Raw genomic sequence first — 72,089 nt, forward strand, 5'->3', positions numbered from 1 at the left:
GATGTCCTTCTCGAGTAACCTATGACCGGGATTATTTAGGATCTGTGTTTAAAGGTGAATCAGTCTCATTATTGTAATCTCATCACGATCTAATTCTCATTACACAAATCCACGGACATACAATATATTCAAGCAATAGGTAATATAAAGTGATAAAATATCGGATAATAATAATAAGTAAAAAGAATGTGTGTCAAGTTACACGTGACATCACTCACGTGATTGGCTTGCAAGGCACCTATGACTAGCAGTGATGCCCCCCAAGATTTCCCTACACGTTTGCAATCGATGAGTCAAGTGAATTATTATAGAGATAATAATTCAGTGAGTTAGAAGGAGTTCTAACAGATATAACTCACGGCTAACTCAGTGAATTATGATCTCCATAATAATTCACTTGACTCATCGACTATGGATGTACTAGGCCACTATGCCGTAGTCCCCAAACAATACAGAGTAATTTAATTCTTTGGATATATATGTCCTCAGTTACCATATACTTATAGTCCCTCAATCATCTAATATCCCAAAGATCATATAACGGGCATGATGCTGTCAAGCCCATACGGTTTCTCCTCGAGTCTCGCTATAATCGGATTCTCCCGAAGAACTCTTTTTCTCTCAATCCGAATGACCTTAGCCAAGGATTTATCTAAGAAAGAACACAAAGGATATTCCTCTCATGATATCGAGTGCAAATGATCCTCTATCGACACTCAATAGCCCTTGTAAGGTTGGCTGCCACTCCCAATGACCGGTTGTACTAGATTTGGAACTTCCAAACCTATAAGTCTAGTATCAAAGAGTGGAGTACTCATACAGGATATCCTTGGTGTCTCAAGTCTAAGGACCAGATATGCTACTGGGACTACAGAATCACTGTCTGATAATAAGGCATCATCAACTATCCAGTATTCCGTGAGCGGATCAATCGGTGAACTCATTCTCCAATAAGCACTTATACTGTATCCTTTGCATCCTCATATGAGCGGCTATGAGACCAGCTACCTTCATCATATGGATGGGTATAGAACACACCAGTTTGTCCGATTATCTCGATGTTCCTTTCGAATAACCTATGACTAGGATTATTTAGGGTTTGTGTTTAAAGGTGAATCAGTCTCATTATCGTGTATACATATATATATATATATATATATATATACATATATATATATATATATATATATATATATATACATATATATGTATATATATATATATATGTATATATATATATATGTATATATATATGTATATATATATATGTATATATATATGTATATATATATATGTATACATATACTTGGTATCAAAGCAGTGTTCTTGGCATCTCGCTGCCCTTCCATTGCCATCCATCAACCCTCCACAACCATCCAAAGCAATTCCCACAATTGCTTAAAAGATCATCGCCGAATTCCACCATCATCTCCACCACCGCAGATCAACCTTTGATCTCCCCATGAATTGCAACAGGTTTTGGTTTCTTACCTTACTGCTGCTATAATTTATTTATCCCTTTCCGAAAATCCAAAAAAAAAAAAATTCGTTCCTATATTGCTGCAAATTTTCATCGTAAGTTGCTGAAATTTTTCGACGAGAATTCTGCTATCGCAACTTACACTAATTTTCTTGCTGTTACTGTCGAAATTTTCTTAATGGACATCCTTGCTATCATATAAACTGAGATATTGCTATCAACTCTCTCCTCAAATCTCTCAAATTTTTTGTGGATATTTCGTCGAGAAACCGTTGTTTCTTCGACGATAATTCTGCTCTTACAAGGCAACACAATTATGCAGCAAACTTTCACTGATTTCTATCAAACCTATATATGCCTTTAACTCGTCAACAAAAGAGATATCTTAACATCACAGATTTGGAGTCATATACTATGGCATCTGAGGAGGCAATCAATGCTAAATTTGAAGCCTTTGAGGCACGAATGGAGGATAAGATTCGGACTCTCCTTACCGAATTCAGTTTGGGCCGACCACCAAGCCCGAAGAAATCACATCAAGGAGAGAGCTCTAACCAATCACATCATGCCCAAAGAGATGACTTCCAAGAGAGGGGAGGCTCTATGACCGACCCCAACTATTCGCGCATGAGAGTGAACTTCCCTAGATGGGAAGAAGGAGACCCAATTGGTTGGATCTCGCACGCTGAGCGATATTTTCGGTACCATAAAACTGCGGATGCATCCATGGTGGAAATTACAGCTATACATCTTGAAGGGGATGCCATACAATGGTTTGACTGGTTTGAACACACTTATGGATCCCTTTCATGGCGACAATTCAAAGAAGGACTACTGATCCGCTTCGGACCAACTTATTATGTGAACATTGACGGACAACTAGCAAAGATCCGACAAACCTCCACCATTCAGGAGTACCAAACCAGGCTTGAAAGGTTATCTAATCAAACTCGTGATTGGTCTGAAAAATAGTTATTGAGGACTTTTATTGAGGGCTTAAAGCCGGAGATCCGGGGAGAAGTTAAGGCGCGACAACCATACACGCTTATGGTAGCCATCTCTTTCACACGACTTCAAGAGGAGCGATTGAACCATGAAGCCCGGAGGACAAGGATCACTCCACAACCTACAATACTAAAGCCCTCAGCCCCCCCTACTATCAACCGAGTCCCTGCACCGAAAAGGTTAACAAGAGAAGAACTTCGGGAGCGATCTGCGAAGGGGTTACGTTGGCATTGCGACGAGTCGTGGAGCCGCGAACATCGCTGTAAAAAAGGTAGACTTCTTATGATTGAACCAGTAGAAGAAGAGGTCATTGAACATCTAGAAGAGAGCCTAGAACATGAAGAAGAAGATATGGAAGAAGAGCCACAGCCGACCGACATTACGGTACACGCACTAGCCGGCTATTCAAATCCGCAAACGATGAAAGTTGGAGGCCTTCTCAAACAACAGCCGATCACTGTTCTCATCGACACGGGTAGCACTAATAACTTCCTGAATAGTAAGGTTGCTGCTCGGATGGCACTGCATATTGAAGGTTGCAGCAAGTTCGATGTAAAGGTTGCCGACGGTAGAATCCTAAAGTGCGACCAAAGATGCCCGCAGGTGAAACTATTACTGCAAGACCAAGAAATTATCACCGATTTCTTCCTCCTACCAATCGATGACTATGAGGCAGTGCTTGGTATAGAATGGCTGACTACACTAGGTGATGTCTCTTGGAACTTTTCTAAATTAATTATGAAATTCTATTGTAAGGGCAAATAGATCATCCTACGCAGGAAGCGCGGAAGCAACGTTACCACTGTTTCGACCCAACGAATGGAGAAAGTTTACCACAAGGTAAATTGTGCCTTTTTGATGCACCTCCAGCAGCAACCAGAGGGGAAGAAAATAGAATTTGAAGATCAAAATCTTGCCCAATTGCTTATTGAATTTGCCGACATATTTGCTGAACCGCGCGGTCTTCCTCCTTCTCGGCAACATGACCATCGAATTCTAATCCTTCCGAGCAAGCCACCAGCGAACACTCGACCATACCGATATACTCACCTCCAAAAAGATGAAATCGAAAAGATCGTAAAGGAGATGCTTGAAACAGGGGTGATTCGACCAAGTTGCAGCCCCTATTCCTCACCGGTGCTACTTGTACGCAAGAAGGACGGAACTTGGCGGATGTGCATCGACTATTGAGCTTTAAATGGCATCACCGTCAAGGACAAATACCCAATACCAGTGGTGGATTTGAAAGGAGCTCGAGTCTTCACGAAGTTGGACCTCCGATTCGGTTACCACCAAATTCGAGTATGTAACGATGACATTCCAAAAACTGCATTTCGCACACATGATGGCCATTATGAATTCTTGGTAATGCCTTTTGGACTCACTAATGCTCCTTCAACCTTTCAAAGTCTCATGAATGATATATTTCAGAGCTTTCTTCGTAAATTTGTGCTGGTATTTTTCTATGATATTCTCGTTTACAGCCCTTCTCTTGAGACTCACTTTCAGCATTTACGGATTGTTTTGACGATCCTTCGGGAGAATACTCTTTTTGTTAAGCAATCAAAGTGCAGCTTTCTCCAGCAAAAAGTAGAGTACCTTGGACATATAATATCAGAAGAAGGAGTGGCGGTAGACCCAACAAAAATTGAGGCAATGCAAGGCTGGCCGAAACCTACAAACGTGAAATTACTGCGGGGGTTCCTTGGACTAACGGGCTACTACCGAAAATTTGTTAAGGACTATGGGAAGATCAGTGCACCACTCACTTCTTTACTGAAAAAAGATGCTTTCCAATGGTCGGACAAAGCCTCTGCTGCCTTCGACAAACTTAAAGCAGCCATGACAATGACGCCGGTGCTTGCGCTACCAGATTTCAATAAACCCTTCATCATTGAGGCCGACGCATCTGGAGTCGGAATTGGAGCTGTTCTCATGCAAAATGGTCAACCACTCGCATACACTAGCAAGGCATTATCTCCCTCCCATCAAAATATGTCAGTATATGATAAGGAGATGCTTGCCATTGTACACGCAGTAACGAGGTGGAGACCCTACCTAATCGGCCGGCGATTTCAAATTAAAACTGACCATAAAAGCCTCAAGTACTTTTTGGAGCAAAAGATATCATCCCCTGAGCAGCAAAAATGGGTAACCAAACTTCTTGGATTTGATTATGAAATTATTTACAAAAAGGGGAAAGAAAACGTTGTTGCAGATGCACTCTCACGGCTACCTGAACAAGCTAAGGTTTCAGCCATCTCCCTTCCTACTACCGGTCTCCTCGAGGACATTAGGGAAGAATGGAAGAAGGATCCAGAGATCAGCAAGATCATAAAAAAATTGGAGGAGGATCCAAGTGCAATAGCCCACTACACTTGGGATTTGAGGGATTTACGCTACAAAGGTCGCATTGTGCTTATACCTAACTCCCCTTGTATCGCAATCATCTTGCATGAAATGCACTCTATACCTTCAGCAGGGCACTCTGGATTCCTAAGAACCTACAAAAGAGTGAAGCAAAATTTTTATTGGAGAGGGATGAAAAAAATTATTGTTGAATATGTGGCACAATATGATGTATGTCAACAGCACAAGGGTGAAACTGTGGCAAATCCAGGGAAGCTACAACCACTACCCATACCAGACTCAGTATGGACTGACATCTCCATGGACTTCATTGAAGGGCTGCCATCTTCCAAAGGTAAAAGCACGATTCTCATGGTGGTTGATCGACTTACGAAATATGCTCATTTTTGTGCTATGAGAAATCCCTACACTACTGCTAGTATTGCTCAAATTTTCATAGAAAATATTGTTAAACTGCATGGAATGCTAAGGTCCATCGTAAGTGATCGTGACAGGATCTTCACTAGTAAATTTTGGACCAAGTTATTTCAGTTACAAGGCACGAAACTTAAGATGAGCACACCATATCATCCACAAATTGACGGCCAAACAGAGGTGGTAAATAGGTGCTTAGAGACGTACCTCCGGTGTTTCGCTAGCGACCGACCAAAAGAGTAGGCAAAATGGCTTCCTTGGGCTGAATGGTGGTATAATACTACATATCATTCATCTATAAAATGTGCCCCTTATGAAGCATTGTATGGTCGACCAGCACTTGTGATTCCAAAGTATGTAATTGGCTCGGCCAAGGTAGATCAGGTTGACCAAGAATTGATTGATAGGGACAAACTCTTACAACTGTTAAAAGATAATCTCTCTACCGCTCAAGCCAGAATGAAGCAGCAAGCCGACACACGATGAAGTGAAAGAGAATTTTCAGTGGGAGATTGGGTTTATCTTTGCCTACAACCATACAAGCAACTCTCTATCAACACTCGAGCCTCCATGAAGCTATCCCCACGTTTTTATGGGCCCTATCAGATCACAGAGCATATTGGAGCCGTGGCATATAGACTTAAATTACTTGAAGATGCCAAAATTCACCCTGTCTTCCACATATCATGCCTAAAGTCCAAGTTGGGAGAACACGAGTCACCCCAGATCCAACTGCCCAACACAACTGAGGATGGAGTTATTCAAGCCCAACCACAGGCCATCCTCGATCGCAGGATCGTGATGCATCGCCGACATCCCTCTACTTAAGTACTAGTGCATTGGAATAATCTACCACTTGAAGATGCCACATGGGAACCATATGAGGAGCTGAAGACCTGGTTCCCTAAGTTCATAGAATCTCAGCCTTGAGGACAAGGCTGATTTGAAGAGGGCGGCGGGTCTGTTAGGACTCTAGCTATGAGAGTCCTAATTAAGAGGGACATTTTGTTAGGACTCTAGCTAGGAGAGTCCTAATTGAGAGGGACACTCTGTTAGGACTAACTAGGAGAGTCCTAATTGAAAGGGACATTCTGTTAGGAGGTTTTTTCTTAGAGAAGAATTAGGAGTTGTAAGGGAATAGGAGTCTTGAGTATGAGTCATATTAGGAGTTGGTTAGAAGTAAGAGTCTTAAGTAGGAGTCCTATTATGAGTTAGGGTTTAGAAGCCCTATAAATAGCCATGTATTCCATCTCTTTTCTTAAGCAATAGATGAAACTTTTCTGCAGCCTTTGAGCAGCACTTGGAGGGAGGAACCCCTATAGAGTTCCAAAGAGGCCGATCCCCTAAAGAGATCAACCCCAAGTTTAGAATCTACAAGGGTTCTAACACATCGTTACAAGATGAGTTTGATTCGGTGACATACCATCGAGAGACTCGACCAAGTATATCATGTCCTTAAGTCACTAGTGACATCTCTATGTCATAGGCAAGATAGCGAATCGCAATATCCATGAGCCTTGAGGGACTTGACCAACTCAATCTACATCGAGAATCGGTCCCTACCTATAACGATGGAAGGCCACGTGGATCAATATTGTCGAGAGAGAGGATTTTAATTTAGTCTCTTAATATGACATATCATGTACATACATATTTAATATATATCTACATCGCATGCATATATATATATATATATAGTAGGTGATCAAACCCGAGCTAGTGGGCTTAATCACTCACATCAAGATCTATGTGTGCAGCGATGCATTTCCATGCCCTATGATCGTCCATCTCATCCTCGTTAGTTCTATCGGTATCTCGTCGCATCTCCATGCATCGCAATCGTCCGTCTTGGCATCGTGGGTCCCATTATCACTTTCATGCTCCCGTTATACCTCCTCGTGTGATTACAACTGAATCATAGGCATGCAGGCTTGACAATAAACGAGAAATAAAATAGAGGGTCATATGCTCCAATAATAATAATCACAAGTACACATCACACGGTCCATGATCATCCATCCACATATCATACATCACATATACACATCATCATATAGAACTACTAGATAATAATAATAATAATAATAATAATAATAATAATAATAATAATCAATTAAACTTTTTAATTAATTAATATTTTCTGAAAATCAGGGACATGTAAGGAATTTTCTAAATTATAAAGGGTATTTTGGTAATTTTGATAGATAGAATAGAATTGGAATTTCTTAAATTCACAGGAGCAAAACTATCTTTTGCCCAAAACCCTACTGCTCCCCTCCTCCCCTCCTGTGTTGTGACGCTGAGGACGCCGCCACCCTACAATGGCAGCCTTTGTGGGTAGGGGCGGCGCCACTACATGTGAGCACTCCTGTGGGAAGGTCGCTTGCGAGCGAGCACCGCCCTTGCCCCGCCCACCCCACGCAACCCCCCCGCACCACCCCCACCCCCCCCCCCCCCCCCCCCTCCCTACAAGCGGCTTGCCCACGAGCAGCGCCCCTCTTTTGGGTGACCGTCGCTGTGGGTGCGCTCGCAAGCGCCACCCGCCCTTGCGAACAGACCGACCGCAAGCGTCACTGACCCTTGTGGGCACTGTGGTCACCTGCCCTTGCAGGTGCCAGCTCCGTCGGTCGCAAGCCTGCTCCAAGCAAGTCATCGGCCGGTCGCTGCAAGAACAACGCTTGCACGTGTGTCGGCACTGTGTTGCCTACCTGCGGCTACGTGCATGCAGATGACAGCAAGCTACCATCTGTGAGGGCAATAAGGGCAGCAGCAATTGTGTCGCTTTCTCACTTTTATGTCAATGATTTTGACGTCAAAAGCTTCTCCAAAGCATAACACACGTAGTTCAAAACTAATCTTTTGTATAAACAAGTTGGCTCTGATACCACTATTGGGAAATCTGAGGGGGCGACATCACATACGCAGAGGAAGAACATAAAAACAAAATCCCCAATTCTCAAAGATGTATTCATCATTGTGGGTTGATTGGTGTGCAAAATTCGTGAAATAAAAAACTGTGTATATTAAATATTATGTTACATAGGGAGATCGTATATCCCTAAATCCCTACAGATATCTAGGAGAGAGTAAAGGAGGTCAAGCATCCTCCTCTCTATTAGAACTCCTTCTGATTCAGTAAATTATTATCTCCATAATAATTCACTCGACTCATCGATTGTAGACGTACTAGGCCACTACGCTGTAGTCCCTAGATAATATAGGGGAATCTAATCTATTAGACCTGTCTGTCCTCAATTACCATGTACATATAATCCCTCATCCATCTAATATCCCAAAGACTATATACCGAGCATGGTGTTGTCAGACCCAAATGATTTTCTACTCGAGTCTCACTCTAATCGGATTCTCCTAGAGAACTCTTTCTCTCTCAATCCGAATAACCCTAGTTAGGGATTTATCTGAGTAAAACAAACGAGATATTCCTCTCATGACACCGAGAGTGGATAATCCTCTATCGACACTCAATAGTCCTCGTAAGATTAGCTACCACTCCCGATTATCGGCTGTGCTAGATTTGGAACCTCTAGACCTATAAGTCTAGTATCAAAGAATGGAGTACTCATACAGGATATCCTTGGTGTCTCAAGTCTAAGGACTAGATACACCACTTCGACTACGGAATCACTATCTACTAATAAGGCATCATCAACCATCCAGCATTTCATAAGCGAATCAATCAATGAACTCATTCTTCAATGAGCACCTGTACTATATCCCTATAAGACTAACTGCATCCATTATATAGATAGGTATATAACATACTAGTCCGTCCGATTATATTGATGTCCCTCTCAAGTAACCTATGATCAGGATTATTTAGGATCTGTGTTTAAAGGTGAATCAATCTGCTAGTCATAGGTGCCCAGCAAGCCAATCACGTGAGTGATGGCACGTGTGACTTGATACAGAATCTTTTTGCTTATTATATTTTGGCGTATATCACTTTATAACTATTGCATAAATGCATATATATATTGTGATGTCCTTGGATTTGTGCAATGGGAATCGGATCGTGATGAGATCACGATAATGAGATCGATTCACCTTTAAACACATATCCTAAATAATCTCGGTCATAGGTTACTCGAGAGGGACATCGTGATAACCGGATACACTGGTGTGCTGTATACCCGTCCATATTATAGATGCAGCTGGTCTCATAGCTGCTCGTGTAGGGACACTAGGGATACAGTACAAGTGCTCATTGGAGAATGAGTTCACTGATTGATCCGCTTACGGAATGCTGGATGGTTGATGATGCCTTATTGTCAGACAGCGATTCCGGAGTCCTAGTGATGTATTTGGTCCTTAGACTTGAGACACCAAGGATGTCCTGTATGAGTGCTCCACTCTTTGATACCAAACTTATAGGTTTGGCTGTCCCAGATCTAGTACAGCTGGTCATTGGGAGTGGTAGTCGACCTTACGAGGGCTATTGAGTGTCGACAGAGGATCATCCACTCTTGACGTCATGAGAGGAATATCCTATGTGTTCTTGCTCAGACAAATCCCTGGCCAGGGTCATTCGGGTTGAGAGAGAAAGAGTTCTCCGGGAGAATCCGATTAGAGCGAGACTTGAGTAGAAACCGTATGGGTCTGATAGCACAATGCTCGATATACGGTCTCTGGGATATTAGATGGATGAGGGACTATAGGTACATGGTAACTGAGGACAGACAGGTCCAATGGATTGGATTCCCCTGTATCGTCTGGGGACTACGGCGTAGTGGCCTAGTACGTCCGTAGTCGATGAGTCGAGTGAATTATTACAGAGATAATAATTCATTGAGTTAGAAGGAGTTCTGACAGGTATGACTCACGCCCAGCTCGATATTGGGCCTAGAGGGTCACACACATATGGTAGGCATTGCGATGAGTAGAGGTTCGGATATGAGATATCCGATGGAGCCCTTGTCTTATTGGATGCAAATCCAATACCCACTAGGGAAGGACCCATTAGGGTTTGACACGGGATCTCTATAAATAGGAGGGATTCACAGCCTCATAGGCAAGAGTCTTTGCTTGCCTTTCTTATTCTCCTTTCCTTCTCCACCTCAGAGTAGGCCTGGAGTTTTGAGGAGCGTCGTCGCAACCCTTCCACACCGCTAGAGAGGAGGACGCTTGACCTCCTTCACCCTCTCCTAAGGATCTACAAGGAAACAAGGATATACGATCTCCCTAGGTAACACAATCTCTATACGCAGTTTTGTGTTTTGCGGATTTTTGCACACCAATCTTCGCACGACGACGAACATCTTTTTGGGAATCGGGGATTTTTGTTTTCTTGTTCTTCCGCTGCGCATATGATGTCGCCCCCTATGATTTCCCAACAGTGGTATCAGAGCCAGGTTGTTCGTGCGAATGATTGGTTTTGAACTGCGTGTGTTGTGTTTAGGAAGAATTTTGACGTCAAAATCGTTGACGCAAAAGCGAGAAAGGGCAGCAACAGTTACTGCCCTCGATCTGTGTGCGTGAAGCGCAGCCGAAGGCGGGCAGCACAGGGGCTGCGTCTGCAGTAGCCGGCCGGCGGCCTGCTTGCAGCAGCCTTGCTGTTGGCGGGGCTGGCAGCCCACGGGCAGAGGCGCCGCAGGGCAGCGGCGTCTGCCGCCGCTGCTCCCGCGGGCGAAACCCCCCCCCCCAAGGGCGGTCGCCCTGCGGGACAGCACCGCCTGCAGAGGCAGCGGCGCCCGCGGGGGAGCCCACCTGCAGTGGCAGCGCCGCCAGCGTGCGTGCCGCCTGCAGGCGAGGGCAGTGCCCTCGCCCCGCCGCACAGGCCGCCGTCGGCAGGGTGGCGGCGGCGGCAACAGCGAAAAAGGGAAAGGGTATTAGGGTTTTCTGGGAAAAAGACAGTTTTGCCCCTCGGAATTTGAGAAATTCCTGTTTCTGTCTTTTGTCCAAATTACGAAAATACCCTTAGGAATTGAGAAATTCCCTACCTGTCCCTGATTTTAGAAAAATATTAATTAATTAAAAGGTTTAGTTGATTATTATTTTTATTATTATCTAGTAGTCCTACATGATGATGATTATTTATACATGTGATGTATGATGTGTGGACGGATGATCATGGACCGTGTGATGTGTGTACTTGTGATTATTATTATTGAGGTCTGCGAACCTCCATTATATTTCTCGTTTATTGTCGGGCCTGCGTGCCTATGATTAAGTTGTAATCACATGAGGAGGCGCAGCGGGAGCGTGGATGCGATAACGAGACCCACGAGACGGACGATCGTGATGCATGGAGATGCATCAAGATGTCGACGGAACCGACGAGGACGAGATGGACGATCACAGGGCATGGAGATGCACCGTTGCACACATAGATCTTGATGTGAGTGATTAGGCCTACTGGCTCGGACCTAATCATATTAGGTTGTGGTCCATGATCATCTGATGTGATTGCTTATACGCATACTAGATATGTATATATATTTGCATGCGATGTAGATATGTATTAAATATGTATATGTGTGACATGTCATATTAGGAGACCAAATTATAGAAACATCTCTCGATAATATTAAGTCGGTAAACGTGAGGCAATTAGATTGACCCATGTGGCCTTCCATCGTTATGAGTAGGAACCGATTCCCGGTGTAGGTTGAGTTGGTCGAATCCCTCGAGACTCACCTATATTGCGATTCGCTATCTTGCTTACGACATAGAGATGTCACCGGTGACCTGAGGGCATGGTATGCTTGGTCGAGTCCCTCGAGGGTATATCATCAAATCAGACTCATCTTGTAACGAAGGTGTTGACTTAACCGAGCATCATGGTTGGTCGGGTCCCTCGAGGCCATGGTGATTCGGAGGCCGAACAGGACGGGAATCACAAGGAGTTGTGATCGGCAAGAGTTGCCTACCTTTTAGGCTTAGTGTGATTGGTCGAGTCCCTCGAGGTTACACTAAGACGCTGATTGGATCCTGATCCCCACTAGAAGTCTGCCGGAGACTTCCGTTTTACGTGCTGAGGGTGTCGCGTGACTCGACAGTAAAATAGTGGGAGCATATTAAGATAGAAGTCCATATCTTGATAGTTTATTTCTTGCAAAATCTGCATGTTATTCATTTCTGCTACATCTTTATTTTCAGAAAATGTTGCTTTCAAATCCCTTACGTGGCATACTTGATGTCAACCGCCTCACTGGTCCAAATTATACGGATTGGCTCCGTAACTTGAGAATTGTTCTCACAGCGGAGAAAATCGTGTACGTCCTTGATACAGTGATGCCTACGCCCGAAGAAGGGGCAAGCGAGGATGAGATCGCTCGCTACGTGAAGTACATTGATGACTCCACTCTTGCTCAGTGCTATATGTTGGGCTCTATGACTCCAGAATTACAGAGACAACATGAAAAGATGGATGCCAGATCCATTCTCCTACATGTCCGCAAATTGTTTAAGGAATAGGGAAGGACTCAACTATATGAGATATCCAAGAGCCTTTTCTGCGCTAGGATGACTAAGGGGACACCGGTTCAGAACCATGTCCTAAAGATGATTGAGTGGATAGAGAAACTCACAGGTCTAGGAATGGTCCTAGAGGATAACTTGTGTGTGGATATTGTGCTTCAGTCCCTACCATATTCCTTTTCACAGTTCATAATGAATTTTAATATGAACAAGCTTGAGGTGACTCTCCCAGAGCTCCTCAATATGTTGAGGGAGGTAGAGAGTACTATTAAGAAAGAGAAGCCAGTTCTCTATACTGGTGAGACTAGAAAGAAAAGGAAAGCAGAAAGGTCCCTTAAGAAGGGAAAGGGCAAGGGCAGACCAAGTAAAGCAAAGGTTGCTAAGAAAGACCCAACAAAGGACAAAGGCCAGTGCTTCCACTGTGGTAAAGATGGGCACTAGAAGAGGAACTGCAAAGAGTACCTTGCAGAAAGGGCGAAACAAGAAGCTTGGTGAAGCTTCAAGTACATTCATGATCAATATCCAATTGTTAGATTTTTGTGATAGTGCATTTGTTGGGAAATCATAGGGGGCGACATCATATGCGCAGCGGAAGAACAAGAAAACAAAAATCCCCGATTCCCAAAAAGATGTTCATCGTCGTGCGAAGATTGGTGCGCAAAATCCGCAAAAACATAAAACTGCGTATAGAGATTGTGTTACCTAGGGAGATCGTATATCCCTGTTTCCTTGCAGATCCTTAGGAGAGGGTGAAGGAGGTCAAGCGTCCTCCTCTCTAGCGGTGATCCACACAGCAGGGTTGCGACGACGCTCCTCAAAACTCCAGGCCTACTCTGAGGTGGAGAGGGAGAGGAGAATAGGAAGGGCAAGCAAAGACTCTAGCCTATGAGGCTGTGAATCCCTCCTATTTATAGAGATCCCGTGTCAAAACCCTAATGGGTCCTTTCCCTAGTGGGTATTGGATCTGCATCCAATAAGACAAGGGCTCCGTCGGATATCTCATATCCGAACCTCTACTCATCGCAATGCCTACCATATGTGTGTGACCCTCTAGGCCCAATATCGAGCTGGCCGTGAGTCATACCTGTCAGAACTCCTTCTAACTCAGTGAATTATTATCTCTGTAATAATTCACTCGACTCATCGACTACGGAAGTACTAGGCCACTACGCCGTAGTCCCCAGACGATACAGGGGAATCCAATCCATTGGACCTGTCTGTCCTCAGTTACCATGTACCTATAGTCCCTCATCCATCTAATATCCCAGAGACCGTATATCGAGCATGGTGCTGTCAGACCCATACGGTTTCTACTCGAGTCTCGCTCTAATCGGATTCTCCCGGAGAACTCTTTCTCTCTCAACCCGAATGACCCTGGCCAGGGATTTGTCTGAGCAAGAACACATGGGATATTCCTCTCATGATACCGAGAGTGGATGATCCTCTATCGACACTCAATAGCCCTCGTAAGGTCGACTACCACTCCCAATGACCAGCTGTACTAGATCTGGGAACAGCCAAACCTATAAGTCTGGTATCAAAGAGTGGAGCACTCATACAGGACATCCTTGGTGTCTCAAGTCTAAGAACCAGATACACCACTAGGACTACGGAATTGTTGTCTGACAATAAGGCATCATCAACCATCCAGCATTCCGTAAGCGGATCAATCAGTGAACTCATTCTCCAATGAGCACCTGTACTGTATCCCTAGTGTCCCTACACGAGCAGCTATGAGACCAGCTGCATCCATCATATGGACAGGTATACAGCACACCAGTCTATCCGGTTATCACGATGTCCCTCTCGAGTAACCTATGACCGGGATTATTTAGGATATGTGTTTAAAGGTGAATCGATCTCATTATCGTGATCTCATCACGATCCGATTCCCATTGCACAAATCCAAGGACATCACAATATATATGCATTTATGCAATAGTTATAAAGTGATATACGCCAAAATATAATAAGCAAAAAGATTCTGTATCAAGTCACACGTGCCATCACTCACGTGATTGGCTTGCTGGGCACCTATGACTAACAATCTCCCACTTGACCTAAAGCCAATCACCTATGTGTCTGATCCCCATCAGACCCTTGTGACGCTCAAAGACAAAATGAGACAACGGCTTTGTCAGTGGATCTGCAATGTTATCTTCGGATGGAACTCTTTCCACTGCTACATCTCCTCGGGTTACGATCTCTCTTATAAGCTGAAACCTCCTCAGAACACTTCTGATAAGACCCGGGTTCCCTTATTTGAGTAATCGCCCCATAGTTGTCGCAATATAAGGAAGTCGACTTGTCGCTATCTGTATCGACTCCCAAATCTGTGATGAACTTCTTCACCCAGACTCCCTCCTTTGCTGCATCTAATGCAGCAATGTACTCCGCCTCTGTGGTCGAGTCAGCAGTGGTATCTTGCTGGAACTCTTCCAGCACACTGCTCCTCCATTCAAGGTGTACACATACCCTGAATTCGACTTGCTATCATCGACATCAGACTGAAAACTTGAGTCAGTGAAGCCTTCAACCTTAAGGCTATTACCTCCATATACTAGTAAAAGATCCTTAGTCCTTCTCAAGTACTTAAGGATACACTTTACTGCTTTCCAGTGCTCCAAGCCTGGATCCGCCTGATACCTGCTCATGACACTCAGAGCATGCGCTATATCAGGCCTAGTACATAGCATGGCATACATGATAGACCCTATTGCTAAGGCATAAGGTATCATATCCATGTTCGCCCTTTCTTCTGGAGTCTTTGGGGACATACTCGTAGAAAGCGATATCCCATGTCTCATCGGTATGAGACCTCTCTTGGAATTTTCCATGCCAAACCTTTTGACAATAGTTTCTATGTACCTGGACTGGGACAAGCCAAGCATCCTCTTGGATCTATCTCTATAGATTCTAATCCCCAAGATATAAGATGCTTCTCCTAAGTCCTTCATGGAGAAGTGTCTAGATAACCAAGCCTTTACTGTGGATAGCATTCCTATGTCATTCCCAATGATGAGGATGTCATCCACATATAACACCAAAAAGCTAATAGCGCTCCCACTTACCTTTCTGTATACACAAGGCTCATCTTCGTTCTTAACGAAGTCATAAGATCTGATTGCCTCATCAAATCTTATGTTCCAACTTCGGGAAGCTTGCTTTTAGTCCATAAATGGATCTAAGCAACCTACACACCTTATCTGGGCAGTTCTTGGACACGAATCCCTCAGGTTGCATCATATACACCTCCTCCTCCAGGTTCCCGTTGAGGAATGCGGTTTTCACATCCATCTGCCAGATCTCATAATCATAGTGTGCTGCAATAGCCAATAGAATTCTGATGGATTTTAGCATTGCTACGGGTGAGAAGGTTTCGTCGTAGTCAACACCTTGCCTTTGACGATACCCTTTAGCCACTAGCCTTGCTTTATAGGTCTCTACCTTTCCATCTACTCCGATCTTTTTCTTAAAGATCCACTTGCAACCGATGGGTACAATACCTTCGGGTGCATCAACTAGGTTCCAAACCTTATTGGAGTACATAGAATCCATCTCAGAATTCATGGCTTCTTTCCACTTCCCGGAGTCTATACTCATAATAGCCTCCTCGTAGGTCTGAGGATCAATATCCTCTACATCCTCTGCTCTAATATGTCCCACATATTTCTCAGGAGGATGGGATACTCTATCAGACCTGCGTAAAGTTGATACTTGTGTATTAGGTACCTGAACAGACTCGAGCTGTAGAGTGGTGCTTGAGCTTGGTTCTCCAACCTCGCTCAATTCTATCGTTCTCCCACTGTCTCCGTCAAGAATGTGTTCCTTCTCAAGGAACACTGCTCTCTTAGCTACAAAGACCTTTTGGTCCTCGAGATGATAGTAGTAATACCCACAAGTTTCCTTGGGGTATCCCATAAATTTACATCGCCCTGTCCTTGATTCTAACTTATCGGGGTTGTGTCTTTTAACATGGGCAGAGCAGCCCCAAATCTTAACAACCTTAAGATCAGGCTTCTTCCCTTTCCATATTTCATATGGTGTAGACACTACCGACTTAGTTGGAACTCTGTTCAGAAGGTAAGCTACGGTTTCTAGGGCATATCCCCAGAATGAGATGGGTAGGTCAGCGAAACTCATCATGGACCGTACCATATCTAATAATGTACGATTTCTCCTTTCAGAGACACCATTGAGCTGAGGTGTATAAGGAGGTGTCCATTGGGATAATATCCCATGGTCCTTTAGGAAGTGAGTAAACTCTGTACTTAAGTACTCACCTCCTCGATCTGATCGAAGAGTTTTGATACTCTTTCCAGTCTGGTTCTCCACCTCATTCTTATACTCTCTGAATTTCTCAAAGGCCTCGGACTTGTACTTCATTAAGTACACATATCCATACCTTGAGAAATCATCAGTAAATGTAATGAAGTAGGAGTAACCTCCAATGGCATGAGTTGACATGGGTCCACATACATCACTATGTATGAGTTCCAACAACTCAGTGGCTCTCTCTCCAGTTCCACTAAATGGAGAGTTGGTCAGTTTTCCACGAATGCAAGGCTCACAAGTTGCATATGACACATAGTCGAATGGATCTAGATATCCATCATTTAGCAACTTTTGAATCCTTCTTTCATGGATGTGACCTAGCCTACAATGCCACAGGTATGCACTGTTCAACTCATCTCGTTTCCTTTTGGACACATTTACATTCATGATATGTGGAGTGGTGTCTAACATAAATGAACCATTATGCAATGTTCCTTTCGTGATGATCTTATCATCTAATAATATCGAACAACCATTGTTCTCAAAAACAAATTTATATCCACTAACTGTTAAACATGAAATGGAGATAATGTTTTTGATAATAGAAGGAACAAAATAACATGCATCTAATGCAATAAAAGCTCCACTAGGCAGATGTAGGGCGACCTCGCCAACAGCTAATACAGCAACTTTTGCCCCATTACCCATCTTGAGGTCCATCTCGCCTCTCTCTAGTCTCCTAGGTCTTGCCAGAACCTGCAACGAATTACATATATGATAAGCACTACCGGTATCTAATACCCATGTGTTATCATAAGAGTCTGACAAATGGAGACTGATCATGAATGTACCTGAAGCTTCATCAAGCTTTTGTTTCGCCCTTTCTGCAAGGTACTCTTTGCAGTTTCTCTTCCAGTGCCCATCTTTACCATAGTGGAAGCACTGACCTTTGTCCTTTGTTGGGTCTTTCTTAGCAACCTTTGCTTTACCTTGTTTGCCCTTGCCCTTTCCCTTCTTAAGGGACCTTTCTGCTTTCCTTTTCTTTCTGGTCTCACCAGTGTAGAGAACTGGCTTCTCTTTCTTAATAGTACTCTCTGCCTCCCTCAACATATTGAGGAGCTCTGGGAGAGTCACCTCAAGCTTGTTCATATTAAAGTTCATTATGAACTGTGAAAAGGAATCTGGTAGGGACTGAAGCACAATGTCCACACACAAGTTATCCTCTAGGACCATTCCTAGACCTGTGAGTTTCTCTATCCACTCAATCATCTTTAGGACATGGTTCTGAACCGGTGTCCCCTCAGTCATCCTAGCGCGGAAAAGGCTCTTGGATATCTCATATCGTTGAGTCCTTCCCTGTTCCTCAAACAATTTACGGACATGTAGGAGAATGGATCTGGCATCCATCTTTTCATGTTGTCTCTGTAACTCTGGAGTCATAGAGCCCAACATATAGCACTGAGCAAGAGTGGAGTCATCAATGTACTTCACGTAGCGAGCGATCTCATCCTCGCTTGCCCCTTCTTCGGGCGTAGGCATCACTGTATCAAGGACGTACACGATTTTCTCCGCTGTGAGAACAATTCTCAAGTTACGGAGCCAATCCGTATAATTTGGACCAGTGAGGTGGTTGACATCAAGTATGCCACGTAAGGGATTTGAAAACGACATTTTCTGAAAATAAAGATGTAGCAAAAATGAATAACATGCAGATTTTGCAAGAAATAAACTATCAAGATATGGACTTCTATCTTAATATGCTCCCACTATTTTACTAACGAGTCACGCGACACCCTCAGCACGTAAAACGGAAGTCTCCGGCAGACTTCTAGTGGGGATCAGGATCCAATCAGCGTCTTAGTGTAACCTCGAGGGACTCGACCAATCACACTAAGCCTAAAAGGTAGACAACTCTTGCCGATCACAACTCCTTGTGATTCCCGTCCTATTCGGCCTCTGAATCACCATGGCCTCGAGGGACTCGACCAACCATGATGCTCGGTTAAGTCAACACCTTCGTTACAAGATGAGTCTGATTTGATGATATACCCTCGAGGGACTCGACCAAGCATATCATGCCCTCAGGTCACCGGTGACATCTCTATGTCATAAGCAAGATAGCGAATCGCGATATAGGTGAGTCTCGAGGGACTCGACCAACTCAACCTACACCGGGATTCGGTTCCTACTCATAACGATGGAAGGCCACGTGGGTCAATCTAATTGCCTCACGTTTACCGACTTAATATTATCGAGAGATGTTTCTATGATTTGGTCTCCTAATATGACATGCCACACATATGCATATTTAATATATATCTACATCGCATGCAAATATATATACATATCTAGTATGTGTATAATCAATCACACCAGATGATCATGGACCACAACCTAATATGATTAGGCCCGAGCCAGTAGGCCTAATCACTCACATCAAGATCTATGTGTGCAACGGTGCATCTCCATGCCTTGTGATCGTCCATCTCGTCCTCGTCGGTTCCGTCGACATCTTGATGCATCTCCATGCATCACGATCGTCCGTCTCGTGGGTCCCGCTATGGCATCCACGCTCCCGCTGCGCCTCCTCATGTGATTACAACTTAATCATAGGCACGCAGGCCCGACAATAAACGAGAAATATAATGGAGGTTCGCAGACCTCAATAATAATAATCACAAGTACACACATCACACGGTCCATGATCATCCGTCCACACATCATACATCACATGTATAAATAATCATCATCATGTAGGACTACTAGATAATAATAAAAATAATAATCAACTAAACCTTTTAATTAATTAATATTTTCTGAAATCAGGGATATATAGGGAATTTCTCAATTCCTAAGGGTATTTTCGTAATTTGGACAAAAGACAGAAACTGGAATTTCTCAAATTCCGAGGGGGCAAAACTGTCTTTTTGCCCAGAAAACCCTAATGCCCTTCTCCCCCTTGCTGCTGCTGCGCCGCCGCCGCCACCCTGCTGGCGGCGGCCTGTGCGGCGAGGGCGAGGGCGCTGCCCTCGCTTGCAGGTGGCACGCCCGCTGGGGTCGCTGCCGCTGCAGGTGGGCGCCCCCGCGGGCGCCGCCGCCTCCGCGGGCGGTTCTGCCCGCGAGTCAGCGCCCGCAGGTGGTGCTGTCTCGCTGGCGGCCGCCCCTGCGGGGTTTTTGCCCGTGGGAGCAGCGGCCACAGGCGCCGCTGCCCTGCGGTGCCTCAGCCCGCGCTGCTGCCCCGCGGCGCCTCTGCCCGCGGGCTCAGTGGCCGCAGGCGCTTCTACCGAGCGGGCTGCCAGCCCCGCCGGCCGCAAGCCTGCTGCAAGCAGACCGCCGGCCGGCTGCTGCAGGCACAGCGCTTGCGCATGCGCCGGCGCTGTGCTGCCTGGCTGCGGCTGCAGCTGGCTGCAGGCATGCAGATCGAGGGTAGCAACTGTTGCTGCCCTTCCTCGCTTTTGCGTCAACGATTTTGACGTCAATATTCTTCCTAAACACAACACACGCAGTTCAAAACCAATCATTCGCACGAACAACCTGGCTCTGATACCACTGTTGGGAAATCATAGGGGGCGACATCATATGCGCAGCGGAAGAACAAGAAAACAAAAATCCCCGATTCCCAAAAAGATGTTCATCGTCGTGCGAAGATTGGTGCGCAAAATCCGCAAAAACACAAAACTGCGTATAGAGATTGTGTTACCTAGGGAGATCGTATATCCCTGTTTCCTTGCAGATCCTTAGGAGAGGGTGAAGGAGGTCAAGCGTCCTCCTCTCTAGCGGTGATCCACACAGCAGGGTTGCGACGACGCTCCTCAAAACTCCAGGCCTACTCTGAGGTGGAGAGGGAGAGGAGAATAGGAAGGGCAAGCAAAGACTCTAGCCTATGAGGCTGTGAATCCCTCCTATTTATAGAGATCCCGTGTCAAAACCCTAATGGGTCCTTTCCCTAGTGGGTATTGGATCTGCATCCAATAAGACAAGGGCTCCGTCGGATATCTCATATCCGAACCTCTACTCATCGCAATGCCTACCATATGTGTGTGACCCTCTAGGCCCAATATCGAGCTGGGCGTGAGTCATACCTGTCAGAACTCCTTCTAACTCAATGAATTATTATCTCTGTAATAATTCACTCGACTCATCGACTACGGAAGTACTAGGCCACTACGCCGTAGTCCCCAGACGATACAGGGGAATCCAATCCATTGGACCTGTCTGTCCTCAGTTACCATGTACCTATAGTCCCTCATCCATCTAATATCCCAGAGACCGTATATCGAGCATGGTGCTGTCAGACCCATACGGTTTCTACTCGAGTCTCGCTCTAATCGGATTCTCCCGGAGAACTCTTTCTCTCTCAACCCGAATGACCCTGGCCAGGGATTTGTCTGAGCAAGAACACATGGGATATTCCTCTCATGATACCGAGAGTGGATGATCCTCTATCGACACTCAATAGCCCTCGTAAGGTCGACTACCACTCCCAATGACCAGCTGTACTAGATCTGGGAACAGCCAAACCTATAAGTCTGGTATCAAAGAGTGGAGCACTCATACAGGACATCCTTGGTGTCTCAAGTCTAAGAACCAGATACACCACTAGGACTACGGAATCGTTGTCTGACAATAAGGCATCATCAACCATCCAGCATTCCGTAAGCGGATCAATCAGTGAACTCATTCTCCAATGAGCACCTGTACTGTATCCCTAGTGTCCCTACACGAGCAGCTATGAGACCAGCTGCATCCATCATATGGACGAGTATACAGCACACCAGTCTATCCGGTTATCACGATGTCCCTCTCGAGTAACCTATGACCGGGATTATTTAGGATATGTGTTTAAAGGTGAATCGATCTCATTATCGTGATCTCATCACGATCCGATTCCCATTGCACAAATCCAAGGACATCACAATATATATGCATTTATGCAATAGTTATAAAGTGATATACGCCAAAATATAATAAGCAAAAAGATTCTGTATCAAGTCACACGTGCCATCACTCACGTGATTGGCTTGCTGGGCACCTATGACTAACAGCATTGGTATTGGATACCAATATTGCTTATCACATCTACAATTTATTGTAAATTCTAGCAAAGCTAAGGGGAGATTGACGAGAGGAATATTGCATAAAGGTTTGTTTATGCAAGACACTACTCCACATATCATGAATGTAAGTGTCTAAGAGGAAACGAGATGAGGTGAATAGTGCATACCTATGGCATTGTAGGCTAGGTCACATCCATGAAAGAAGGATTCAAAAGTTGCTAAATGATGGATATCTAGATCCATTCGATTATGTGTCATATGCAATTTGTGAACCTTGCATTCGTGGAAAATTGACCAACTCTCCATTTAGTGGAACTGGAGAGAGAGCCACTGAGTTGTTGGAACTCATACATAGTGATGTATGTGGACCCATGTCAACTCATGCCATTGGAGGTTACTCCTACTTCATTACATTTACTGATGATTTCTCAAGGTATGGATATGTGTACTTAATGAAGTACAAGTCCGAGGCCTTTGAGAAATTCAGAGAGTATAAGAATGAGGTGGAGAACCAGACTGGAAAGAGTATCAAAACTCTTCGATCAGATCGAGGATGTGAGTACTTAAGTACAGAGTTTACTTAGTTCCTCAAGGACCATGGGATATTATCCCAATGGACACCTCCTTACACACCTCAGCTCAATGGTGTCTCTGAAAGGAGAAATCGTACTTTATTAGATATGGTACGGTCCATGATGAGTTTCGCTGACCTACCCATCTCATTCTAGGGATATGCCCTAGAAACCGCAGCTTACCTTCTGAACAGAGTTCCAACTAAGTCGGTAGTGTCTACACCATATGAGATATGGAAAGGGAAGAAGCCTGATCTTAAGGTTGTTAAGATTTGGGGCTGCCCAGCCCACGTTAAAAGACACAACCCCGATAAGTTAGAATCAAGGACAAAGCGATGCATATTTGTGGGATACCCCAAGGAAACTTATGGGTATTACTTCTATCATCTCGAGGACCAAAAGGTCTTTGTAGCTAAGAGAGCAGTGTTCCTTGAGAAGGAACACATTCTTGGCGGAGACAGTGGGAGAATGATAGAGTTGAGCGAAGTTAGAGAACCAAGCTCAAGCACCACTCTACAGCCCGAGTCTGTTCAGGTACCTAATACACAAGTTTCAACTTTACGCAGGTCTGATAGAGTATCCCATCCTCCTGAGAGATATGTGGGACATATTAGAGCAGAGGATGTAGAGGATATTGATTCTCAGACCTACGAGGAGGCTATTATGAGTATAGACTCCGGGAAGTAGCAAGAAGCCATGAATTCTAAGATGGATTCTATGTACTCCAATAAGGTTTGGAACATAGTTAATGCGCCCGAAGGTATTGTACCCATCGGTTGCAAATGAATCATTAAGAAAAAGATCGGAGTAGATGGAAAGGTAGAGACCTATAAAGCAAGGCTAGTGCCTAAAGGGTATCGTCAAAGGCGATGTGTTGACTACGACGAAACCTTCTCACCCGTAGCAATACTAAAATCCATCAGAATTCTATTAGCTATTGCAGTACACTATGATTATGAGATCTGGCAGATGGATGTGAAAACCACATTCCTCAATGGGAACCTCGAGGAGGAGGTGTATATGATGCAACCTGAGGGATTCGTGTCCAAGAACTGCCCAGATAAGGTGTGTAGGTTACTTAAATCCATTTATGGACTAAAGCAAGCTTCCCGAAGTTGGAATATAAGATTTGATGAGTTAATCAAATCTTATGACTTCGTTAAAAACGAAGATGAGCCTTGTGTATACAGAAAGGTAAGTGGGAGCGCTATCACCTTTTTGGTGTTATATGTGGATGACATCCTCATCATTGGGAATGACATAGGAATGCTATCCACAGTACAGGCTTGGTTATCTAGACACTTCTCCATGAAGGACTTAGGGGAAGCATCCTATATTTTGGGGATTAGAATCTATAGAGATAGATCCAAGAGGATACTTGGCTTGTCCCAGTCCAGGTACATAGAAACCATTATCAAAAGGTTTGGCATGAAAAATTCCAAGAGACGTCTCATACCGATGAGACATGGGATATCGCTTTCTACGAGTATGTCCCCAAAGACTCCAGAAGAAAGGGCGAACATGGATATGATACCTTATGCCTCAACAATAGGGTCTATCATGTATGTCATGCTATGTACTAGGCTTGATATAACGCATGCTCTGAGTGTCACGAGCAGGTATCAGGTGGATCCAAGCTTGGAGCACTGGAAAGCAGTAAAGTGTATCCTTAAGTACTTAAGAAGGACTAAGGATCTTTTACTAGTATATGGAGGTAATAGCCTTAAGGTTGAAGGCTACACTGACTCAAGTTTTCAGTCTGATGTCGATGATAGCAAGTCGAATTCAGGGTATGTGTACACCTTGAATGGAGGAGCAGTGTGCTGGAAGAGTTCCAAGCAAGATACCACTGCTGACTCGACCACAAAGGCGGAGTACATTGCTGCATCAGATGCAGCAAAGGAGGGAGTCTGGGTGAAGATGTTCATCACAGATTTGGGAGTCGTTCCGAATAGCGAGAAGTCGACTTCCTTATATTGCGACAACTATGGGGCGATTACTCAAATAAGGGAACCCGAGTCTCATCAGAAGTGTTCTAAGGAGGTTCCAGCTTATCAGAGAGATCGTAACCCGAGGAGATGTAGTAGTGGAAAGAGTTCCATCCGAAGATAACATTGCAGATCCACTGACAAAGCCGTTGTCTCATATTGTCTTTGAGCGTCACAGGAGTCTGATGGGGATCAGACACATAGGTGATTGACTTTAGGTCAAGTGGGAGATTGCTAGTCATAGGTGCCCAGCAGGCTAATCACGTGAGTGATGGCACGTGTGACTTGATACAGAATCTTTTTGCTTATTATATTTTGGCGTATATCACTTTATAACTATTGTATAAATGCATATATATATATATATATATATATATATATATATATATATATATATATATATATATATATATATATATATATATTGTGATGTCCTTGGATTTGTGCAATGGGAATCGGATCGTGATGAGATCACTATAATGAGATCGATTCACCTTTAAACACATATCCTAAATAATCCCGGTCATATGTTACTCGAGAGGGACATCGTGATAACCGGATAGACTGGTATGCTGTATACCCGTCCATATGATGGATGCAGCTGGTCTCATAGCTACTCGTGTAGGGACACTAGGGATATAGTACAGGTGCTCATTGGAGAATGAGTTCACTGATTGATCCGCTTATGGAATGCTGGATGGTTGATGATGCCTTATTGTCAGACAGCGATTCCGTAGTCCTAGTGGTGTATCTGGTCCTTAGACTTGAGACACCAAGGATGTCCTGTATGAGTGCTCCACTCTTTGATACAAGACTTATAGGTTTGGCTGTCCCAAATCTAGTACAACTGGTCATTGGGAGTGGTAGTCGACCTTACGAGGGCTATTGAGTGTCGACAGAGGATCATCCACTCTCGGCGTCATGAGAGGAATATCCCATGTGTTCTTGCTCAGACAAATCCCTGGCCAGGGTCATTCGGGTTGAGAGAGAAAGAGTTCTCCGGGAGAATCCGATTAGAGCGAGACTTGAGTAAAAATCGTATGGGTCTGACAGCACCATGCTCGATATACGGTCTCTGGGATATTAGATGGATGAGAGACTATAGGTACATGGTAACTGAGGACAGACAGGTCCAATGGATTGGATTCCCCTGTATCGTCTAGGGACTACGGCGTAGTGGCCTAGTACGTCCGTAGTCGATAAGTCGAGTGAATTATTACAGAGATAATAATTCACTGAGTTAGAAGGAGTTCTGACAGGTATGACTCACGCCCAGCTCGATATTGGGCCTAGAGGGTCACACACATATGGTAGGCATTGCGATGAGTAGAGGTTCGGATATGAGATATCCGATGGAGCCCTTGTCTTATTGGATGCAGATCCAATACCCTCTAGGGAAGGACCCATTAGGGTTTGACACGGGATCTCTATAAATAGGAGGGATTCACAGCCTCATAGGCTAGAGTCTTTGCTTGCCTTTCCTATTCTCCTTTCCTTCTCCACCTCAGAGTAGGCCTGGAGTTTTGAGGAGCGTCGTCGCAACCCTGCTGTGTGGATCACCGCTAGAGAGGAGGACGCTTGACCTCCTTCACCCTCTCCTAAGGATCTGCAAGGAAACATGGATATACGATCTCCCTAGGTAACACAATCTCTATACGCAGTTTTGTGTTTTGTGGATTTTTGCGCACCAATCTTCGCACGACGACGAACATCTTTTTGGGAATCGGGGATTTTTGTTTTCTTGTTCTTCCGCTGCGCATATGATGTCGCCCCTCATGATTTCCCAACATCATTATGATCCGATTACCATTGCATAGATCCATAAGCATCATAATATATATATATATATATATATATATATATATATATATATATATATATATATATATATAAAGTGATAAAATATCAAATAATAATAATAAGCAAAAAGACTGCGTGTCAAGTCACACATGTCATCACTCACGTGATTAGCTTGTAAGGCACCTATGACTAGCACCAACTACTTAAGCCTCTTAGATTAGTGGATCTCTATCCAATAATCTCTCATTGGATCTCTTTCATAGGATCGAATAATTCAGGTGCTTATTGGATATCCAATAAGATAGGGGCTCTAGCAGATATCTTATATCTGAACCTCTACTAATCGCAATGCCTATCATATGTGTGTGACCCTTTAGTCCCAATATTGAGCTGGCCGTGAGTCATACCTGTTAGAACTTCTTCTGACTCAATGAATTATTATCTATATAATAATTCACTTGACTCATCGACTACGAACGAACTAAACCACTACACTATAGTCCCCAAATGATACAGGAGATTCCAATCCATTAGACCTGTCTATCCTTATTTATCGTGTACCTATAGTCTCTCATCTATCAATATCCTAGAGATTATATATCAGGCATGGTGCTATCAGACCCATACGGTTTCTACTCGAGTCTCGCTCTAATCGGATTCTCTTGGAGAACTCTTTCTCTCTCAATCCTAATGACCCTAACCAAGGATTTATTTGAGCAAGAATACATGAGATATTCCTCTCATGATACCGAGAGTGGATGATCCTATACCGACACTCAATAATACTCGTAATGTTGGCTACCACTCCTGATGACCAACCGTGCTAGATTTGGAACCTCTGGACCTATAAGTCTGGTATCAAAGAATATAGTACTCATACAGGACATTCTTGGTATCTCAAGTCTAAGGAGCAAATACACCACTAGGACTACAGAATCACTATCTGATAATAAGACATCATCAACCATCCAATATTCCGAAAGCAGATCAATCAGTAAACTCATTCTCCAATAAGCACATGCACTTTATCCCTAGTGTCCCCGCACGAGCAACTATGAGACCAACTGTATCCATTATATGGATGGGTATACAACACACCAGTCTGTCCGGTTATATTGATGTCCCTCTCGAGTAACCTACGATTGAGATTATTTAGTATATGTATTTAAAGGCGAATCGATCTCATTATTATGATCTCATTACGATCTGATTCCCATTGCATAGATTTATAGACATCACAATATATTCAAGCAACAGGCAATATAAAGTGATAAAATATCAAATAATAATAATAATAAGTATAAAGACTGCGTATAAAGTCATATGTGTCAACACTCACGTGATTGGCTTGCAGGGCACCTATGACTAGCAATAATGCCTCCCGAGATTTCCCTACACATTCGCAATCGATGAGTCAAGTGAATTATTAGGAGATAATAATTCACTAAGCTAGAAAGAGTTCTGACAAGTATGGCTCATGGCTAGCTCGATATTAAGCCTAGAGGGTCACACACATATGATAGGTATTGCGACGAATAAAGGTTCAAATATGAGATATCCACTGGAGCCCCTATCTTATTGGATATCCAATAAGCCCATGAATTATTGGATCCTATGGATAAAATCTAATAAGAGCCAATGAGAGATTATTGGGTAGAGACCCACTAATCTAAGAGGCTTGGGTAGTTGGATGGAGATCTAGTACCCAATAGGGTAGGATCTATTAGGGTTAAGTTGATAGAAGACCTCTATAAATATGAGTGACCCCCTTCTCTTCCTCATCCAGCAAGTATAGAGAATTGTGCAATGATTCAAGGAGCATATTCGTAACCCTTGTCATATGGATTACCACTAGAGAGGAGGACAGTTGACCTCCTTCATCATTTTTCATAGATATATAGGAATTCAATTATATACGATCTCCTTAGGTAACATAACTATCTCATATATGGTTTTCTGTTTCATGGGTTTTTGCGTACTAATTTTCGCACGACGGTGAAACCTTTTTGTGAAAATATAAGATTTTATTTTTTGTTCTTTCGTTGTGCATATGATGTTACTCTAGATTTCCTTATAGTATGCTTGGTCGAGTTCCTTGAGGGCATATCATCGAATCAGACTTATCTTGTAATGATGGTGATGATTTAACCAAACATCAACGTTGGTTAAGTCCCTTGAGGCTATGATGGTTCGGAGGTCGAACAAGATGAAATCACAAGGAATTGTGATCGGCAAGAGTTGCCTACTTTTTTGGGTTTTGCGTGATTAGTCGAGTCTCTCGAAATTATATTAGGACGCCAATTGAATCCTAATCCCTGTTAAAAATCCATTGGGATCTTCGATTCACATAACAGAGAGAGTTAGTGTGTTTCGTGAGAAAATAGTGGGAGTAGATTAAGATAGAAAACCATATATTGATTGTTTATTTTTTTATAAAATCTACATGTTATTTATTTCTATTGCATCTTTATTTCAGAATATGTCACTTTTAAATCCTTTATGTGGCATACTTGATGTCAACCGCCTCACTGGTCTAAGCTACATGGATTGGCTCCGCAACCTGAGAATCGTTCTCACGACGAAGAAAATCATATACATCCTTGACACAATGATGCTTATGCTTGAGGAAGGGGCAAGCGAGGATGAGTTCACTCGCTACGTAAAGTATATAAATGACTTCACTCTTGCTCAGTGTTATATATTGGGCTCCATGACTCCCGAGTTAGGTATGTAACACAAAAAAATGGATGCTAGATCCATTCTCCTACATCTTCGCAAATCGTTTGAGAAATAGGGAAGAACTTAACGATATGAGATATGTAAGAGTCCACCCCATGATAATCGAGGGGACACTGATTCAAAACCATGTTCTTAAGATGATTGAGTGGGTAGAAAACTCATGAGTCTAGGAATGATCTTAGTAGATAACCTGTGTATGGATCTTGTGATTCAGTCCCTACCAAATTTCTTTTTTCAATTCATTATAAATTTTAACATAAACAAACTTGAAGTTGTTGAGGGAGGTTGAGAGCACCATTAAGAAAGAGAAACTAACTCAATTCTTTATGCTAGTGAGATTAGAAAGAAAAGGAAAATAAAAAAAATCCCTTAAGAAGGGCAAGGGCAAGGGTAAACTGGGTAATGAAAATATTACTAAGAAGGACCTGACAAAGGACAAAGGCCAGTACTTCTACTATAGCAAAGATGGGCATTGGAAGAGGAAAGTACCTTGTAGAGAGAAGGCGAAATAGAAACATAAAGAAACTTTAAGTACATTCATGATCAATCTCCATTTATTAGACTCTTACGATAACACATCAGTATTGAATACTTGTAATACTTATCACATCTATAATTTATTGTAGGTTCTAACAAATTCTAGGACCTGAAGATCGGGGCAATAGAGTAAAAGTAATTGTAATGATTATTAGTGAGGGCACCTTATATGCTATTATTGTATTGGATTGGATGCATTTTACTTTATTCCTTATATTATTAAAAATATTATTTTCATTTCATGTTGGATATAAATTAGTTTTTAAAAATAATGATTGTTCAATAATATTAGATGATAGGATGAGAAATATTATATAATTAATTATTTTTTTAAATTAAAAAATAAAATAATAAATCAAAAATCAAAACCAGAATGATTAAAATAAAAAATCGAAACAATCAATTCTAGAAAAAGACTGAAAATTTTTTATATTCAATTTGATTTCTATCCTCAAAAATGAAGAACTAGAATTATCGGTTGTCTTTGGAAATAGAGTTATGTTTGCATTTATTATAACCAGTTTATTGTTAAAAAAAAATCCTTCAAAATATATAATATTTATAGACGAATAAGAAGCACACTACCATCTCGTGATCTCTTGCCATCTACATGAATCTGATTGCGTTTTATTGTATATTAATAATTTAACCCTTACTTGTAATAATCTAATTCATAGTTTAAAATATCATAAATCATATTTGCAGACTGAATTATAAATTAAAACTAAATTTGCATACTCGCTTTACATCATGCATGGTTGATGTTTTCATCTTCATCTTCTTTTGTATCTTAGTTCAAATAATTCTCGTTGTTTTCTCTATCTTGATTATAATCACATATAATTAAGAGGTGTTTTGAGTCTATCTTAGTAGTCGATTTTAAATTACAATTTGATGTCATGAGAATATCGTAGTATACTAATTGGGAGTATTATGTAAATAAGCAATATGTTGATGGTTCACAAATATCAATATGTTGAGGGGAATCCGTGCAAACACACCCCTGAAGATAAAACAAAACAAACGCTTTCCTCATTTTATCCCTTCGCATCTACAACCTTTGAGACTAACCTCCGCTTCGTCCCACCCGTATTCGATCTCGTATCGGAGGTGAACTCTCCCTTTTGCAGCTCTTTATTTGTTCTATTTATTGATGATGATGGATTGTTGAAGCCCGTTACGTCCTGCGCTTTCTCTTCTTCCTGTTCACCTTGATTTCTTGATGTTGGGTTCGTGAATCCCATCGGCTCGCTGTCCCGTTCGTACCGGGTTGCGTTGGTTTCTTTACCCTGGAATTGGGTAACTCTTTAGTTGGATTTAGGGAACCCATCAGCTTCCTCTGTCGCTCGTTCCTTTTTTCTTGGGTTTCTTGAAGTCGAATTCGTGAAACCCATCAGTTCGCTCTGTTGATGTTGGATTTGTAGAACCTATTATTAGCTCCCCCCCCCACCGCAGCCGACCCCCCTCCCCGGGGGTTCGCTTTGGTTTTTTGATGTTGGATACGTGACAACCACCGGTTTTTTTTACTCGTTCGTTCTATTTTCTTGATGTTGTATTTCTGGAACTCGTCGGCTCTCAGCCATTCTCCTCTCTCGTTCTTTTCTGCCTTGGTTTCTTGATGTTGAATTTGTGAAACTCGTTGGCTGACTCTAGGTTTTGCCGTCGTTCTTGATTTGTCATCTTTTCTGCTTGTTCTTGATCCTTTTCCTCTAATTTTTCCCCTACTTTTGCACAGTTGATGGTTGGCGTGTGCAATGTTAGCTTTCTTTCTATTTTATAGTTTAGTCAGTGGTGTTGATTTCGGATATTCGATCGCTTGAAACTTGAAGTTTAATCTTAAAATAGATATACTTGTGAATCTGGAGCGTGCTCGTTATTTTTTTTCTAGATTTTGTTTTTGAGACCAAATTGGGACATGTTTCTTCTTTACATTCTACCCGTTGTTCCCTCTTCAACTTACTTTTAGTTGATGTGGTTAATCTTTTGTTGAAGTTTCTTCCTTTTCTGTGAAGTTATAATGATTTTATTCTTGTTTCATAAATTTCAGGATGTATATATCAGTAAAAAACAGGGAAATTGCTGCCGACAATCCTGTTGCTTCTGATTTGTTTCTTTTTTTATGCTTGTCAGATGGAGGTTTAATTATCGATTGTAGATAGACCTGCTAAGAATATAGAGGCCAGCATGAACATTATCGGATCTGTCTCTCCCATGAAGTTAAGTGGAACAATTCAGAGAAGATACTGGTGGCATCCAAATCCTGATAAAAAATGTTCATTTCACAAATGTTCTGGAAGCAACAAACTGGAATCGTTCAGGAATAGTGAGTTCATGGGTTTCAAAATGAAGGCTCCAATTTGGTTGCTTAAGGACAAGAAGCCAAGACATGGTGCCAGCCCTCTCCAGGTTTCTCCTTTAGTTTTTCTGTATTGCCAAGCTTCTCCTTGATTTATCACCGGGAAATAGTGGATTGTTGGTTTTGTAACCACAGGTTTTCTGCAAAGACTTCCCGAGGCCTGAACTTGAGAACTCTGTTAGTTTTCTAGAAGCTGCCCAGTTATCTTCATCTTTCTGCAATGGTCCACGGCCAAGAAAACCTCTGAAGGTTGTCATAGCCGGTGCAGGTATGACATTCTGATATCTTTAGAATACCTAAATGCAGAGAATATCAGTAATCATAACCTTCCAATTGCAATTTTTAATTTTGCATGGTCAAATGAATTCTTCCTCTCACTTGCGTTATTAAATTCCGTACGAGTCTGTAGCTATTTAGATAATGCTCTTATATCACTCAACCATGATTAAATATTAATGTATGTTGTCAACTTCTGGTAGGTCTGGCTGGTCTATCTACGGCAAAATATCTAGCAGATGCAGGTCATAAGCCTATAGTCTTGGAGGCTAGAGATGTCCTGGGTGGAAAGGTTTATGCCTATTCTAAATGGCTTTGAATCTATGATATGTGTGTTCATTTCAGTAAAGTTTTGTTGTCTAAAGTTTTCCAATTTTCCATTATAATTGAAAAGTTAAGTTCAGACTCTCATGTGTGGTTGGATATGTTTCATTGTATAAATAAATAGTTGGACTGGGTTTTCTTCCACCGTGTCACCCTAGTGCACTTTTGTTATGTGTTCCATTCCACTTGTACTATGATCCATAAACATGTGCCTGGTTTTTAACTTATGTTTTCTGTTGGCTAGCATGTGGCAACATTGACAACACAATGTTAAGTTGATTTTGTTAAAGCACATAAGATAGAGTGACATAGTACTATTTGTGTGCAATATATTAAGAACTATACCTTGCCAAAAAAGGTAATGCACACACTAAACTAACCTCTGCTAAAGATGCCAACATGTATATGGAGTGAATTTTAGCCAATGCTGGCAGGCACAGAGGTGTGTCAAATAGCACTGCCATGCTAAAAGGGTATCAATATGCCCTTTGTCATGAAATTACAATCCTTACTTTAAGCTGGACATGTCAGAATTTCTTTGACAAGCTTACATGTGTGATTGTCCATTTGATGGTTCTTATATCAAAGACTTGAATGTGTTTTCCTTGAGAGTTCTATTAAGATATTAATTTAAGTTTTAATGCCCATAGAAACCTTCTGTCTTTGTAGTTGAAGAGTGACTAGTTGTTTTTTCTGAGATAGTAGTCATAGTCTTGTTTTGTGTTTACAGGAATATTACGTTGCTTGTTTGTCAGTCTTTTTTGGTGTTAAATCTGTTGATTGGTTATGTGTATGATTGGCACTTACACAAATATGGAGAAAATTAAAAGAAAGATTTTTTGAGGCAGCCAGCTCTGGATACAACATAATTTATGATTCCTTCTCTGTTGCAGGTTGCTGCTTGGAAGGACAATGATGGAGATTGGTATGAGACAGGCCTCCATATATTCTGTAAGTGGTATTTTTTTCATTACCTGCAAGAGTGATGTTTATTGTTTCAAATTAACTTGCCATTTTGCTGCTTTACATTAATGTTTCACTATTTTTTTCAAAACATTTATATGGAGATTGATATGAGACAACATTCTGTTTCCTCTTTTTCATTTGCTCGGCTGCTCAAGCAGTAGTGGTGCCTTTCTCAAGTTATATATGCTTCAAATATACATTAAATTCAAATTCTTAATGAATTCAAAATTTCTAATATCTGCGTTATGAATATCTTGGTCTATATGGACACCCTACGACCAAGGATTTTGAGATATTGATCAGCCTTCAGGTTTTTTTATCTTTTCCTAGATGAATGCGACAGATGTACTAGGTAGCCTATCTGTCTCTTCTTCATATCAAATTTTTGGAGGATGACATGTAGTGACTTGACCATGTGATAATCATGGGGATGGAATCCCAGAACCTAGTAGACAGTATGTACTTCACTTTCTTTCCATACGTACTGGAATATCGACAGTAAACCCATTTTGATGATGTGACATTGATTTCTGATAGTGATTGCAAAAGGCGCTCGGGCGCTCGCCTAGGCGCTCGGGTGAGGCGAGGCGAGGCCCGAGCGCCTCGCTAATGTCCCAGGCGGCGCGCTTCAAACAGGCGCCGCCTGGGCGCTCGCCCGAGCCCAGACGCTGGGCGCTTCGGGCGAGCGCCTGGGTAAACCAAGGCGACCGAACCAGAATTTTAGGTCTGGTTCGGTCCTGGTTCGATTGTTAGTTGGTTTAATCGAACCAACTAAACCGATATAACCCCAACCCTAACCCTAACCCTAACCCAACACTAACCTACTGCCGCTGTCGCTCTCGATCTCGATCCCGATCCCGATTGCGATCTCATCGCTCGCTGTCGCTGCTCCCGCTGCCGCTGCTCGCCGCTGTCGCTGCTCGCGCCTCTCGCTGCTCGCGCCTCCTGCGAGCCCTCCCGCAAGCCCTCACGCTGCTCGCGCCTCCCGCGAGCCCTCTCGCTGCTCGCGTCTCCTGCGAGCCCTCCCGCAAGCCTTCTCACTGCTCGCGCCTCCCTCGAGCCCTCCCGCTGCTCACGCCTCCCGCTGCTCGCGCCTCCCGCGAGCCCTCTCGCCTCCTGTGAGGCCTCCCGCGAGCCTTCCCGTTGCTCGCGCCTCCCTCGAGGCCTCCTGTTGCTCGCGCCTTCCGCTCCCTTTCCCTTTCCCTTTCTCGCTGCCGCCGCTCGCCGCTGCTGCTGTCGCTGCCGTCGCTCGCTGCTACCGCCGCCGCCGCCGCTTCCTCGTTTCTCCATCAGGCTCAGTATACTCTTAATATTAAGTTTATTTAAATTTTGAAATGATTAATTTTCTGTTAATAGATTAATAATATATTATTTTGATTTTAATGTTGTTAATTTTTATTTATTTGAAATTATTGTTATAATTATATTATATATTTTTATAATTTAGATAATTTTAAATAATTATATTATATATTTTTATAATTATATTATATATTTTTATAATTTAGCGCATCGCTTCGCTCGGGCGAGCGCCTGGGCGAGCGCCTAGCGCCTCGGGCGTTTGTGGACCTTGGCGCCTTTTGGCGCCTAGCGCTTTTTAAATCACTGATTTCTGAAATGATTTGATCCAGTTTGTCAAATTTTCCACCTCCTCAATTAACACCTCCTCATCTACATAGGATGTTGGATGTATCTACATAGGTGCCATGTAACTCCTTTGGTGTAGGAGGTTGGAAGCCAGGACCTGCCTTCTGAATTGATGCATCATGCTTTGGTAGTATGGACCTTGGGCTGTAAGGAATAGAATCCTGTGGAAGTTGAATCACCTTGCAATGAATTTGTCAATGTCTTTCTTCTTTTCCTTTGTATATGCATAATCGATTCTTATTTGTTTGGCTTACTGTGCTGGGTAAGCATGCTGATCGATGTCAATTATATCAAGGTCAACTATATCAAGTGTTGCCCTTCTACTAGTGCCTCTAATGAAACCTCATAATCCACCTTGCTTTTTATTTCCTATTCTGCCTAATTGAGGAAGAGATTTAGTTGGCTGCCTCACAAGCTGACGCTCCTGCCTAGTCTCATTGCCTCCTCGTGCATGTGTAGATACTCCAAGGAGGCATGGATATTAGCATGCTTATACTGATTATATACCAGTGCCTCTGTAGCATGCTTATCATCTTTTGTTAGGCCTAGAGCTTTAGCTTTTTTCTTATCCATATCATCTCAAAATTTTATTCTTATCTCTAGAGGAACCTTAGTGCAATTTGCGACATCATAAAATCCACCGACTATATACTATGTCAGATGGGTTATTCCTCCATGCCAATTGATGTAGTCCCAATGAATGCACTGTTGGTGATTGCATTGGTCATGCTGAATCACTTGATTATTGGGTATTTTACTACAAAAAATTGTCTATAGAATAAGTTACCTCTAGCTACATAATTCGGTCTAAATCCAAGAAGTCCCTAATTAGCTCTAATTAGCTTAATCTACCACAAATATCGTGATCAAGCAACAATAAGCAAACTGTGATTAGCACTAAATTATACTTAATGACTCCATATTCGGTTAAAAGTAAAAAAAAAAAGACACCAATTAGCTTTTGTTAGCCTTCAATCACATTAAATACAATAAAAAATTCCTTAATCGATTAGTAATTTCATAATCAAATAACAAACAAAATTGCTGTAAATAGCCCTAAATTCCCTTAATCACCCCTAATTGGGTTGAAACATAAGAGAATGACTCTAATTTCACAATAATTATGATAATTACTCTTAATCATGCAATAATAAGTCTATTTATCTACCACTCATTATGCCTTAATCACGCTTAATCTATCTAGATAAACATGCATTAAAAAACTTCTAATTTCCCATTGTACATGATAAAATTAGCTCATAAATCATGCAAAAGGTCAATACATGGTCAATCAAGCTAAGCTAAGTCTTCTCAAATACATCTAATTAGGTCTTAATTAGTCATTAGTCACTAATGTATCTAGATTTACCAATATTCTTTACACTAATTACATGACATGATAAAGGAAACATAGAGAGAAGCTAAATTGGAGATAAATTCCACCCAACCTTGAGTTTGATTGCTCTTTTCTCTAAATCAGGAGGTTGATTTTCTCTAATCACAGATAAGAGAAATTAATCAAGTTTAATGAGTGAGAATGAGTGAAAAAGAAAGAGTGAGTCTGAATGGGGGATGAAAGGGCTTTTATAAGCCCTAAACAGCCCCCAACAATCAATTTGACCATTGGCAATTGGTGTGGATTGAAAGGACATTGGTACAATTGAAACCTGATTGTTACTGACCAACACCGGTTGGTAACAATCGAGTTTCAATTGTATCGCCCAATGTGGGAAGCATACCAGCCGATATGCCTCCAATTCCTTATGTGCCATCGAAACAGGCTGGCAGCATATTGGTCAGCTATCAGAATGACATGTATCGTCTGTTTTGTACTTTATCAGGCAGTATGACTGTCCATTTATATTTTGCTATATGAACCCATTTCAAAACCAATTAAAGGGTATCCAAATGTGGCTTACATGAGTCAGGTGAACTCTAGTACTCAGAGACTGCAGTCTATTGCACAAGATTCCCTCAAAGCCCAAGAAGAATTATAATATATGCAGCCTTACCTTGCAAGTAAAGAGGTTGTTCCATGACTCAAACTTTGGTCACTCAGTTCACAAAGGAGCAACAATACAATGATTCAAGGCTCACCCTTCATGGTCCAACATATGCTAATATCTGTACATTTTAGGGATGACCTCAAGCTTGAGGATTTCAACATTCAGGCATAATTCACAGGATAATTCCATTCACGTAATATCCCTTTGGTGTCATCGTCATAAGAAATGTCATATACAGTTATCTGTTTCTATGTATGGAAAGTTAAGAAATCATCATATGGTAATCAAGAAATTGCAATAGAAATGTCATTTACAGCTCTGATGTTCATTTAGCATTGGGTAGACCTCATACAATAATTGTCTTAGTTCTACCTAATCTTTTGTTCCATTTCTTTTGGAACAACGCTGCCAAAAATTCAATGCATAATTTATGTACACCATCCGTAGAGTACATAGAATGTACAGAAATGGTTATAACAGAGTTTCTGTTGTTTGTATTAATAGCTACTCTAGGAGGAATGTCTTATGTGGTGCTAACAATTTAATAATTATCATTGTAGATCTTGAATGTTTGGGTCTATGTTCCTACCTATTATCTGGATATATCAAGAGAGATGTACGGTCTAATAAGGCTCCTATGAAATATTTACTTATGCGTCGGGCAATATATTCTATTCTAGTTAATGTTTTCTCTTGGCTATATGGTTCATCTTGATTGGGAGGGGTGATCTTAAAAGCTAATTTATTTTTGCATATGAGTTAGTTCACGGTGGACAAGCACACTTATGCCAGCATGATGTTAGAACCCTTGTAGATTCTAAGCTTGGGGTTGATCTCTTTAGGGGATTGGCCTCCTTGGAACTCTATAGGGGTTCATTCTTCCAAATTGTTGCTCAAAGGCTGCAGAAAAGATTCATCTATTGCTTAACAAAAGAGGATGAATACATGGCTATTTATAGGGCTTCTAAACCCTAACTCCTAATAGGTCTCCTACTCAAGACTCCTACTTCTAACCAACTCCTAATAGGACTCCTACTCAAGACTCCTATTCCTTTACAACTCCTAATTCTTCTTTAAGAAACAATCTTCTAACCCTAGCCGACCTCTTTACCTCTTTAATAGGGGTCGGCTTAGGTAGGTTTAACATGAATGCGTATCTCTATTAGGACTTTCCTAGCTAGAGGCCTAACATACTCGTCCTCTTCAAATCAGACTTGTACTCGAGGCTGAGATTCCATGAATTCTTTGAATTTGATCTTCAACTTGTCATAGTTCTCCTAAGTGGCGCCTTCTGCTAGTAAGTTCGCCCACTTTCTTAGCACTTCAGTAGTGGGTCGTTGTCGTCGGGTCATGATCCGTCGATCAATAATGGCACTTGCAACAACGTTTTCTTTTCCCTTTTTGTAAATAATTTTATAATAAAATCCAAGAAGTTTGGTTACCCATTTTTGTTACTCGGGGGAAGATATATTCTGCTCTAAGAAATATTTTAGGCTTTTATGGTCGATCTTGATTTGAAAGCGTCGCCCGATCAAGTACGATCTCCATTTGGCTACCGCATGCACAATCGCGAGCATCTTCTTGTCATAAATAGTCATTTTGAAATGGGAAGGAGATAATGCCTTGCTGGTATAAGCGAGGGGGCGGCCATCTTGCATTAGTACAACACCAATTCCGACTCCGGAGGTATCGGCTTCAATAACGAAAGTCTTGCCTAAGTCGAGTAGCGTTAGTATGGGTGTTGTCGTCATTGCGGCTTTAAGTTTGTCAAAGGCGGTGGTGGCTTTGTCCAACCATTGGAAAGCATCTTTTTTTAACAAGGAAGTAAGTGGTGCATTGATCTTTCCATCATTTTTTACGAACTTGCGGTAGTAGCCTATTAAACCGAGAAAGCCACGTAGCAATTTTATGTTCCTTGAGATCGGCTAGTTCTGCATTGCTCCAATTTTGGAGGGGTCCACTGCCACACCTTCCTCTGATATGATATGCCCAAGATATTCCACCTTCTGTTGAAGAAAGCAAAAATTTGTAGTGGTCGTTGTGTGCTCAAAAGGTGGTTTTCGGTATGTCTTCTTCGCACACTCGTATTTGATGATACCCGGATCAAAGGTCCAGCTTTGTGAAGATGTGCTCCTTTTCATCTAGCAATTCATTTACTATTGGAATAGGGTATTTGTCCTTGACGGTTATGCCGTTGAGAGCTCGGTAATTAACACACAATCGCCATGTTCCGTCCTTTCGTACGAGGAGTACCGGTGAATAGTAGGGGTTGTAACTTGGCCGAATAACTCCTGTTTCGAACATCTCTTTTACAATCCTTTCTATTTCATCCTTCTGGAGATGTGGATACTGATATGGCTGAGTATTTGCTGGAGATTTGCTTGGAAGAATCGTTATACAATGATCATGCCGACGGGTAAGAGGTAGCTTGCGCGGTTCGTCAAATATATCTGAAAATTCAGCAAGCAAAGGAACTAGATTTGGATTTTCAAATTCCGTTGGCTCTCCCTTAGTTTGTTGCTCAAGTTGTACCAAAAAGCCGTTGCATGCTTTATGCAAAACCTTCTTCATTTGTTGTGTGCAAATCGTCGTTACGTGGCCCCCATGTTTCCCGTGCAGTATCACCTGTATCTTCTTATTGTAGAATTTCATAATTAGTTTCACAAAATTTCAAGAAACATCACCTAATGTCGTCAACCATTTAATTCTGAGTATGGCCTCATGATCATTAAGAGGGAGGAAGAAATATGTAATTATCTCTTGGTCCTGCAGCAATAGTTTCGCCCGTGAGCATCTTTGGTCGCACTTTAGGGTTTCGGTGACCTTTACATCGGACTTGTTGCAACCTTCGATGTGGAGTGCCATCCGAGCTGCAACTTTACTATTTAGGAAGTTATTAGTGCTGCCCGTGTCGATGAGAACAGTGATCAATTGTTATTTGAGAAGGCCTCCAACTTTAATGTTTGCGGGTTTCAGTAGGCAGCTAGTACGTGTATCGTAACGTCGGTCGGTTGTGGCTCTTCTTCCGCATCTTCTTCATGTTCAAGGCTCTCTTCTGGATGTTCAATTACCTCTTCTTCTACAGGTTCAATCATAAGAAGTCTCCCTTTACTACAACAATGCTCACGGCTCCACGGCTCGTCACAGTGCCAACATAAACCCTTCGCAGATTGCTCCCAAAGCTCTTCTCTTATTAACCTTTTTGGTGTAGGGACTCGGTTTACCGGGGGGGGGGGGTGCTGAGGGCTTCAGTATTGCTAATCGGGGAGCGACCCTAGTCCTTCAGGCTTCATGGTTCAATCGCTCCTCTTGAAGTCGTGTGAAAGAGATGGCTGTCATAAGTGTGTACGGTTGTCGCACTTTAACTTCTCCCTGGATCTCCGACTTCAAGCCCTCAATAAAGGTCCCCAATAGCTGTTTTTGAGACTAATCACGAGTTTGATTAGATAACCTTTCAAACCTTGTTTGGTACTCATGAATGGTGGAGGTTTGTCGGATCTTTGCTAGTTATCCGTTAATGTTCTCATAATCGGTTGGTCCGAAGCGGATCAGCAGTCCTTCATTGAATTGTCGCCATGAGAGGATTCCATGAGTGTGTTCAAACTAGTCAAACCATTGTATGACATCCCTTTCAAGATGTGTAGTCGCAATTTTCACCATAGATGCGTCCACAGTTTTCTAGTACCGAAAATATCGCTCTGCGCGCGAGATCCAACCAATCGGGTCTCCTTCTTCCCATCTAGGGAAGTCCACCCTCATGCGTGGATAGTTGGGATCGATCATAGAACCTCCCCTCTCTTGGAAGTCATCTCTTCGGGCTTGGTGAGATTGGTTAGAGCTCTCCCCTTGATGTGATTTCTTTGGGCTTGGTGGTCGGCCCAAACTGAGTTCGGTAAAAAGAGTCCAAATCTTATCTTCCATTCGCGTTTCGAAGGCTTCGAATTTAGCATTGATTGCCTCCTTAGATGCCATAGTATATTCCTCCAAATCTGTGATGTTAAGATCTCTCTTTTGTTGCCTGGCTGAGGGCTTCAGTATTGCTAATCGGGGAGCGACCCTAGTCCTTCAGGCTTCATGGTTTAATCGCTCCTCTTGAAGTCGTGCGAAAGAAATGGTTGCCATAAGTGTGTACGGTTGTCGTGCTTTAACTTCTCCCTGGATCTCCGGCTTCAAACCCTCAATGAAGGTCCCTAATAGTTGTTTTTGAGACTAATCACGAGTTTGATTAGATAACCTTTGAAACCATGTTTGGTACTCCTGAATGGTGGAGGTTTGTCGGATCTTTGCTAGTTATCTGTTAATGTTCTCATAATCGGTTGGTCCGAAGCGGATCAACAGTCCTTCTGTGAATTGTCGCCATGAGAGGATTCCATGAGTGTGTTCAAACTAGTCAAACCATTGTATGGCATCCCTTTCAAGATGTATAGTCGTAATTTTCACCATAGATGCGTCCGCGGTTTTGTGGTATCGAAAATATCGCACCGCGCGCGAGATCCAACCAATCGGGTCTCCTTCTTCCCATCTAGGGAAGTCCACCCTCATGCGTGGATAGTTGGGATCGATCATAAAACCTCCCATCTCTTGGAAGTCATCTCTTCGTGCTTGGTGCGATTGGTTAGAGCTCTCCCCTTGATGTGATTTCTTTTTGGCTTGGTGGTCTGCCCAAACTGAGTTCGGTAAAGAGAGTCCGAATCTTATCTTCCATTCGCGCTTCGAAGGCTTCGAATTTAGCATTGATTGCCTCCTTAGATGCCATAGTATATGCCTCCAAATCTGTGATGTTAAGATCTCTCTTTTGTTGTCGGGCTGAGGGCTTCAGTATTGCTAATCGGGGAGCGACCCTAGTCCTTCAGGCTTAATGGTTCAATTGCTCCTTTTGAAGTCGTGCGAAAGAGATAGCTGCCATAAGTGTGTACGGTTGTCACGCTTTAACTTCTCCCTGCATATCTGGCTTCAAGCCCTCAATGAAGGTCCCCAATAGTTGTTTTTGAGACTAATCACGAGTTTGATTAGATAACCTTTCAATCCTTGTTTGGTACTCCTGAATGGTGGAGGTTTGTCGGATCTTTGCTTGTTATCTGTTAATGTTCTCATAATCGGTTGGTCCGAAGCGGATCAGTAGTCCTTCTTTGAATTGTCGCCACGAGAGGATTCCATGAGTGTGTTCAAACTAGTCAAACCATTGTATGACATCCTTTTCAAGATGTATAGTCGCAATTTTCACCATAGATGCGTCCGCGGTTTTGTGGTATAGAAAATATCGCTCCGTGCGCGAGATCCAACCAATCGGGTCTCCTTCTTCCCATCTAGGGAAGTCCACCCTTATGCGTTGATAGTTGGGATCGATTATAGAACCTCCCCTCTCTTGGAAGTTATCTCTTCGGGCTTTGTGCGATTGGTTAGAGCTCTCCGCTTGATGTGATTTCTTCGGGCTTGGTGGTTGGCCCAAACTGAGTTCGGTAAAGAGAGTCTGAATCTTATCTTCCATTCTCGCTTTGAAGGCTTCGAATTTAGCATTGATTGCCTCCTTAGATGCCATAGTATATGTCTCCAAATCTGTGATGTTAAGATCTCTCTTTTGTTGGCGGGTTAAAGGCATGTATAGGTTGAGAGAAGTTATGGTCGAAAGGGTTGGTGGATGTAGGCTGCGGTTTATGCTTGTTTTGTGGCTGTTTTGGGTGCAGTTGAGGGTGTGGTTTGGTGGAGTTTTAGGGCTGTGGATGAAAGTTTTAGATCTGTGGTAGATGGCAGCAAAGGTTTGATCGAAATCAATGGAAGTTGTTGCAGGTATGTGTTGTCTTGTAAGAGCAGAATTGTCGTCGAAGAAACAACGTTTTCTCGATGAAACTTTCACCAAAAACTTGAGAAATTTGAGGAGGGAATTGACAGCAAAATCTCAGTTTATATGACAGCAAGGATGTCCAATTTAATCAAAAAAATTTTGGCAGTATAACAAAAAGAAAATTGGTGCAAGTTGCGATAGCAGAATTCTCGTCGAAAAAATTCAGTGGCTTGCGACGAAAATTTGTAGCAACACAAAATCGTTTTTAGAGATGAATTCCTCAATAGATCAATCTTAGATGGAAGCCAAGATGATCTATGAAGTGTATAAGAAATTTCGTTTAAAAAAGATTGCAAATAGATTGGTTAAGACAACAATATGTGGTTGAAATTTTCTGCAGCACAGATTTTCAAGTGTAGCAGATTGGACATAAAAGATCAGTGGTTTATATTGAGAATTTTTCAATGAAACCAAAGGAAAATCCGCTATTAGGAAGTGTCAAAGCTGTCAAAAAAATTTGGTAGAGATTTAGACAGAAAAAACGTGGTAGCAAGACCAAACAGACTGTGCTATGCGGTTGGAATTCTGCAATGTATCTTTCGTCGTTAAGATGAAAACTTTGCGAGGAAAAGTTTATACAGTAATATTGAAACAAATTTTTTTTTGGATTTTCGAATAAGGATAACTAAATTGCAGCAGTAGTAAGGTAGGGAACCAGAACCTATTGCAATTCACGGGGAGATCAAAGGACGATCCACGGTGGTGGAGATGACGGCGGAATTTGGCGACGATCTTTTAAGCAATTATAGAAATTGCTTTGGGCAGCCGTGGAGGGCTGATGGATGGCTGTGGAATGGCAGTGAGACGCCAAGAACGTTGCTCTGATACCAGGTGTTAGAACCCTTATAGATTCTAAGCTTGGGGTTGATCTTTTTAGGGGATCGGCCTCCTTGGAACTCCATAGGGGTTCCTTCCTCCAAATTGCTGCTCAAAGGCTATAGAAAAAATTCATCTATTGCTTAACAAAAAGGATGAATACATGGCTATTTATAGGGCTTCTGAACCCTAACTCCTAATAGGACTCCTACTCAAGACTCCCACTTCTAACCAACTCCTAATAGTACTCCTACTCAAGACTCCTATTCCTTTACAACTTCTAATTCTTCTTTAAGAAACAACCTCCTAACCCTAACTGGCCTCTTCACCTCTTTAATAGGGGTCGGCTTAGGTAGGTTTTACATGAATGCCCCTCTCTATTAGGACTCTCCTAGCTAGAGTCCTATCACATGAATGCCCATATATCTGGACAAATGCTTAGCTACATGTCTATGTACATATTAGGAGGTGTACCATACATACCCAATATGCTTCTTTCATGATCTGGTTTTGAGTGAATGTTTTCTGGTTCTGATTTCTGAATATCTTAACAGCTAACTGAGATCAGTTTTAGCTATCAAATTTTAGTGTTTTGCATTACCAGTAAAGCAAATAACAAATCTATTCTGTATGACTATTTTCTTTCTTATTTTTATGAAGTTGGGGCATATCCCAATATGCAGAACTTGTTTGGGGAACTTGGTATCAATGATCGCTTGCAATGGAAGGAGCATTCTATGATTTTTGCAATGCCGAACAAGCCAGGAGAGTTTAGCAGATTCGATTTCCCAGAAATTCTTCCTGCACCTTTCAATGGTATGTAATAGAATTTGACCATCTTGATTATCATCTGTAGTATATTATTTAGCATATTCGTGTAATTAGAATGTGAACCACAACAGAATTCATTGGAAATTTTATCTTAGTAGTGCAATAATGTAAGTCAACTTACCATGAAGAGTTGCAGGGTGATGAACTGATGATTTTAGAACTGGGACATGCAATAAAAACAGAAGGAACTGTACCATAAAGAACACTAACCTATATTAAAATATTTTGAGATTGTTTAAGTCTTCTAGTTCGGTTTGCAACTTATGAATTGACAGAAAATAAGTTAGTCCGGAGGACTGATGCATTCAAAATAGACAAAATATACAATTTGAAGCAATCATTGTACATGCTACTAATGCCGGGCCATGCTCTCTGGGACATACCATGTTGGTGTGGCACCATCATGAATTATTTACCTCATTGAGATTGTTGTTATAGACACTAGATAACACTTCTGCAAATTAGTGGTGGAGCTATTTACATAAATATTTTTATGCCTTGACCAATTTTATAATTTTTTGGCAGGAATATTTGCAATATTAAGAAATAGTGAAATGCTGACTTGGCCAGAGAAAGTGAGATTTGCACTTGGACTTTTGCCAGCCATGCTTGGAGGGCAAGCTTATGTGGAGGCGCAGGATGGGTTGACTGTTACAGAGTGGATGAGAAGGCAGGTACTGTAATTCAACTTATTGTACCGAAATATAGCCATCTTTTTCAATTTGAGTTCCAATCTAAAAGGAAATCTTCCTCTGGGAAAAGGTTGACTTTTAAATGCTTAGATCAAAGTTCAAATGACTGCATTTAAGGATTCAAAAGTTCCAGATGATGCATATCTAGTTGTCAGCATGTGACTTACATCATGCTGTGCCATGAAAACTAAAACAAATATAGCCATATACCAACATGCAACATGTTCCCCAATCTAAACTATCTTGAGTTGCTTCACATGGTAAACAAAAATGTTTCCATAGCCTGCACCTATTAATGTGTTGGGCATTTAATATCTAGATGATGCATATCTAGTCGGCATCATGCTATGCCATGAAAACTAAAACTAATATTTTAAGCATATCCAAACATGCAACATGTTCCCCAATCTAGACTACCTTCGAGTTGTTTTACATTTACATGATAAAGAAAAATGTTTCCATAGCCTGCATCTGTTCAATTATATTAATGTGTCATGAGTCATGATTTTTCAGGAAGTTACTTCTATTTTTGCTGAACAACAATGTAGATTACACGTTCACCTTGTAACAATTTTGAGTAGAATTGACAAAAGCTGAAATTACTTGAAAAATAATTATAGCACAAATATTTTTAAAATTTAATATCATCTAGGAGACTATGGTCTTGTGCTTTAATGTTGATAAGTTTGAACGGGTGATTAATTTGATATTGAACCTCTTAACCATTTACTCCATTTATTGGCCAAACATGGATTAGCATGTATCTTATATGCTAATCCATATAAGATACATGGATTAGCATGTATAAGCATTTACTTTAGCAGGTATTAACATGGATTAGCATGTATACCATGGAGATTTTGAATAAGGATCGCTGTTTCGGATATCGGACCCATTTTAGTAACCTAGTTGGAACAGTACATATTGGTTAATACCTATGTACCATGGGTTGGTACTTGGTATGTACCAATGTTTCTGAGCGGAAGAAAAAGAAGAGGAAGGGCAGCGGAGAAAGAGAGGAGGAAGGACTTGTGATTCCCAATGACTTATGCATTTTCTTATTCAAAGCCATCATATACAGTTTTCATCTTCTTTCTATATGCCAAGATATAACTTTCTAATTTCAAACATTCTTTTAATTATTTGAATTTCGAAAAGATTATAGCTCAGGAAATTTGTTGACAATAATAATTTTAATAAATTCAATGATCAATGCAATAGAGTAGGAGCCACCGTTGGCCATTTGGAAACAATATGGCAAATGACAATAAGTTCATGGTCTAGAAAGTATTCAGCAAAATTAGAAACAACTCCCTGTTATTGTTCATACTTCATAGTAGTAACTAAGGTAGGCAATACCGACCGGGCGGTACGTATCGGTCTGACGGCATATCGATACACGGACCGCCCGCTATCGGGCGGAACGAAAAATAATATATATATATATATATATATATATATATATTTATATATAAATATTTTAGAAAAAGGCGACGTTCAGTGACGTCGCTGAGGTGCCTATTTTGGACTTTATATATATATATATATATATATAAACGAGGCGACGTCGTGTCGCCTCGGCGACGTTGCCTCGCGTGGGGAAGGAAAAGGCGACGTCGCCGAGGCGATGCGACGTCGCCTTTTAAATAAAAAAAAAAAAAATAATCTTTTATATATATATAAACGAGGTGACGTCGCCTCGCCTGCGAGAAGAGAGAGGCGACGTCGTCGAGTTATATATATATATATATATATATATATATATATATATATATATATATATATATATATATATATATATATATATACTGAGCGGTATACCGCTCGGTATATCATTTCGTACTGTACCGAGCGAACGTCGAAACGTCGGTATGGTACGGTATTGCGAACCTTGGTAGTAACAACCATGACAAAAGGTTACTTTATTGTTCATGGTAGTTTCTTAATTACTATTTATTTTAATAAAATAATGTATAATCAAATTGTTCTTGATTGATTTTGAAATAAGTAGCTTATAGGGAATTATTTAGATAATCGTTGTCATATAAATGCTCATGAACTTTTTTGAGAAACTTTCATATGCTTGAAAATATTGTTACTATAATGTGGGTAAATCTAGTTAGGTGCTTAGAAGCATAGGTTGTTATGTAACGTGTTGATTACAGGCCACCACAATGTCACGGACAGCCACCACAATGTCTTTTGGTTGATTCATGTTTTGCACAACATGTAGAGGGATGATCGAAGGCTTAACAGCCTAATTTTAATTAGGTTTGGTGGCTGTTTTAGGCTTATAAATAAAAGTTGTGTCATGTGGACACTTGTGAGAGATGTTCGATCTGTAGTGGACCATTTTGGACCCTTTATTGTGCAACCGTTCAGAGCTTGTAAAGTCTGTTTATAATTTGCATTGACTATGAAGTGTTTTCTGAAATGATTGTTTGTGGATCCCGAGTGAGGCGTTTTCTCTAACCCGTTTTTTCTTTTGTAGGTCCTCAGGGATCATAGGAGGTTTCGGGGAGGCTGACCTTTGTGGATGAACACACAAGGGTGCCGCACGACTTAGGAAAAACCAGCTAAGTCCGTGACAGATGGTATCAGAGCGGGACAAGCACTCATAGAAACACTTAGCATGCAAACATGGTTGACCTAGCGGGGCTGTGTTGAGGGCAGTCAGCACGCGCGACTGTTTGAGGGAAAACAGACATGAAGATGTAGGAAAAAAGGGTCGCTCAGATGAGTGGGCATTTGAGATTGACATTCAGAGGAATGACCAACCTTTCGCGCAAGAGGCACTACGATGATAAGCAAGGTTCGCAATACCATACCGTACCGGTATTTCGACCTGGGCTCGGTACCGGTACGATACGGTATACCGAGCGGTACACCTGGGTGTACCGAGCAGTACACTCAGGTGTGCCGAGTACTGTAGCACTGCTACAGTGCTACAGTGCACTCGGACCGGTAACAGGTGGTCCGCGTACCGGCAACCTGTCGGACCGGTATGTATCGCCCGTACCGAGCAGTACAGTTCAGTACTGCAGACCCTGATGATAAGTAAGCTGGAAAGAATGCGTAGCACATAAAGGTTGGGATGGTTGAGTTTTAGCTACGGCTCAACGTTGGCAACTGTACTTGATAGTGCTTAAGGCAAGCGAGGCACTTGGTAAATGATGAGACCATGTAAGGTGGAATGAGTTGTTCATCGATTGAAAGAGTTGTGCAAAGCTTACAGAGGTGAGGTGAGGTGGAGTGTTCGTGACCATCCTAAGGCGACCGAAACTCGACGCCATGGAGCATTGGAACTTTCTCTTCAGCATGAGAAGGATACATCTGTAGGAGGCTGAAGTGTGCAGCGAGTTTAGTATGTTGCTAGGCCTTGAGGGGTGCAGCGGGGGGGCTGTATTGATGTGGAGTCGCAATCTAGCAAGTGCGTTTGCAGGAGACAGAACAATGTATAGTTTGTTTAGTAAGGCAGAGTAGTCCAAGGGGAAGGTGGTCTTCGAAACTTTTAGAGGGAAGGAAACGAAGAGAGATGTTGTTTCAACGGACGGATATCCAAGAGGGATAAGTCCCGGCTCTTCAGAGGGAGAACCATGTGCAATAGACTGCACATGTTGAGGAGGAGTACCTCAAAACAACTCCACAAAGCTTAACGGATCGAGCGAGTGGCGAGGAGTCGTCGCACGATCTCGCTTGAGATAATGCATTGCGAGATCAAGTGGGGGAGCGACCTAAGACAACACAAATGAAGGCACACTTGCAGTCGATATGGAGACCGGACTTAATGGAGGGCTGACTCATGGAATGGTGGGCCTGAGGACCATTATCAACTCAATGCAAATCGACGAGGAGTCGTCGCACGATCTCGCTTGAGATAATGCATTGAGGAATGCATTGCGAGATCAAGCGGGGGAACGACTTAAGGCAACACAAATGAAGGCACACTTGGAGTCGATATGGAGATCAGACTTAATGGAAGGCTGACCCGTGGAATGGTGGGCGTGATGACCATAATCAACTAAATGCAAATCGAGGAGCGGAGCAACTTAGGTGTAACTTGGCGAAGTACCCAAGCCGCATGAAGGGAACATGGAGCGGAGGCACAGTGCTTTCCTTGGACAAAGGTCAAGGATATGAACTCTTGTAGAGGCAAGAGCACGATCATGCTGTTCCATGGGTCCTTTATTCTAATGGAGCAAACTCATCTTACATGGTGCTAAAGACGAAGGGAGCTTCTAGGCACATGCACCTTATCTCGGAGAAGCATTTGACGGAGGAACCAAGGCGACTCAACTTGCGGAGGCGAAGTTGGGTTCATAACGCCTTGGCACGGGGCAAGAGGACGTAGATGCGGGTACTCTTGAAGAATACGCCACAGTGCTACCATTCGAGTTGCCATGAAGGAAGAGGTGCACAACGGATATTGTGATGGTAGGGACAGAGGCCTAGGATCCAGACGATGGTGCACCAATTTCAACGAAGTCGGTGGACTTCGGGAGCTACTAGGCGACAGACTGTTCTAGAGTTGTGCTTCGTTTGAGTGTGACCCGAGAGCGGGTGGACGAAGGTTGATTGTCAAAGGAGCGAACACAATCGAAGGTGGAAGAGACCCTATGATGTGTTAGCAGAGGCCACACATGGAGGGATCACAATCTGAGTTCATCCCACAAGGAACAGAATCCAATATAGATGTCACTAGGAGGCGACATGGTGCAACGAATCGTGGTGGAACAGTTCGTGGCAATGTGATACATACGAATCTAGTCTCGTGAGGGACTATATCATACAGAGGTATGATCGGGAGCTACTGGGAACTCCACTTCGGTGAACAACACGACGACAAGAAGGGCTATGGATTCAAGGAGTGAAAGCCATGGTACTGTAGAGGCGGGTCTTCTGTGCATGCATCGAATTTTACATCGGATGAAAGCCTTGGTCATCAGCATATGGGGGCTGTGTACTACCGAGGGAAAAGTTCGAATGCAAGTACTAGTGAGTCCCATAGGAGGGAATTGATTATGCAGAGGTATTATCGAAGCAGTTGTAGAGTTGGACTGCTCCAGAGCCCATATTCGCTTAAGGGAGCTCGGCAAGTCAGAGGACAAGGCCGAGTCAGCGAACGTTGCTACCAAGGAAGCTAAGGAGAACAGAATCAATGCAAACCCTACAACATGATGGTAGAGGCCATGCATAGGAGTTGCAGTTTGTCTTTTCATCGACTAAGGGGAACTGCTTGGAGAACACAGATGTGTTGAAGCAGGGGGTTGAAAGGGGCGAGGAAGCAACAACGAGTCTAGAGGGACTTAGTTAGCCAAAACCAAGCATCGGTTAGAATGGAGATGGGGACTCGGAGGAGTGCCATAGAGACATCTACCGATTGTGAAGAAAGGGATGCAGATGTGAGACGACGGATAGTAGGGCCATGCATGGCAGTGCCATGGTACTGCAGAGGCGGGACTTTCGTGAATTCATCGATCCCCTTGCTCTCATGGAGGGAGAGCGCTTGATTGTGAAAGAGGTCGAGGAGGTGGAGCCTGCAGAGGCAAACTCCAAGTATCGAGACAAGATTGAAGGGCAGAGGCTAGGGAACTTCGTAAGACCGGTGTCAACGAGCTTCTCATCAAGATAGCCGAAAGTGAAGGACTTCGGGTCTTACAAGAGTGCACGACCAAGGAACGAAGCAGGTAGTATGCGGTGTTGTACCTTTTCTACTCAATGGAGTAGGCGACAGGGTTGATGGAGAAGATGGTACAATCTTAGAGATGATCAAAACTATTAAAGGCTTACTCCAAGTTGGGGTGAAAACTTCTTGCATTCCAGAAGTTCGATGGCATTGAGAAGGTGAATCACAGTAGCTAACTCAACGTAAGGAGTGTAAACACTTCGAGTGCTTCAGGAGTGTGAGCAAAGAATAGGCGAAGGTCAGTAACTAGCTCGATGTATGGAGTGTAACCCTCGAGGAGGCGGGCGAAGTTAAGTAACATTTGCCTTCTCAACTCTTAAGTGAATAGGTGAAATCGAGTATCCTAATTCTCTTAGCTATCCAGCAAAGGAGCTCTGCACATGTTCAAAGACTCTTCGAAGAAACAAAATGGAAGACAATAGTCGTCAAATCCTCACCAATGGTGATCAGTGCTACTGAGAGTAGATTATTCGCTTCATTTTCCAACAGAATGCCAATCGAAAGCGGAAGTGATACAAACCTATTTGGAAGTGACGACTAAGTGAAAGAAGAGTTAATGAGCAAATTTTGTGAAAAACCCAAAAACTTCAAAAGCTTACGAGACAATGCTCGTTAAAGCTCCAATAAGCATCCACCTAGTTCAAGTAGCATGAGGCATTTGAGAGACTGACGCATTGTAAGGATGGTCTTTTCCTTCATCTGAAAGATCTGCAGGAACCAACAGGGATCAACACAACTCAGCCAACCCTACACTAGAGTCAGAGTCATTAGCGAGTTGAAGCAGCATGGCGGATCAAAAGTTTGACTACTCAACAACAGTGACGAAGAGCAACTGGGAGCTAGGAGGCGCATTGTAGCTGGAGCAGAAGATTGAAGACTCAGCAAAGGTGAGGAGTTGTAGCGTCAGCAAAGGCTTCGCTGAGGACGTCGAAGGAATAAATGGGGGAGAATGTCACGGACAAAACTATAAACAGGGTGTTTAATGTAATGCTCATGTATGTCCATTTGTAAAATCTGTTTGTAATTTTCATTGGCTATGAAGTGTTTTCTAAAATGATTGCTTGTGGATCCCGAGTGAGGCGCTTTCTCTAAACCGTTTTCTCTTTTGTAACTCCTAAGGGACCATAGGAGGTTTCGGAGAGGTTGACTTTTGAGGACGGACACGCAAGGGTGCCGCACGACTTAGGCAAAACCAGCTAAGTCTGTGACAACATGTTGCCATGTCTTTGACCATTGCTAAGACATTTAACATAAAAATGTGGACATGATGATATAAACATGTCATTTCGTGTCAACCAGTACTTATGTATGCTTGTCTATATACCTTAGTACAATTGCATACATAGGCATGAATCCCTGGCCTATGTGTCATGTTGGTGTCCTGCCTGCAAGATATGTACAAAATTACAAATCATCATGTATAGGAACAGTTGTCGCTGCTGTGACTTTGTGTTATGACATATCCGTTGAATTTTTTATCATCCTCTTACTTGTAGTTATAATGTAATGCTATTATGCAACTTTAAACAAGTTGACTTTGCTAAGTTAATATGTTCTTTGATAAGTGTTATGGATATGTAACTTTGATAACTGTAGGGTGTGCCGGACCGAGTCAATGATGAAGTTTTCATTGCCATGTCCAAAGCACTCAACTTTATAAACCCCGATGAGCTTTCCATGCAATGTGTATTAATTGCTTTGAACCGTTTTCTTCAGGTATAGTATTTTTTCAAGAGAATGTTATGATGTCATAGTTAAGTTGCATCTGATATAATGATGTCATATCAAATCACAGAGCCTCACATATATTGTCCATCAACAGGAAAAGCATGGTTCAAAAATGGCCTTCCTAGATGGTAATCCTCCTGAAAGATTATGCAAGCCAATTGTTGATCATATTGAATCATTGGGTGGAGAAGTTTGGGTTAGTTCACGAACTCAGAAAATTGAGCTAAACCCCGATGGAACTGTAAAGCACTTTTTGCTCAGCAGTGGAAACATAATCAGTGGAGATGTTTATGTAATTGCCACTCCTGGTATAATTTAGCTCACTTTTTATTCCTTGATGAATAAAATATAATGCGAGTTATTCAGTTTTGATTTTGCTTGCATGTGTTAGAGCATTGGCTAATATAATATTTTCATCAGTTGATATCTTGAAGCTTCTTTTACCGCAAGAGTGGAAGGATATTCTGTACTTCAAGAAGTTGGAAAAATTAGTGGGAGTCCCTGTTATCAATGTACATATATGGTCAGTCAACATTTTCTTATCACTTCAATGTTGGTTTCTTGTTATTAGTCCATATTCATATCGAACAAAATGCACAAAATAATTTGACTTTCTTCTCGAGAGAACCAAATATTAGAATTATCATGATGGCAGATACTGTGATTTACTGGTGTTAAAACATGTTTTCTAAATTTTTTAAAATTTTTCTTTAACTTTTCAGGTTTGACAGAAAACTGAAGAACACCTATGACCATCTTCTATTCAGCAGGTCCTGCTCATCAGAGTTTCTTGCACAGAAGTTTATAATTTTAAAATGCCTTGTCGGTATATTCATGTGTGTGTGTGTATGGTTGTATATGTTTGTCCCATGTGATTGACATGCCTGTTTCTTCAAGTACGATAATTATGTTTTATTCATGTTCACATGTATATCCTGTTAAGTCATATATTGGAAGTCAAAGATATCACATTTTAAAACAGATCACTTTATTCCATACTTGACTTGGATATATTATACATGTATGAAAGGGACCAGTGATATCTGGTTAGGTTCCTGTAATTCAGAAAAATAGGATAAAAAGTTATTCATTATTGCTATTCAAGATAAATCATAAATTTATGTGCTGAAATTTTGGTATAACAAAGGATGATGCTTCCCTTCGCCAAGATAAAGAAGGGGAAGTCACCGGTAGCATGATTTTTTTGTTCTTGGATGATGGGTTTCCTGATGCAAACTGCATATTTAGTTTTAAAACTAATTGTTGTTTTATGTCCCTTTGATAATGATTCTACTTGTGATGAAACTTGTCATTTTATAGTTGGGTAATTATGAGTTCTGACAGACATACTTGATATTCTCATTGTGAGTTTATCAAGAATGTTAATCAAGTGGACGAGGTTATTGTGTTTGTTGTATAGATTGACTTAATTAGTTGCTAATGTCTAATCTAATATTGTGTTCCACATTGTTTCCTTCCAGGAGTCCTCTTTTGAGTGTATATGCAGACATGTCCGTCACATGCAAGGTAACAGCATATAAGTTACTAGCATGTATATGACACAAATTCTTGAGAGATGAGAATATATTTAAGGATGGCGTATTTTACACCTTAGTTTGTTGACTCTTAATTTTGCTCCTTCGTACTCTATTTATTTTTGGAGTAAAATAGCGATTCAATTGCATTCTGGACTTAAAAAATTCTCTTGTTTCTTTTTATTGGATGTATAGAAAATATCCTTGACCAGCAAATAAGACATTGATCTTTCTCATGCATGTCTTTTCTTAAAGAACAATTAAAAGAACATTCAGAATATGCTCAAACTAGGAAAATAGAGCCTAATATGTCATTGTCGAGGAAAGATGACTTACGAAGCAATTAGATTTTCAAAAGTAACAGACATTGGTACTTTTGGAATAAAAATTCATGTTGATGAAATAAGTTTAACAGTGTGCTCCTGTGGGATCCAATTCAACTGGATTCTTTCGTTAGATGAATTTATTATAATTTATTAGTGGTATTTGTATCATTAACCTGGATGAAAGCAGGTTTTATTATTAAACTAACATTGCCAATTTCATCATGTTTCTGTATATCGTGATAATTATGAAAGTGACTTTGTTGGATAAATATATACTAATAACTACTTGCATCCAATATAGTTTCCTCAACCTTATCTTCAGATGTTCTTGCAGACAACAGATCTGTCATCTTTCATAAAACTTACGTTTTGCATCTTTGGTTATATCCAGCAAGGTTAGTGCAATAAGTTAAGAAAAACTTCTCAGTGGAAACTTCTTTCTGAGTATTTTGAGAGGAAACACCTTCCTGAACCTAATATTTTCTTGCAAATTCCTCATGCTTCCATTCCTTCAGATTGTGATAATGTTTGAAGCTGAATTCTGAAAGATGCTGGATGTTATAAGTGATGTATTATTTGAGGCATGAAATTGAATATGCTACTTAATTGCATCACCAGCTTAATAGGAAATTTTTCTAGAACTTATTAAGGTCATATTCTGATTATTTAAATATGCATGCAGGAATATTATGATCCTGATCGTTCAATGTTGGAATTAGTGTTTGCTCCCGCAGAACAATGGATCTCATGCAGTGACCAGGAAATTGTTGATGCCACTATGCAAGAACTGGCTAAGCTATTTCCTGATGAGATTGCGGCGGATCAAAGTAAAGCCAAAATTCTGAAATATCATGTAGTAAAGACTCCAAGGTGAGACAAAATCAAAAGCACTACTTTGAGTGGTATTTTCTGCCATTTCTAATTTGAATTTTTGAGTCATCAGAGAATATATGCTGAAATATAATTGAATATATGAAGAAAGAATAGATAGAATGAAACCAGACTAAATAATAAAGAATATCAAATCTAAAGAGCACCTTACAAGTTGCAAATAAGGTCAAAACTTACGGTGAGCTATCAAACCAATATATGTGAAATGGACAATGTTAGTAAGAACCTCATTCGTTTTCTAAGATAAAAGGTATTAGAGGTTAACAAGGTTCCAATGAAGACAATATCATTGTGAAAATGTTAGTGAAATGCTTCATGTTGGTCAATAAAACCTTTAGAGGCCTCACACATTATTTTTGTTAAAATTTTAACCTTTCAGTCTCTAGTTTAGTGAATTTTGTTGTGAATATTGTTCTTCATTCATTAGCAAAAAATTGCTTACCTTTACATCTCTTATGCTGCATTTCATTGCAGATCTGTTTACAAGACTGTTCCAGATTGTGAACCATGCCGCCCTTTGCAAAGATCCCCGGTTAAAGGTTTCTATCTGGCTGGCGACTATACAAAACAGAAATATTTGGCTTCCATGGAGGGTGCTGTGTTATCTGGGAAGCTTTGTGCTCAGGCAATCACACAGGTATTTTTTTCTCCACTCCAAGAGTATTAAATGTCAGGCAATATCCTGGTTCATCTGCTTTTCCTATCCTACCGAACCTGGGATTCATGATGGATGGACTACTACCACAAATGTCAGATAAGAACCTTAAATTTTAAGTTGGTATCATCCATCATGAGTTCCCTGTGCTGATAAGGTACGAACAATGGGCACCAAGTCATCCCAATGGTCTTCCCGCATGGTGTTGGGGTTGCGAGAGTTCCTAACTCATGCCTGTCTACACCAAATACGCTAGTGGCATGGGAGCCCTATCCTGAAACTGAAAATTGCTGTTCGCAATGTGCAAACTGCAATGTGCATCTTGCACCAGGACAACACAAGTAGTTTTCATATATCATAATACTTTTTGGCTTGTGTGATTTGCAGGACTATGATGTGTTGGTTGCTCAGGCCGCCCAGAGAGAAGTCCAGGTGTCAATATGAGTGTCAGCTAGTTGATTTATCATTAACATCACTGCAATAGGAATTTTATAGGCATAAGTCAAAATTGTTTCTGTAATTGGCCTTTCCAAATAGCTCGAAGTACCTGTAAGAGTCCAACTATTGTAGGAAGATTGCTTTTCACTCTTGAGCAACATCAAAGCCGAAAGATCCTCTTTTACTGCAACTTGAGGATGACAAGTGCCAACAGTTATGTAGAATGAATATTGCCAGTACATTCTCATGACCACTACGATTTTTTGCATCCATCAAATGAGATCATAGCACTTGCTTGGTGATCTGCTGGAAACAGCATTTGCACCACAACGATTCTTGCATTGAACAAAATTTGGCGATCTGGGGGATATAGCATTTGCACCAAACTTTATGAGCTTTCTGATTATTAAATGGGCCATTTTAAAAGCTTCGGCCGACTGTTCCTACGATCATCAAAACTGCAACGAAAAAAAAACGCCGATTGCAACAACAGTATCTGTTTTCCTGTACGGTTGAATTTGAAGCCCTATTTATAAAACCAACCGTTTAAGTATGTATTTGATGTATTTCATCATGGAAATACATAACCTCAACAACGACATTGTGCAATGCTGATTCTTCAAACATAGTACCTCATTTTACACCGGAACAACTAGTTGCTCATTCTAAGTTAGGCATTAATAAGCTGCATAAAAGGAACATGACAACATTTACAGCTTATTGTATGTTTTAAGGTATAAATAAACACACCAAAGAACAGTGGCCTTATTGTATGCTTTATTGTTTACAACGTCAGGTTGCCCAGCCATTTCATAATTGGGCTATTTGTGATCCAGCTTCTTTGCCACTTCATCTGGTGACAGGGGTGTCAGATATCTGCCCTTGACCTCAACTCATTGCGGAATTTCTCCATTTTCTGTTACAGTTATTCACAGTTCTCATAACAAGTTCACAACCTTCTATTATTTTGACTGCATTTTTTTGAAGTAGCGAATTACAAACCACCCTTCTACAGAATGCCATGAACTTAACTGGTTTTGCTTAAGTTGTACGGTACCCTTGCGTGTCCGTCTGCAAAGGTCAACCTCCCCAAAGCCTCCCATGGTTCCTTAGAACCTACAAAAGAGAAAACGGGTTAGAGAAAATATCTCACTCGGGATCCATAAGCAAACATTTTTGAAAACACTTTATATACAATGCAAATTACAAATAGATTTTACAAGCTCTGAACGGTTGTACAAAAAAGGGTCAAAATGACCTATTACAGATCGAATATCTCTCACAAATGTCCACATGATACAATGTTTATTTAAAAACCTAAGAAGGCCACCAAACCCAACTAAAATGGGGCTGTTAAGCCTTCAACCATTCCTCTACGTGCTATGCAAAGCATGAATAAACAGAAAGACACGGACATACACAAGTATTACATCAAACATCCTGTTTAGAACTTTGTCCGTGACACTCTCCCCCACTTATTCCTTTGACGTCATCGTCGAAGCCTTTGCCGACACTACAACTCCTCGCCTTTGTAGAGTCTTCAATCTTCTGCTCCAACTGCAATAAGCCTCTTGGCTCCCAACTGCTCTCTACTATTGTTTTTGAGTAGTTGAACCTTTGATCCACTATGCTGCTTCAACTCGCCAATTACTCTGATTCTAGTGTGAGGTTGGCTGAGTTGTGTTGATCCTTGTTGATTCCTATGGATCCTCCAACTGAAGAAAAAGACCATCCTTACTATGTGCCAGTCTCTCAAATACCTCATGTTGCTTGAATTGGGTAGATGCTTGTTGGAGTTTTAACGAGCATTGCCTCGCAAATTTATGAAGTTATGGTCCTTCCTCCAGAAAATTTGCTCATCGACTCTTTTTCACTTAGTTGTCACTTCCAAGTAGATTCGCATTACTTCCGCTTTCGATTGACATTCTGTTGGGAAATGAAGCAGATAATTTACTCTCAGTAGCACTAATCACCATTGGTGAGGATTTAACAACTATTGTCTTCTAATATCTTTGAAGAGACTTTAAACCTGTGCAGAGCTCCTCTACTAGATAGATATTGTCTTCTAATATCTTCGAATAGTGTTTGCACTCCTTACGTTGAGTTAGCTACTGTGATTCACCTTCTCAATGCCATCGAACTTCTGGAATGCAGGAAGTTTTCACCCCAACTTGGAGTAAGTCTCTAATAGTTTTGGTCGCCTCTAGGATTGTACCGTCTTCTCCATCAACTCGGCCGCCTACTCCACTAAGTAGCAAAGGTACAGCACCGTATACTGCCTGCTTCATTCCTTGGTCTTGCACTCTTGCATGACCCGAAGTCCTTCACTTTCGGCTATCTTGATGAGAAGCTCGTTGACACCGATCTTACGAAGTTCCTTGGCCTCTGCCCTTGAGCCTTATCTTGGTACTTGGAGTTTGCCTCTGCATGCTTCACTTCCTTGGCCCCTTTCACGACCAAGCGCTCTCCCTCCATGAGAGCAAGGAATCAATGACTTTCACGGAAGTCCCGCCTCTGCGGTACCATGGCGTTGCCGTGCCCATGACTCTACTATTCGTCGCCTTGCATCTGCATCACTTTTCTTCACGATTAGTAGATATATGTCTCTGTGGCACTCCTCCGAGTCCACCTCCATTCTAACTGATGCTTGATTTTGGGTAGCTATGTCCCTCTAGACTCGTCGTCGCTTCTTTGTCTCTTTCGACCCTCTGCTTTAATACCTTTGTGTTCTCCAAGCAGCTCCCTATAGTCGATGAAAAGACATACTGCAACTCCCGTGCATGGCCTCTACCATCATGTTGTAGGGTTTGCACCGATTCTATTCTCCTTAGCTTTCTTGGTAACAATGTTCATTTACTCTACCTTGTCCTCTGACTTGCCAGGCTCCCTTAAGAGAATATATGCTTTAGAGCAGTCCAACTCTCCAACTGCTTCGATCATAGCTCTGTATGATCAAGTCCCTCCTATGGGACTCACTGGTACTTGCATTCGAACTTTTCCCTTGGTGGAACATAGCCCCCATATGTTGATGACTAAAGCTTTCATCCGATGCAAAATTCGATGCACGCATGGAAGACCCACCTCTGCGGTACCATGGCATTCACTCCTTGAATCCATAGCCCTTCTTGCCATTGTGTTGTTCACTGAATTGAAGCTTCCAGTAGCTCTTGATTATACCTCCGTATGATACAATCCCTCACGGGACTATGTCGTGTGTATCGCATTGCCACGAACTGTTCCACCATGATCCGCTACACCATGTCGCCTCCTGGTGACATCTCTATTACAATCTGATCCTTGTGGGATGAACTCAAATTGTGATCCCTCCATGTGTGGCCTCTGTCAATACATCGCAGGGTCTCTTTCACCTTCGATTTTATTCGTTCCTTTGGCAATCGACCTTTATCTACCCACTCTTAGGTCACACCTAGATGAAGCACCACTCTAGGATAGTTTGTCTCCTAGTAGCTCCCGAAGTCCACCAACTTCTCTGAAAATGGTAACCATTGTCTGGATCCTGGGCCTCTACCCCTACCAACACAATCTCCGCTGTGTACCGCTTCCTTCATGGCAGCTTGAATGGCAACACTATGGCATATTCTTCAAGAGTACCCGCTTCTGCGTCCTCTTGCCTCGTGCCAAGACCTTCTGAACCCAACTTCGCCTTCGCAAGTTGAGTCGCCTTAGTTCCTCCGTTAAATGCTTCTCCGAGATACGGTGCATGTGCCTAGAAACTCCCTTCGTCTTTGGCACCATGTAAGATGAGTTTGCTCTATCAGAATAAAGGACCCATGGAACAGCATGATCGTGCTCTTGCCTCTACAAGAGTTCATATCCTTGACCTTTGTCCAAGGAAAGCACTGTGCCTCCGCTCCATGTTCCCTTCATGCGGCTTGGGTACTTCGCCAAGTTACACCTAAGTTGCTCCGCTCCTCGTTTTGCATTGAGTTGATGGTGGCCCTCGTGCCCACCATTCCATGGGCCAGCTCTCTCTTGAGTCCGATCTCCATATCGACTCCAAGTGTGTTGTTAGGACCCTTTTTCTGAGCTTTCGAATAGTATTTATTGAGTCAATTTAGTTTAGTTGTTTATTGAGTCTGTTTAGTTCAGATAGAGTCAGGTAGAAGTTTATCTAATATTTAATTATTATTAAGAGTCCAAGTCCTGATAGACTCTAGGTAAAACTCTATAAATTGTGATGTAACCCTTTCTTTAAATCAGGCAATCAATCAATCAATGAAATATTATTCCGGTTTGTTATAACAAACCCTAGGAGGCTGATACCCTCGAAGTGATCAAGGAGGTCGATCCCCACGAAGTGATCAAGGAGGCCGATCCCCTCGAATTGATCGTCCCCTTTTCTTCCTTTTTTTTCTATTTCTTTTACAATAAAACCTTAGGGTTCTATCATTTGGTATCAGAGCATTTTACGATAAGACTTTAGGGTCTTATCATTTGGTATCAGAGCATTTTATGATAATACTTTAGGGTCTTATCATTTGGTGTGATCATTCCCTTTTTTTTCATTTTTTTCATTTCTTTTACGACAAAACCTTAGGGTTCTATCATTTGGTATAAGAGCATTTTATGATAAGACTTTAGGGTCTTATCATCTGGTACCAGAGTATTTTACGATAAGACTTTAGGGTCTTATCATTTGGTGTGATCATCCCATTTTCCTCCATTTCTTTTATGATAAAACCTTAGGGTTCTATCATTTAGTATTAAAGCATTTTACGATAAGACTTTAAGGTCTTATCATTTGGTATCAGAGAATGATCCTTGGTGTTCTCGTTGTAGTGTTGCTATAGCTATAAAAAAAAAAGAAAAAAAATTGTGTGAGGAAGGGTGAAGCCAGCAGCCACGAACACCGATCCTTCTCAACCGAGAAGGAACCTCTGCGTCTTGGTCAACAACCACCGTTGCCTCTTCTCCACTAACGTCGCTACTGCCCAGCCAGCAGCCGCCAGCACCGCACCCCTACTTCCCCTACTTCCAGCTAGCCCACCCACTGCCGTTGCTCTCCAATCAGCGATCACTGCCGCCATTGCTTCCCGGCCGAGGGACCACCACTACCGCCGCTATTGCCCAGCTAGCAGCCACCACCGCCGCAGCTGCCCCCACCCGGCCAGTGACCTCTCCTCCTCGCTTCCCCATCTCGCTCGTGCGAGAAGGACTGCCGACGTTGTTTCCCAGCCAGCGGACCACCCCATCGCCGCTTCTACCATCGGTGATGCTGCCTTAGTCTGCCATCGTGTTGGCCCCCACTTGGGTCGCAACCACAGCCACCGGTTGCCACATCCCCTCCTTGCAGCGGTTACAAAAGCAGAGCTTCCTCTGTTGCCGTAGCCCCTCGTTGATCCCAGCCAGCGGACCACCCCATCACCGCTTCTACCGTCGGCGATGCTGCTGTAGTCCGCCATCGTACCGCCCCCCCTTGGTTCATAGCCGCAGCCCCTCCTTGTAGCGGTTGCAAAAATAGAGCTTCCTCTATTGCCGTAGCCCCTCGTCGATGGCAGCTGCGACCCTCGCTGCCTCCTCCACCGCCGCTGCTGCTTTCCGGCCGCTCAACCACCGTCACCGCTGCTCCCCGGCTACCAACTTTCCCCTCTTCAACACCACTGCCCCTGCTTCCTGGCAGCCCGCACCCCTGCTTCTGCCCGTCGCACCCCTGCTTCAGCCCACCGCACCGCTGCTTCCCTTCTTCCCCACCGCCGCTGCAAGGCAACTCCTCCACCACTACTATTGCATCCCGGCCGCTCGACCACTGCTGTCGCTACTCCTCGGCCAACCACCTTCGCCTCCTCGTTGACCCATCTTGCTCGAGCGAGAAGGGCCACGACCGCTACTTTGCAGCTAGCTGACCACCCCCTCATCACTTCTACCATCGGCGATGCTGCCCCAACTGCGCCACCATCGCTGCCCCCCCTTGGGTCGCAACTGTAGTCGCTTGACCATCGCTTTTCGTGGCGATCAAAATAAGGCAACCATGACCGCCATAGCCACCGCCATTTCCTCAACCGCACGTGATCCCTCGGCATCACCAGTGCCTCCTTCCACAGTGCGTCAGAGATAGAGCAGCGTTGCCTTCCATCCATGCCGTCGTAGCCACCGCAGCATCGCTACCCCCAGCCACACCACCATCGTTGTCTCCCAACCCTCAGCAGCAGCGATCCCTCCACGTAGTGACCACAACAAGCATCGTTGCAGCCACCGCGACGGCGAGCCTTTAGTGGTGCTACCCCCAGCCGTACCATTGTCGTTGCCTTCCCTTGGGTCGCAACCGTCGCTGTAGGTTGCCATCACTGTAGCCTCAACCCGGTTGCTCGGCGATCGCCTCCTTGGGTCGTAGTAGCTGCAGCCACACCGACACGGTCGCCTTCCAGCCCTCGGTGCTCTCACCCCATGCAGTAAAAGAAATAGGGCAGCAACTCTTCCTCCAACGCAGCGACCGCAGCACTGCCCTTGACATCCACCTCCTTGGCAACTTCACATCGACAGTGCTGATACCCTTGACTGACATCAAAAACAGGAGTTAAGATTATAGATTTGTAGTCTTACACAATGGCCACTGATAACCTAGGGAAAGCACAAATGGAAGTATTGGAAATCAGAATTAAGAATCGACTACAAGAAACACTTAATGATTTCAAAAAGGGCCTATTGGAGATCCTTAGTAAATTTCAAAAAAATGGGGGCTCAAGTTCTACGTTGCACAGATATGAAAATATAAGAAAAGGGCTCCAAGATTGTGACACAAACTACTCACACATGAAGGTGGAATTTCCGAGATGGGAAGATGGGGATCCGACTAGTTGGATCTCTAAGGCAAATTTTTTTTTTCGTTTTCACAGAACCCTAGAAGAATCTAAGGTAGAAGTGGCCTCAATCCAGCTCGATGGAGATGCAATCCAGTGGTACGATTGGTATGAAACTTTCTATGGAGTTCCTTCGTGGGAGCAGTTCAAAAGAGGGTTTCTTGTTCGCTTTGGCCCATCCGAATATGAGAACGTTGATTGCTAGCTCACAAAAATTCGTCAGACTTCTACAGTGTTGGAATATCAAAGTAGGTTTGAAAGATTGTCAAATCAAGCTAGAGATTGGTCGGACCAATAACTTCTTGGTACATTTATTGAAGGGCTTATTCTAGAGATTCGGTGTGAAGTTAAGGCTCGTCAATCCTGCACTATGATAGTTGCGATCTTATTTGCATATCTACATGAGAAAAAAATTAGCAAAGAAAGATCAGCAAGGGGTTTGTACTATGATAAAAAGTGGAGTATGGAGCACCGATGTAAACAAGGGCAACTTCTGATGATTAAACCAATTGGAGAGGAACCGAAAGCTAAGAATGTGGACTCCGATCATGAAAGTATAAATTCTAATGAAGATGTTGGACCTACCATACATACAATGTATGCATTAGCCGATTACTCTAACACACAAACTATGAAAGTTGGTGGAACTCTAGAACATCAGCTTGTTATAATTTTGATTAATATGAGAACGTTGATTGCTAGCTCACCAAAATTCGTCAGACTTCTACAGTGTTGGAATATCAAAGTAGGTTTGAAAGATTGTCAAATCAAGCTAGAGATTGGTCGGACCAATAACTTCTTGGTACATTTATTGAAGGGCTTATTCTAGAGATTCGGTGTGAAGTTAAGGCTCGTCAATCCTGCACTATGATAGTTGCGATCTTATTTGCATATCTACATGAGAAAAAAATTAGCAAAGAAAGATCAGCAAGGGGTTTGTACTATGATAAAAAGTGGAGTATGGAGCACCGATGTAAACAAGGGCAACTTCTGATGATTAAACCAATTGGAGAGGAACCGAAAGCTAAGAATGTGGACTCCGATCATGAAAGTATAAATTCTAATGAAGATGTTGGACCTACCATACATACAATGTATGCATTAGCCGATTACTCTAACACACAAACTATGAAAGTTGGTGGAACTCTAGAACATCAGCTTGTTATAATTTTGATTAATATGAGAACGTTGATTGCTAGCTCACCAAAATTCGTCAGACTTCTACAGTGTTGGAATATCAAAGTAGGTTTGAAAGATTGTCAAATCAAGCTAGAGATTGGTCGGACCAATAACTTCTTGGTACATTTATTGAAGGGCTTATTCTAGAGATTCGGTGTGAAGTTAAGGCTCGTCAATCCTGCACTATGATAGTTGCGATCTTATTTGCATATCTACATGAGAAAAAAATTAGCAAAGAAAGATCAGCAAGGGGTTTGTACTATGATAAAAAGTGGAGTATGGAGCACCGATGTAAACAAGGGCAACTTCTGATGATTAAACCAATTGGAGAGGAACCGAAAGCTAAGAATGTGGACTCCGATCATGAAAGTATAAATTCTAATGAAGATGTTGGACCTACCATACATACAATGTATGCATTAGCCGATTACTCTAACACACAAACTATGAAAGTTGGTGGAACTCTAGAACATCAGCTTGTTATAATTTTGATTAATACTGGTAACACTAATAATTTTATGGACAGAAAAGTTGTAGCCCGATTAGTTTACCACATTGAAGGCTGTGATAGATTCGAAGTAAAGATCACTGATAGACATATTTTAACTTATGATAGCAAATGTTCAAAGATAATATTGATTACATAGGGCTAGGAGTTTTTGTAACGATTACTATGTTGAAAGACCGACTTGTTGCTTGTACTATTAAAAAGTGGAGACCATACTTACTTGATCAATGAATTGTGATGCGTTATAGATAGCCTATGACTGAAGTACTGAAAGAAAAGCTATCCGAGTTTGATATTGCTTAACCTTGAGGACAAGGCTGATTTGAAGAGGGAGGAATTGTTAGATCCCTTTTTCTGAGCTTTTGAATAATGTTTATTGAGTTAGTTTAGTTTAGTTGTTTATTGAGTCTGTTTAGCTCAGATAGAGTCGGGTAGAAGTTTATTTAATATTTAATTATTATTAAGAGTCCAAGTCCTGGTAGACTCTAGGTGGAACTCTATAAATAGTGATGTAACCCTTTCTTTAAATCAGGCAATCAATCAATCAATGAAATATTATTTCAGTTTGTTATGATAAACCCTAGGAGGTCGATCCCCTCGAAGCGATCAAGGAGGTCGATCCCCTCAAAGTGATCATCCCCTTTTCTTTCATTTCTTCTATTTATTTTACAATAAAACCGTAGGGTTCTATCATTTGGTATTAGAGCATTTTATAATAAGACTTTAGGGTCTTATCATTTGGTATCAAAGCATCTTATGATAAGACTTTAGGGTCTTATCATTTGGTGTGATCATCCCCTTTTCTTCCATTTCTTTTACGATAAAACCTTATGGTTCTATCATTTGGTATTAAAGTATTTTACGATAAGACTTTAGAGTCTTATCATTTGGTATTAGAGCATTTTACGATAAGACTTTAGGGTCTTATCATGTGCCTTTACTTGTGTTATTTTGGGTCGATCTCCCACTTGATCTCATAATACATTCTCTCAAGCGAGATCATGCGACGACTCCTCACCGCTCGCTTGGTCCATTGAGCTTCGTGGAGTTGTTGTTTTTGAGGTACTCCTCCTCAACATATGTGGTCTGTTACACATGGTTCTCCCTCTCGATAATCGGGATCTATCCCTCCTGAATAATTATCCCATTGGAGCAACATCTCTCTATGCTTCTTTTTCTCTCAAAGTTTCAAAGACCACCATCCCCTTAGACTACTCCAATTTATTGAACAAACTGTGTATTGTTCTGCCTCTTGTAAATGCACTTGCTAGATTGCGACTCCACGTCAATACAGCCCCCGCTGCACCACTCAAGGCCTAGCAACATGTTGAACTTGCTACACACTTCAGCCTCTTATGGACGTATCCTTCACATACCGAAGAGAAAGTTTCAATGCTCCATGGCGCTGATTTCGGTCGCCTTGGGATGGCCGCGAATATTCCATCGCCCACATACAAGCCCATGCATGAGTACTGAATTCTTCGAGTTAGCAATTCTCCTCACCTTTGTGAGCTTTGCATAACTCTTTCAATCGTTGAGTAACTCATTCCACCTTGCATGGTCTCATCCTTTACCAAGCACCTCACTTGCCTTGAACACCATCAAGTATAGTTGTCAATGTCGAGCCGAAGCTCGAACTCAACCATCCCAACCTTTGTGCGCTCCACATTCTTCCAAGCTTGCTTGTTCTCGTGATGCCTCTTGCGCGAAGGGTTGGTCATTCCTCTGAATGCCAATCTCAGATGCCCGCTCCTCCAAGCAACTCATTTTCCCTACATCTCCATGCTTGTTTTCCCCCAAAATGGTCATGCGTGTGCTGACTGCCCTCAACGTAGCCCTGCTAGGTCCCCCACATTTGCATGCCAAGTGTTTCTATGAGTGCTTGTCCTACTCTGATACTATCTATCACAGACTTAGTTGGTTTTGCCTAAGTCATGCGGCACCCTTGTGTGTCCGTCCACAAAGATTAGCCTCCCCGAAGCTTTCCATGGTCCCTTAGGACCTACAAAAGAGAAAACGGGTTAGAGAAAACGCCTCACTCGGGATCCACAAGCAAACATTTTCGAAAACACTTCATAGACAATGCAAATTACAAATAAACTTTATAAGCTCTGAATGGTTGCACAACAAAGGGCCGAAATGGTCCACTACAAACCGAATATCTCTCACAAGTGTCCACATAACACAACATTTATTTACAAGCCTAAGAAGGCCACCAAACCTAACTAAAATGGGGCTGTTAAGCCTTCAACCATTCCTCTACATGCTGTGCAAAGCATGAACAAACAGAAAGACACGGATATACACAAGTATTACATCAAACATCATGTTTAGAACTTTGTCTGTGACAAGGTGTAACATATTAGGAACGTGAGTAAACATTGTTAGATTATATGGTCTTATTTAATTAGGTAAGATATATTATAGATATGATTGGATTCTGATTATTGTTATTAGCTAATAGAAAAGAAGTTCATGTTAAAGTAGTCTTGATTATAGACAGGACCTTGCCTCTCAAAAAACAAATCTTAAAGGAGAAGGATGGTCCGAGGCGCTTATAGATTATATAAGATTTATTCTTCTGAATAACAATGAAAATGTACGCATTGTAATATTGTTAGATCTAATTTTATTTGATTTGGCATAAAAGTTTTTATGTATTACAGATATAATGATTTATCAGAGCTTAAGTTCTTGATATTAAAAATATTAGATCTATTATTTTTATTTACGATGCATGAATGATTCGTTGGATATTATTGGTCTATTTTTTCTATATGATTTATTCTAGTTGATTATGAGCACCGTATAATTTTATGTTTGATCGATGAATTTACTGTTTACTGTTGATGTTATTGAGGTGGTGATCTCTATTGATCATTGTCCCACACCATAGCCAAGCATCATGGTCGTTCACGGGTAGAGGTCTGCTTGTAAGAGGTGGATGCACCACGTAGTGTGCGTGCCACAGTGACTGCGATGGGCAACGTGCACCCTACAGTGCAGGCATCGGTGACCGGACGCGAGCAGCACTGTGCCCATGCGGTGGTCACACGCGGGCAGAACCTGCATCCATGCGACGGCCGCACGAGGGCACAGGTCGCACCCAGGCGGCGGCCGCTTGCGGGTGGGAACCGCGGTAGCCGCACGCGGATACAGGCCACACGGCATCGCCACGATGTGGCAGCCGCGCACCGGCGGCAGTCGCACATGTCCAGGCTGTGCCAAGGTAGCAGCCATGTGTGGCAGGAACCACCGTAGCGGTCGTGTGCGGGTAGAGGAAGCCCCGCGGTGGCAGCGGCATGGCAACGTCGCACGCGCAAAGGCGGCGACGCTACATATTAGATTTTTGGGACAAAATTATAGTTTTGCCCTACGGTTGTCCTTTGGTCAAATTACAGCTTTACCCTTCTATATTTTATTAATATCCTTTAAATTTTTTTTATCATATTTATGGATTTACCCTAGGGTTTTCCTAAATTACGGTTTTGCCCTTTATGAATTTCGTAATTCTAATTTATATCCTATCAAATATTTATGGTTTTATCCTTATTAAATTGAGAATTCTAATTCATATTCTCAATTATAAAACTGATAAATATGACTTATTATAATTATGATTGAATTTAATCATGATTATATTTTTGATTATTTGATTGGATTTAATTTTTGATTAAAAAATTATAAATTACGATTTACTTTTATATTTTCTCATATTAATTATTGATTATATTTTTAACATATGGTAAATAAAATTTAATAATTGTTCTTGGATATTCATTTGGTTATTCACATGTATATATTTGAAACTATGAAATGATAGTTATTTTTCATATAATGACTTTTCTTGATTTATATGTTATTATGATTATCATGAGTTTTTTTTACTGATTAATGTTTAATAATTATTATCATTGTTATTCTATTATTGAACTACTTCACGAATCAAGATAAATAAATTTATGAATGTTATTTGTAATTTATCTTCATAAGTTTTTATTTAACCGATAGTTGCTAATGTAGTCTGGGATGGTAGACTTATGATATATAAATTACAATAAAGATCTTATTATTTATAGGGTATTTTAGATTATATTTTATATTTTTGTATTAGTCGTGAAGCCACCAAAGTGACCTGGACTAATAATTTAGAAAATATATTATGAAATTAATCTTAAATGATATTAAATAAAATAATATTCACATGACAACATGAATCAAGATAAAGAAATTTAGTGAATATTATTTATAATTTATTTTTCTAAGTTTTATTTGACCAATAGTTACCAAAGTAGCTTGGGATGATAGACTTGGGATATGAATTATAATAAAGTTCTTGTCATGAGATATTTTAGATTGTATTTTATCTTTTTGTATTGGTCCTACAACCACCAAAGTGACATCGACCAATAATCTATAAAATACATTATGGAATTGATCCTAAATGATATTAAATAATATTTATGATGACACATAATTATGAGGTTTAGAAAATCTCAAAGGAGAATTTATTTCAAATAATTATATGATAGGGTAGGATGATACTGTTTTTGAATATCATTATACCTAAATGTAACACCACTATTCTACAAGGATGGTATCAATCCTTTATGATCTTGAGTGAATACTAGATATGTCAATATTTCATTATATTTTAGAAACTCAAAGTATTAATATTATATTATTATAGTGGTACTTTATTCATTGTATTTTTGTAAATGTTCTTATATCTTTTGAAATAAATGGCTTGAGCATATGCAAGTTGTATTGAGTGAGTGAGACCTTGATCAGACTAATTGAACAGAACATAAGGGGGGGGGGGGGGTGGGGTGAATTAGTGCAGCGGATAAAAATATCAATTTTGAAAAATCCTTTCGTACGATAAAATCGAACTCGAAAATGCTTAACTTTGAAAGCGAAGTAAGAGCGTATTGAAGGCAGTTTGCAGTTAATGTAAATTGCAAGAAGTAAATGCAAACTAGAGAATACGCCAATTTTATAGTGGTTCGGTCGTCATGACCTACATCCACTCCGTCGATTCCTCTTCCGTTGAGACCACTAGTATCCATTATCGGTCTTCCTTCAATAGGCAAAGACCAACCACCTTTTACAACTTGATTCTCCTTTTACCCAGTTTAGAAGATAACCCTTACACTCCCACTTACTCCTCTCTCAAACTATTCTAACACTTAGAAGGAGAGGAGTTCACACAAGATTGCAACAGTATTTCTTTCCTTTTTTACTCTCAAGTCTTATGTACTTTAACCAGGGATGAGAGGGGTATTTATAGGCTTCAAGTTGATTCAAACTTTGAGCCTAAAAATATCTCATCCTGGGTTTCTTGGGTTCGGGCGGTACCACCGCTAGTGTCAGTCTGACACTAACACTGCATTGGGCAGTACCACCGCCTGAGAGGCTGTGCTAAATGGTGCCACTGCCCAGACTAGCGGTACCACTACCCAGATCGATGGTACTACCGCCTGACACAGCCTTGGAGACTGTGCCATGATGGTGCCATCTCTTAGGTCATTGTTTGGGCCTTTCATTGGGTCCAACACAATCCTTACATAGGCCCAACTGACCCCTAGTTAGGTTGGCCAAAATCTAATCCTAATTATGTGCTAACTACGAAATCTAAGATATTTCCTAAGCTAAACAAGTCCGTAAGTCTAGGTTTCTTCCAATGAGCTTCTGGCGATCTTTCGGTGAACTTCCGATGATCTCTCGACAAAGTTCCAGCAGACTCCCCGTAAGCTCCTAGACTTCACTGCGATCTTCTTAGCGAGTTCCGACGAGCTTCTTTGGCAAGCTCCTGGACTTCTCGGTCAATTCCGATAGAACTTCTGACGAACGTTCGGACTTCCGACGAACTCTCGAACTGCCAACGAAATCACGTTCTTGACTCCGGGACTCCATTTTGCTTTATGCCTTGCTATCGTAGTTAATCCTGCACATGTGAAAACACACTTCAATCTAGAAAATTGTTACTAAGCTTGAATCATGTTGTCCGGCATGTCATTGGTCCATCGATGCTTCATCCGATTCTTCGGCGCATCGTCCTCTCTTCCGACCTATTGCATAATCGGCTAGTTGACTCCACAACTCCGATATCCTTGGCACAATATCCACTCTTCTTGGCCTGATGCCTGAATCTATGGCCCAAAGTCTTTTGTCGATACGTCGACCGATCCTCTGGCTCGACGTCCAAACTTCTGACATGTTCCACTAGCCCAACATGATTCTTCCTGCTTTAATTGTCTCATCCCGATCAAAGTATCCTGCGTCACTAAAAACATAGATCAAACCATAATCACTTATCAATTGGTTTCATTATCAAAATATGAGATTCAACAAGAATATCTAAGGACCAATTTAAATTTTCTAATAAGTCATTAGTTGACATATTAAAATAATAGTTTTTGAGAAATTCAAGATTATATCCTCAATATAAATGATAAAGTTATAAGCTCAAGACTCATAATATTTGAAGTATTACTCCGGGAGTATGCAATACTAAAATAAGGATGAAACGTAACTCACTTGAATTTATAATTACTATATAAACTCATAAAAGAATATATTCACAATAAAATGTTACTTTGTAGGAAAGAAAATTTGATTTGAAATGAAAATGTATAAATATAACCTTTATATGGTTGAAATAAAATATTACAAAAATTATATTTATAATACTTGATGGATTAATTTGATGCTTCAACATATGTTATCAATAATAGATATTCATTAAAAAAAAATGAATGGGGATAAAACGAAAAGAGAATGAGATATTCATCATTATAAGGAATCATCTTAATGTGAAAGCGATATTAGTTTATATTTATTGTCTACATCTAAAGATGATTCATTTGATAGATCTTGAGGATCCATATTGTGT

At 41.7% G+C, this 72,089-nt stretch overlaps 1 protein-coding gene across 3 annotated transcripts; it reads left to right on the plus strand.

The window, feature by feature from the left end:
- The first annotated feature begins 30,646 nt into the window (after window positions 1-30,646).
- LOC135586706 (15-cis-phytoene desaturase, chloroplastic/chromoplastic-like) lies at window positions 30,647-56,879 on the plus strand. 3 transcript variants are annotated; one of them, XM_065121237.1, is made up of 15 exons: window positions 30,647-30,784; window positions 31,805-32,080; window positions 32,166-32,298; window positions 32,510-32,598; window positions 33,524-33,581; window positions 44,568-44,723; window positions 45,264-45,412; window positions 52,713-52,832; window positions 52,939-53,152; window positions 53,265-53,367; window positions 53,567-53,614; window positions 54,326-54,371; window positions 55,388-55,575; window positions 56,071-56,233; window positions 56,639-56,879. In XM_065121237.1, the coding sequence occupies exons 2-15, from the start codon at window positions 31,859-31,861 to the stop codon at window positions 56,693-56,695; spliced, it is 1,746 nt and encodes a 581-aa protein (XP_064977309.1). In that variant the 5' UTR covers window positions 30,647-30,784; window positions 31,805-31,858; the 3' UTR covers window positions 56,696-56,879. The 3 variants fall into 3 exon arrangements, with proteins under 3 accessions (XP_064977309.1, XP_064977311.1, XP_064977310.1); XM_065121238.1 differs by lacking the exon at window positions 30,647-30,784 and adding an exon at window positions 30,831-30,973; XM_065121239.1 differs by lacking the exon at window positions 52,713-52,832.
- Window positions 56,880-72,089: the final 15,210 nt, after the last annotated feature.

The sequence above is a fragment of the Musa acuminata genome, chromosome BXJ2-8 (assembly GCF_036884655.1).
Source record: "Musa acuminata AAA Group cultivar baxijiao chromosome BXJ2-8, Cavendish_Baxijiao_AAA, whole genome shotgun sequence".
NCBI lineage: Eukaryota > Viridiplantae > Streptophyta > Magnoliopsida > Zingiberales > Musaceae > Musa > Musa acuminata.

What these genes read in the sequence shown, in the direction of transcription:
- LOC135586706 (XM_065121237.1), top strand. Translation starts at nt 31,859, where the DNA reads ATGAACATTATCGGATCTGTCTCTCCCATGAAGTTAAGTGGAACAATT. An exon ending in TCTTCCTGCACCTTTCAATG is followed by an intron (nt 44,724 to 45,263) that starts GTATGTAATAGA and finishes ATTTTTTGGCAG; the next exon opens with GAATATTTGCAATATTAAGA. An exon ending in CTTTGAACCGTTTTCTTCAG is followed by an intron (nt 52,833 to 52,938) that starts GTATAGTATTTT and finishes GTCCATCAACAG; the next exon opens with GAAAAGCATGGTTCAAAAAT.